General features: G+C 47.2%; 3 protein-coding genes and 1 pseudogene across 4 annotated transcripts; 3 read left to right on the plus strand and 1 right to left on the minus strand.

Moving 5' to 3' along the window:
- Positions 1-4,841: 4,841 nt before the first annotated feature.
- Positions 4,842-5,789, plus strand: LOC132243669 (olfactory receptor 6B1-like). Its single transcript, XM_059714061.1, has one exon. It carries the CDS (start codon positions 4,842-4,844, stop codon positions 5,787-5,789), a length of 948 nt encoding a protein of 315 aa, XP_059570044.1.
- Positions 5,790-17,492: 11,703 nt separating this feature from the next.
- Positions 17,493-18,447, minus strand: LOC132243670 (olfactory receptor 9G4-like; annotated as a pseudogene).
- An 11,443-nt stretch (positions 18,448-29,890) lies between these two features.
- Positions 29,891-45,138, plus strand: LOC132243671 (olfactory receptor 6F1-like). Its single transcript, XM_059714062.1, has 4 exons — positions 29,891-30,514; positions 38,831-39,094; positions 44,844-45,017; positions 45,082-45,138. Exons 1-4 carry the CDS (start codon positions 29,891-29,893, stop codon positions 45,136-45,138), a joined length of 1,119 nt encoding a protein of 372 aa, XP_059570045.1.
- A 1,656-nt stretch (positions 45,139-46,794) lies between these two features.
- Positions 46,795-50,036, plus strand: LOC132243824 (olfactory receptor 6F1-like). 2 transcript variants are annotated; one of them, XM_059714276.1, is made up of 2 exons: positions 46,795-47,063; positions 49,021-50,036. In XM_059714276.1, exon 2 carries the CDS (start codon positions 49,030-49,032, stop codon positions 50,002-50,004), a length of 975 nt encoding a protein of 324 aa, XP_059570259.1. In that variant the 5' UTR covers positions 46,795-47,063; positions 49,021-49,029; the 3' UTR covers positions 50,005-50,036. The 2 variants fall into 2 exon arrangements, with proteins under 2 accessions (XP_059570259.1, XP_059570260.1); XM_059714277.1 differs by having other exon boundaries at positions 46,795-47,026.
- Positions 50,037-71,300: the final 21,264 nt, after the last annotated feature.

Genomic DNA, 71,300 nt, shown 5'->3' on the forward strand with positions numbered 1-71,300 from the left:
CAGATTGACAGGGGGCCCCAGCAGCCCTGGCCCTCATCACTGATTGGCACCAAAACACTTTCATTTTCCTGACTGGTGCCTTCACTTAGTCTACATGACTAGCTCAGCCTCTCAGTGGCTGTCACTCAAATCATATGTTCTATTGCTGCACCAATTGCCATGCTTTCTTTGTATTCCAGTCAGCATTTTTTGCAATGGGGGGCAGACACCCAATTTTATGCTAAATCATGGCCAATATCATTTTGTCCAGCAATCGTGGAGATCTCTCTTTCTTTGCAGTTTCTGTAAAAATTGCAAAACCATGATTTAAGGAAGTTTTGTGAGAGGGGAGGCAAAAGCCCCCACAATGCGTCCCAAACCCTCGCCCAATGTGCCCCGGTACTTACCATAGGAAACAGGATGAGCAAGGGTCTAAAGGAAACACCAATTCAGGCTCAGCAGTTCCGCAGCTGCCTGAGCCTGCATATAAGTGAGCATTGGGGGCATGGCTCCCAAGAAGCACAGGCTGCTCAGAAGGTAGCTGGAGATCCAGATGAGCTGGCACTGGGGCATGGGGTCCCCCAGGGCTCGGTCCTCAGGCCTGCACTGTTCAACATCTTCATCAGCGACTTGGACGAGGGGGTAAAAAGCACCCTATTCAAATTCGCAGATGACACTAAGATGTGGGGAGAAGTGGGCACGTTAGAAGGGAAGGATAGGCTGCAATCGGACCTAGACAGGGTACAGGGGTGGGCAGATGAGAACAGGATGGGGTTCAACACTGACAAGTGCAAGGTGATGCACCTGGGGAGGAAGAACCAGCAGCACACCTACAGGCTGGGGAACTCCCTTCTCATCAGTACAGAGGTGGAAAAAGATCTTGGAGTCATCATTGATGCCAAAATGAACATGGGCCAACAGTGTGGGGATGCAGTCAGGAAGGCCAACCGCACCTTGTCATGTATCCACAGATGCATCTCAAGCAGGTCCAAGGAGGCGATCCTCCCCCTCTATGCAACACTGGTCAGGCCGCAGCTGGAGTACTGCGTCCAGTTCTGGGCGCTGCACTTCAGGAGGGATGTGGACAGCATCGAGAGGGTCCAGAGGAGGGCCACTCGCATGATCAGGAGTCAACACAGCAGGCCATATGAGGAGAGGCTAAGGGACCAGAGCCTGTTCAGTCTCCACAAGATAAGGCTGAGGGGGGATCTAGTGGCAGTCTACATACTAGTCAAGGGGGACCAGCAAGCATTGGGAAAGTCCCTGTTCCACCGAGTGCTACCAGGAGTGACTAGAAATAACGGTCACAAGCTGGCAGAGGGTAGATTCAGACTAGACATCAGGAGGCGCGACTTCACAGTCAGGGCGGCTAGGATCTGGAACCAACTTCCAAGAGAAGTAGTGCTGGCTCCTACCCTGGAGGTCTTTAAGGGAGGCAAGATGAACACCTTGCCGGGGTCATTTGACCCCAGTACTCTTTCCTGCCATGGCAGGGGGTCAGACTTGGTGATCTGCTCAGGTCCCTTCCGACCCTACCAACTATGATTGTTGTCTAATTCTTGGTGTGTGTAGTGTGTAAGTGCTTGAATTGGTGATAGGTATGCATGTGCCTAGGCTGGTTTGGAGGGTTATATATGCATATGTGTGTGTGTGTGTGTGTGTGTGTGTGTGTGTGTGTGTGTGTGTTTGGCTTTCTAACAAAACATCACAAGATTTGGCACAGACTTCTTGGACTAAATCCTAAATCCTATTCGTGTGTGTGTATGTGTATATATAGATGTGAGAGTATATATACATATGTGTGTATATGAGTCATTCTGTGTGTGTACATGCCAGAAATACAATAGAGCAAGAGTAATCTAGTAGTTAGAGTACCCACTAGGGTTCCAGGACCCACTCACAACCTCAATTTCTCACCAAAGTGTTCGAACTACATGGCCACTTTCCAGGCATTTCTTAGAGTAGGGTAGTCCAACTGTTGGCTTGCCACCAACCCATTGCTCTGCTGCTGCTGACACAGATGTCTTCAGGTTCCCTGTTCCTCCTCCACATGCTTCTACCTGCCCTTGCATTGCCCTGGGGGCAGGTTTTGCTGGGGCAGGACACAGGGGGGTCATAAGGCTGAGGGAGCCTATGGCAGGAGAGGTTTGAAGGGAACTCAATGCAGGATTTTAATCCCCAGGCCCCCTGGGAACTAATTTAAAGCCCTCCTTACTAGGTTGGCCAAATGATTCGCAAAGATATTCTTTCCTGTTGTTGTCAGGTAGATCCCATCTCTTGATAGCAAGAGCATCCTCCCATTGTCAGAGTTGAAAGCCTTTGTGGTGACACTACTGCCTCAGGCACATGTTTACTTCCAGGATATGATGGTCCCTGCCTGGGCCCTTACTTTCCATGGGGAGGATTGATGAGCACACCACTTGTGCTCTGAGCTCCTTAATCCTCCTGCCAAGAGCCTCATAGTCGCATCTGATTTATTCAGTGTGACTCCAGGCAGTATATCGTTGGTGCCTACATGGATGCCATTGTGATTAGGGAGGAGGCGGGGAGTCACACTATGCAATACGATGCATCAGAGGGGCAATGTGGCATGGAGTGAGGGCACCTGTGTGGTGAAATAGACTCTAGCCCTCACTATAATGGTTCTGGAGAAGACCCCCTCCATTCCCCCGCCCAAGAAACGTGTGCGGAAAATTTACTCTTAGTTTATGCTTTTTTTTAAATCCCCTATGCTAACATCCTGGAGGACACTGGAAAATTGCACCCAGTCAATCTGCATCTAGATAATTACTTCTGCTTCAGTCACAGATCTTTACACTGGTTCCTTTAGGTACAATTATTCTGGGTTTGACTCCTTCCAAATTCCCTCTCCCATGCTAATGGTCCAGACCTAGTAATTAGTTCCTGGATAGAAAAGCACCCCAAGCTTTAAAATTAGCACATTGACAATTAATAACAGCATTTTTGCTGCAGCACTTTTGCTTTCACACCTGGATAAAAAGTGGGTAGCAAACTGGATGTTCTACTTAGAAACTTGGATAGCAATACCCTGTTGAGAGAGAGAAAGGAAAATAGATGTTTAAATTGCTGGAATGAATTCCTGGAAACAAGCTCTCTGCAAGTCATCCCAACTTATGCCTGCTTTTTAAGCCTCTGATTTGGTACAGGAGAGACCATTTCTGAAAGTGAAAGGTGAGTTTAAAATTCACCAAATGTTCTTATCCTAATTAAATGGTGCTCTAAATGGTCTTTGTTTCTTTCTATGACATTCTGTTCAAGGTAACGCAAAATCAAAAAACTTCAAATTTGATAAGATGACTGGTATGATTAAAGGTTGCTTGCTTATCAGAGTAAAGGCATTTATCAGGAGCCTGAATATAACCCTCTTTTCTTAGTAAGCTTCATTGTGTTAGCAGAACAAAATGAGAGAGACACTTTTGTCACCAATCACTAGAGTATCCGAATTCTACCCAAAAGGAAAAAGTGAACACTTTCCTAGTGAGAAGAAAATGCGGTGACATTTTTCAGGTCACATTTGGAATGACAAAGTATTTCTACTCTATTCTGTATAGTTTCTTATAATGAACTCATCACTGTAGCATCTTGGCGCTCTTCAGGACAACATTAAAAAATATGATGAACATCTTTTATGCTGTCAGTTCTCAATTCACGCTGCAGGGTAAGACAGCTAGGAAGTTGAGTGTCTTGTTCTGAAATGGAGTTTTTAATATGCTGATGAGGTTTTTTATCATCACTAAAAATTTGAGGTATGTCCTATATTTTTGTGTTTCCTTTTTAAGTAAACGTATAAAATGCTGATATTTATGTTGGATATTCCAATATCTTCTTCAAAGGACCTTTTCCCGTCAGGCAAATAATACTCCCAACATTAAGACCTGAGAGCCACAAAATAGGCCAAGTAAGGTGAAGTTCATGAAGGCTTGTGTCTGAAGACTGTTTTCGCTACAGCGGATCAGAAAACAACTTTTTTTTCCTGTGGAATATTGCATCTTCTGACTGAGAAAACAAAGACGAGAAACAAAATTTTCAATGTAACCTCCTCAAGAAAAATAAAGAGTTGGTATTGTTCTTAGATTTCAGACAAGAAAAAAAACACAGTATTCTGATTTTTCAAATAAAACACTGAAAATTGTCAAGGTAATCTGTCAAATCAGAGTAAAAAAGTTTAACCACAAACTTAAGTTTCTTGTTAAAAAATATTCAGTGGACATCTTTCCCACTCTACTATTATGACGAAAATAACCTCCCCTCATTTTAGACTACACAAAGTCCGCTAGTGTCTTTATTGTTATAGATTGTCTTTGGGAGCTACGTGGATAGATTAAACTGGGAGGGAGGGGGTTTTAAATGTAGGGAAAATGGTCCATTTGCTGCACTGTATATTAGCAGTGAGGGAAGTGGTGGGTTATCTAGCAAAGGCTAGAAAGACCCAGGCATCTTCAACCTAGTCTGTTCACTACCAGTGGCATATATAGACTTCTTTGTTAATCCTCAAATACAGATGCAAATTGAATTATTAAGCAGAGATGGGTAGAGGTCCTTTCTCTTATGAAGAGTTTATCTAAAAAAAAAATATGTTGGAGAGCAAGATACATCTAAATTGCGATTTCCAGTGGAGTTTAATCATTTAAGCACCCAGCACCTTCACTCCTTTTGGCATCTTTAAAAATCCCAACCTTGCTCTCCTTTCTCTCCTTTGCTTGTAAATGAACAGTTTTGTTAGAAAACCAAGAACCCTTAACAAATTCATCATTTTTTATTCAATCAGTTTTAAGTTGTCACCAGGATGCTTATTTGATTGTTTTAACAACTACAGATAAAGTGCCTGAAATCAAGCTTGGATGGAGAACAGAACTGGCATCAAGGAGTTCATCCTTCTAGGATTCCCTTACGGACTGGAGTTCCAAGTCTTGCTCTTCCTGGTCTTTCTGGTCACCTATACCCTGACAATAGCTGAGAATATGCTCATCATTTTTGTGGTGAAGAAGAACTGTCATCTCCATAAGCCCATGTATTACTTCCTCTGTAACCTGTCCTTCCTGGAGATCTGGTATGTCTCGGTCACCATGCCCAAGCTTCTGGTTAGCTTGTGGTCACAGAACAAGAGTATTTCCTTCCCCAGCTGCATGACTCAGCTCTACTTTTTCATTTCTCTCATATGCACTGAGTGCTTCCTCCTGGCTGTTATGGCCTATGACCGCTACTTGGCCATCTGCCACCCACTGCGATACCCAGCTATCATGACCCACCGCCTGTGCTTGCAACTGGCAGCTTCCTCCTGGGTTGGCGGCTTCTCCATCTCTGTGATCAAGGTGTTCTTCATCTCACATCTGTCATTCTGCGGCCCCCAGATCATCAATCATTTCTTCTGTGACATCTCCCCAGTGCTGAACCTCTCCTGCACTGACATGTCGCTGGCAGAGATGGTGGACTTTGCACTGGCTATGGTCATCTTACCAGTTTCACTCTTTGTCACTGTCTTCTCATATTTCTGTATCATCACTGCCATCTTGCGAATCCCCACTGCTCAGGGGAGGCAGAAAGCCTTCTCCACCTGCACCTCCCACCTCACAGTAGTTCTCATCTTCTTCTCAGCCACTATCTTCATTTATGCTCGGCCTGGGATGATCTACCCTTTCAATCTCAACAAGGTGGTTTCCATCTTTTATTCTGTAGTAACTCCAGCACTGAATCCTCTGATTTATTGTCTGAGGAATCAGGAGGTAAAAAATATCCTGAGGAAAACCTTAGGCTGGAACTTTTACCTGTCCCGTAGGAGGAACGTGTAGACTAGGATTCTCAGAGAAGCCAGAGGAAGGCTACGACAGACTATGGTTTTATTGTAATATTTCTGATTTAAATGTGTTCATGTTATAATAATGCTGCATGCCTCTGTTTCCCTGATGAGCTTGTACATGGGGAATGAAAAGTTTTATGATATTTGAAACCAGAGTTGTGGGGATCTGCCTAAGTGATCCATCAAAGACTAATGAGCTATCAAGTGACAAGGAACTAATTTTCCTAACTTGACACAAAATAAGTAGAATTCAGGCTATTTGGACTTTTCTCCCTGGCATCCAAGAAAGATAAAGACCCTGCTCTGAAAGGTTCTTCTTAAAGGCAACCTTTGACCAGGGCTTGCTACCAGGGTAGGCTATACAACATGGTGCTTCCCATAGCAGGCAGGGCCTTTCCCATAGCAGGAACCTGGACACTGTGCGAAGGCATGTCCATCTTTCCAGGAGAATTTCCCTTCTCTTTTTTTAGGGCTGTCTCTTCAGTTTTATCCCCCCACCCCCTACTTTCCCTCTCATAGTATCATGGTATCATAGTAGCTAGGGTCCGGAGGGACCTGAACAGATCATCTAGCCTGACCCCCAAAGTGATCTCCTCTCCCTCTAGGCAATAGGCTCCACCCTTTCCACCAAGCTGGAGAAACTTGTGGTTTTATTGTGAATCTTACAGTATAAGGTGTTTTACAGAAAGTCCTCATTAGTAGGAGCCTCATTTTGCATTAAAAAAATCACATTTCTAGACCTCACACTTAAACCCCTAAGTGCCACTTAGACATTGTAGCAGAGCACAGGGGGTGTCTGCCACTTTAAGGGCCTGGAGCTGGCAGCCTCCAGGTGCCTGATTAGGGCAGCCATTTTAGAGGCAAGGGCTGCCTATATAAACAGGGCAGTTTGGCTGCTGGAGGCAGGCAGCAATGCTGCCTGGCTGAAGGGCTGCTGTGAATGACTCGGAGGTAAGGGGGAGCTGCAAGGGGTTGGTAAGGAGGGTCCTGGTCCTGAAACTGCACCCTGCTGGGAGTGGGTGGCCTAGTGGGGCTCTCAGTGGTGCGGGAGCCCCCAGGAAATACCAGGCCAGTTATCACCCTGGTGAAAGGTGGGTTGGGGCACCTTAACCCCTAGCTCCCACCACCACTGGGTGGATTACCCTTGTGTTTGTTGGGGGGCCCAGAGGGCCAGTGTTGTGAGGGGCCCAGAGAGGGTGGACCCTGCGAGTGTGATTGAGTACAGGGTGTGGTGCTGCGGTTGCCCCTAGGAGAAAGGGAGTAGTGGCACGGTGAGGCCCGAGGATGCGAGTGAGCGGCTAGAGACCCAGCCTGAAGGGGAGAGTACCCTCGACTGGCCCAAGCTGGGGCCAGGACTATGGGAGTCAAAAGGGCCAGGGGCTGACCTCGAGGGATGCCCAAGAGCCGGGGGCCTGGGGTCCCGACTGGCCTGGAGGTGGGCCAGGGCCAGGTAGCCAAAGGTCCCGGGGGGACCACACCTGAGAGGGGAACATGGCTTCGGGGGGGCTAGATAGCCCAGATGATGGCGGAGTGGCCACCTGATAGGAGAGGATCATAGAGGGGCCCTGTATGGATGATTCTGGGGCCCAGTGTGGGGCCGGTGATTATGGGAACACCAAGATGCCATCTGCGAGGCTTGGGCTGGGGTATTAGGGGAGGTCAGAGCTGCAGAGCGCCCCCCTGGCATCGGAGCACTACAATGGGCAGCCTCATGCTTAATTGACATCGGATTGAATCCATTATCATCAAAGGTGTGGCGGGCGAGATAGACAGGTGGTTGGCCCATTGAGACAGGGGGTGGGCCCTGGAGATTGGCCCCAAGCAGGCCCCCTGTCACAGACATCTTTTGGGTGAAATGGAATCGGACCCTTGTAACTGGGCCTGAGGAAATTGTTCCAAGGATAAATACGTTAAAGAGTTGGGGTATACAGATCCCACTGTGATAGGGAGATACTCAACAAGGGCACCACCATGCTTAACTATTACATTAATTATAAAATTATAATATTATAATTATTCATGCATGTATTTTCCAGTTTGTCTTACAAAATGTGTTTCCAATCGCGTTGTTTTTGATACACTCTTATAAATATATCTGTTTTCTTAAATGGGGGCTTTACTTACATTCAGAAAAGTCATGGAGGAATACCTCAAGTCTAAAAAGGATGAGAACTACTGGCCTAGGCATTGTGGATTCTGTTTTAGCCAATCAAGGTTTTTTTTGTTTAAGAAATGCTCATTGCAGGTTACTTTGGGTGCACTCCATACCCCTCGATAAGGTAAGTCCCTGCCAGGAAGCTAAGTCAGAAGATAGCTCTGTGAGGAGGCCACAGATAACTAGGGTGGAAGATTAGAGACCTAAGAGTCAGGTCTCAGAGACCAAGAAGCCATTGGCTCATCCTCTCTAGAAGCTACTTTTCAGCTAGGTTCAGGGTGTCTTCCTAGAGACTCTTTAAAAGTGGGGATGAGGGGGCCAGGTCCCAATCAAGAACTCCCCTGGGGAATTTATGCTCAGGTTGGACTCCTGAATATTGGGTTCAGCTTGTGAATTAGACACTGTCCCCTTTGTGTGGCCTTGAACAAGTTACTTGATGTATCCTGTACATTAGTGCTGCCTTTCTATACAATGGAAATAATATTTCCCTGTCTACAGGAGTGTTGCGAGGATTAAATCTGTTACTGTTATGAAGTGCTCTGATAATGTCATAATGAGGGGCATAGGACTTGAGTGGTGGAATATTTCCTGACAAATGTCAGCAGTGGTTTGGGTGCCCAAGTCTGTAATGGTCTTCAGAAAATCATGGTCATTAGGCTAAGAATTTTCACCACCACTTACAAAGTTGGACTAAAATTAGAAATTGGTAGGAACTGGTATACAATGCATTGGGGTGACCCATAGCACATTGATTCCAAGAGCTATAACCACCAATATAGCTGGAGAGGATGGTCTCTTGAGCTGGTTAACTTACTGGCCTTACTACCACCTTCCCTGTGAGACCATGGGTGAGTCCCTCAGCACTTTTGACCCCAATCAGTGAAGCTGGATGGTAATTCTTTCTTGTGACAGCTGTCTTCAGATTTTTAGTGGTGTTAGAAGCTCATATTCCGCTGAAATTCAGTGGCAGCTGGGTATGTAATTCTTTTACTAATCTGAATATCCCAAGCTTAGAATACATCAGTGCTAGGACCTGGCTCATCATGCCTGGAGGCCAATTGGGGAACCAAAGATAGGAGACTGAGGTAAAACAAAATGAAGTCAGAGAAGGTAGGCAGAATAAAAAGTGAGCAAAATCCACAAGTGAGCCAACTCAGAGCAGCAGGAGGTCAAGAAGCAAGGAAGTTAGAAGAGTGTGGTTTTGAATGAGGAAGAGATCTATTGCCCAGATGCTTCCTCTTCTTCTCTCTGGTTTTATAAAAAGGAAGTTGATCTTGGTGATAAGAGCCATCCACTCATATATTATAGATTTTTCCCCCCCTGATAACAAGAAGGCAGTGGGAAATGTGTGGGGACATTATTACAGAAGACATGGTTGTAAAGAGAACAATGACTGATGGCTATCCAGGTCCAGTGGAGTTAGGGCACAAAAAAAACTAAAACAAAAAGGAAATCTACCTAACTTTAATGATACCTAAAAGAAACAAGCTGCCTATGGAGATTCTCAATAAAGTTTTGCAGGAATGAGTTAGACAAATATCTGTCAGGAAGCAGCCAGGTCTACCCCCAATGCACTGAGTTACCATCAAATAGACTAACATGACCTCTTGTAATCCCTTTCAATCCTACATTTTTATTCCTCATTTCAACCCCGAAACACTTAACATGTTCTAGTAGGCCAGACTATTATGTGTATTTATTACAGCTCCATCAGGGCCCTGCCTGTACCTTGTAAAAATGAAAAGCAACAAGAAAATAAGAAGACATTTTCCTTGTTACCATCCCTCTGAGACCTCTCTTAACTCACCACTTCCCTCACTGCTAATATATAGTACAGCAAATGGACCTTTGTCCCTACACTTAACCCCCCCCCCTGTAAAAAAGAAAAAAAATCCCACAAATCCATCAGCCTACACAGATGTCCCATTTATTTACCCCTGTTTAACAAAGATGCCAACTTTTTTTTTTTTGCCTTTGCTGAGACACTCAAAGAACTGCTGCTCATAAGCAGGCAGCTGGAACTAGCTGGGGGTAGTTAAGCTGCTGGCAGCCAGGCCCACTCAGGTAACCAGGGACAGCTGGGAACAATTTATACTGCCTGCTGCTTTGACTCCTGATTGTTTGTTACCTAAAACACTCCAAGAAGCACAAGCAGCCAGACCACCTAGATATTTGCACTCCTGTCTTCTCCCCCAGCATGCCCATCTAGATGCCAGGCTCCTAGGATACTGCAATCCAAGTCACCAAACCTCCCACCCCAAGTTCTTCCCAAGCACATGAAGTAACACCCCAAATTCTATCAGGCATTTCTGAGAGAGGTTATCTCCACAGTTACCTTATGGACACACTGAACCAGACCCCAGAAATCCTCAGCCATTCCCATTAAGATGCCCATAACCCTATCTTCTCTACAGTTATGTCCAGCCATCTCTCAAAAACCCCTCTCATATATTCCCACCCAGTTTGCCCATCTCCCTGTGACACAGGCTAAGGCCTCCTAGACACATGGAGTGTACAGGAAGCATGGTATCCATGAGACTCTAGGTATAGCTATCAGGAACTTCCAGGTAGCAAGAGAGGAGCAGACCAACCACAAAACTATTGCAAGTAGTGGCAGGGCACTGTGTGTGCCTGCCACTTTAAGGACCTGGAGCTGGCAGCCACCAGGTGCCTGACGAGGGCAGCCATTTTGGAGTCGAGGGCTGTCTATATAAACAGGGCAGTTTGGCTGCTGGAGGTCAGGTAACAACATCGTCTGGCCGGAGGGCTGCTGAGATCCTCTGGAGGTAAGGGAGGAGCTGTAGGGGATGGTAAGGAGGCTCCTGGTCCTGGGCATGACCTAAAACTGCACCCTGCCGGGAGTGGGTGGTCTGGTGGGGCTCTCAGTGGCGTGGGAGCCCCCAGGAAATGCCAGGCCAGTTACCACCCCGGTGAAAGGTGGGTTGGGGTGCCTTAAGCCCTAGCCCCCACCACCGGGTGGGTAACCCCGTTTGAGTGAAGGCCCCAGAGGGCAGACCCTGGGAGAGAGTGAGGGGCTAGAGACCCAACCCGAGCGAGAGAGTACCCTTGACTGGCCCATGCTGGGGCCAGGACCAGGATGGTCAAAAGGGCCAGAGGCCCACCGCGAGGGATGCCCAAGAGCTGGGGGCCTGGGGTCCGACTGGCCTGGAGGTGGGCCAGGGCTGGTAGCCGGAGGTCCCAGGGGGGGATCACACCCAAGAGGGGAAAATGGTTTTGGGGGGCTAGGTAGCCTGGTTGAAGGTGGAGAGGCTGTCTGAGTGGAGGGATCATGAAGGGGTCCTGTTAGGATGATTCTGGGGCCCAGCGTGGGGCTGGTAATTATGTGAACATCAAGATGCCATCTGTGAAGCTTGGGCTGCGGTATAGGGGAGGAAAGGAGCCACAGAGAATGCCCCCTGGCATCGGGGCACCAAAATGGGCAGCCTCCTGCTTAATTGACATCCATTAATGAATCAATTAACATCAAGGCATGGCAGACGAGAAGGTGGGCGGTTGGCCCAAGAACAGGTGGGAGGGCCGCAGAGATCGGCCCTGAGTAGGCCCCCCTGTTACACAAGGGTAACAGTAAAACTTACCTCTTACTTTAAATATATGTATATACATTTCTGTGTGCAATAAAGAGGTCTACATTACAGCCCTCAAGATACTACAGCCCCCAGATCTCTTGCAGTCATGCCCAGCCAAATTTTGGAACCCCTAACTACTTCCATTCAGTCTCACTCGGACACATCCTCAGCTTCTCTACAGTCACAAAGCGAAGCTTCAGATCCTGTTGCCCCATGTAGTATCTCCCTTCCCATCTTCCCTACACACACAGCCAACAAAATCCAAAATCCCTTCAGCCACTCCTACAAATATATGCACATACATATCCAAATAAATATATTGCTAGTAAAATGCTGTCTCCTTACTCCAACCCAGACACACCCAGAAAATGTGCAGGGTCCTTCAGCTACTCTCACCAGCAAAGCACTCGGATAGTCCCTAACCAGCTTTTCTCATCTGTATACCCAGCAAGACCTTAGAGCTCCTTGGTCACTTCCACCTAGAGAAGCTACAGGCCAGCTTCTCTACAGGCACACTGAGGACAATGCCTTCATCTGAGCATCAAGATCCCCCCATCTCCAGCTCCATCACAAACTTAGTCTCACAGGCTCAACTCCTCAGACTTCCAGCTTAACTTCCAAACAGATAAACCTTCTGGCATGCCAAGGCAGACTCCAAACATCTTCATAGGCTTGCCTCGCCAGATCTCAAACTCCTTCAGCCGCTCTGATACAGATCTTCCAGACATGCCCATGCTCAGTTTCCACAGAGGCAAGCACAGCCAGCTATCAAGCCCGTTATCAAGCCCAATCTAGAAACCCACACCTCAGATTCCCAGTTCCAAGCTACTTGGACTGGAAGGACTCTGTGTGCCATACTACTGATATCCAATAAAATGTTGTTTTATTGGAGAAGAACTGACTGTTTCACTGCTTGGGACTGTGGGTGCATCCCTTTGCCCATTCAAAGGTAAAGTCCTTTTCTCAGGAGCTGAATCAGAAAGTAGTTTTCTGAGGGAGGAACATGGATAACCATGGAGGGACAGGGACTGAAAAGCTTGGGGTCTCAGGGTCTGAGAAGCTTGAGGCTCACTTTACTGCAGAAACTGTCTGGGGAAACTTCTGGGCATGATCAGGGAGATTAGAGAAAGCTGAGGGTCCTGAGCAAGCACTCCCCTGTCATGGGTGCATCCATGACAGATGTACTTCTCAACTTCTTACCAGTCAGTCCTGCTCAGAGTCCTGACTTCCCACCCCCCCCATACCTGACTTCATCTTTCCTTCACTTACTGTCAGCCCTTCACCCCTGTTCTGTTTCCCTCCACCCCCAAACCCACCATCTTCATCTTTCCCCCTGCCCAGCCCTGAAATACCCAGCACCTCTGCTTCCCCTCTGATGCCACTACCCAGATTCCAGAGGTCCTTCAACTACTCCCATTCCTCAACTTCCCCCGTCGGGCACCTTTGCCCCAACACAGCAACTACCTCCTAGAGATCCCAGCTTCCTAGCACCTGGCTTCTTACACGTACCTCCATCATCCCCTTCTTACCCAGCTTCCATGTCAGAAGCCAATACACAAGTTATAAATCAATGTCAGAAGCCAATACACAAATTATAAATCAAATTATTTCTATTAAATCCCACATATGGTCCAGCATAAGACCCATCAGCAATAAACATTTATCAGAACTGGAGCCTATAGATGGTCCAAAAGGGTACTAGAAAGAAAGGAAATTTCAAAGGCTGCTAAAACTTACAACAGAGTAAAATAGAATTGGTATTTGGGTACCTAACACCTCTAGGGGCGGCATTAAAGCTGTTCCCTCAAAGCTTTTTCCTTTTCTTTTTTTTTGTTTGTTTGATGCAGGTATTTCTTCACTCTCACTTGCAGATGTAGTAACTATGTGCTGGTAGATGCCCACACACGTGCTTTTAAAATGCAGTGCTGCCAACTCTCATGATTTTTTGGCGTTGTTCTTAAAGGCTGCACTTTGGGAATGTGAAAACCTTAACTCTTTCTTTTATTTTTTTACATATACGGTAAAAAGTGTTAACCAGCATTTTACTAAGTGGAATACTCTATTAAGTGGAATTTACAATATCCCCCAATACAAATCCTCACTTTAGCAACTGCAATCTTTGCCAAGTCTATCCAGCATGTGCATGCACATCAAGTATTTGCACTACAAGTATGGCACTGTCTTCTGTATAACTCTCAGATAACCAGAATTTTTAGATAACTGGCACCCTCTCCTTACCCCACTCATGCCAGATAACAAAGCTTTTACTCTGTGTGTGTGTGTGTGTGTGTGTGTGTGTGTGTGTGTGTGTATAAAGAAAGAGCTAAGTTTTTCATATTTATGAAGCACACACTTTAAGAACAACACCAAAAATCTGGCAATACTAAGAATGTTACTTAGCACCCTCAAGATTTCCAGGCCCTTACAAAATGCCTACTAGATCGGGGTCTCAGTCCTCAGATGAGGGCTCCCAGGAGCTGCTACCATCTAAGCGAATACAGTATAACTTCATAAATCCGGATATAAAAAACCCAGAATTCTTGGAAATCTGGCACTTTTTAAAAATACACTACATTAGGGAGTAGCAGCGGCCAGTCCTGGAGCAGCAGAAGGGGAAGCTTGCATGCGGCAGCTGCCACTGGCACTGCCATCCACCACTCCGTGCCACTGCTCTGCATGCGGTTGCTACCCTGGGACCGGCCGCTGCTACCCCCTTCTTCTCCCCCATTCCACAACCGATTGCTGCTCCGGTTTCAAAAATCCAGAATTTTCACATTTCCGGCACATGCTCGGTCCCAAGCATGCCAGATTTATGAGGTTATACTGTAATAATAAAAATAGAATTAATTTTGACATAGTTCATTCTGCCACACTTGCCACAATTTCTTGTTCAATTCCTGTTAAACTTGCCCAGGGAAACTCAGCTGCTGACTCTTTTGCAGACTCTACCTTCTCTCACCTCCCTCTCTGGGGCTTTAATTGCAGATGTGTAAATTAAAAATGTTGCAAATAATTGAGTTTCACTCAAATTCCAGGAAAGGCCCAAAGGGATTGTGGTTTGATGCTTAATTCAATTAAGGGTTTTGGCCAGCCTAAGGGAGACCGACTTTAGGCGGGTGATTGGATCTGAAATGCCCAGCAAAGGCAGTATCAATCACTGAGGTTAGAACCCCATCAAAGGTGCACAAGCTAATATTGCTGAGTCTATCTAATGATCCCCCAAAGAGCAGGCAGGGCTACATTGCTTCCTTATCTCAGTTTCTTTCTTTAATTGGAGGCAGGACAAGCAGGTTTCTAACAAGTCCCTAGGGAGTCGCAGAGCAGCAGAAGCCAACATTAACATGCCTTTACATCAAGAAAAGTGTTAGCATCATTACATACATACCTAAAGAGGAAAACTGGTGGTTTGTGATTTTTTTTCCCCCAATACCGAGGGACAGATGAGTCAGTGTTCACAGAAATAATGATATTGGGGCGTTGGGAAGAGGAGGCAGTGTTTTTTATTGGAACAAATGCATTGTTGAGAGAGTTTCAAGCACAAAGTACTCTTCAGGTCAGTATTTGTATAGCATTATACTAATCTAGCCAAAAGCAAGGTGAATGTCCACTGCGCAATTCCAAGCCTTTTTGTTATGACATATTATTTAGTAATTGAGTTTACAAATAGTTTAATATCATATTCTTATTATTACCTAGAAGGCAGGGACGATCTGCCTCTTATAGATTAAACACCTCAGAAATGCATTGGCAAGTCTGGTGTTGATCTGTTCCTGTTTGCTATATAAAACACAGGTAAGATGGTTCCTCTGTTTCTGGGAAAGAATGAAGCAGAGCTGGTTAGAAAGGACTATGTGGTATGTAAAACAGAGTGGATTGGCCACCTGGACGCCCTTGGGCATGATATTCATCCGCTTGCATCTCATCAGAAAGAAGATTTCCCAGTGTACCTGAGCAAGTATTTTATGTACAGTGATTGTAGTCCACTTCATTCAGCTGGGCATGGTGCCATCCATGAGCAGAGAGAAGGAGTTAGTTGTATTAGTGTGAAGACAGGCAGACGCAGGACAGAGCTGCACTCTATAGAGTAGCTGATACAGATATACATACATTTTCCTAAGCGACAACTTAGTTCTATTACATTCTTGTATGTAATAATACATTATTATATATAATACTATAATATAATTCTATGCATAGTCTATAAGATGCAACTCTGCTCTGCCTTCTGCCTGACTTCAGACTAATATAGATAACTGCCTCTCCCTGCTCATGGATGGCACCATGCTCAGCTGAATGAAGGGGACCAAAATCCATCTCTCAGCTGCCCTTAGGGATCATGATGGGACGTAAGGGAAAAGACAGTCCCTAAAGTATGTAGGGCCCAGGCTGTTTAGGGCACTGTAGGTGAAGACCAGCACCGTGAATTGTGCCTAGATGTTTATGGAAGCCAGCCTCTGGACCACTGGAGAAATGTACTCCAGGTGATGCACCCCCATTGGAAGGTGAGCTTTCCTAGGTATGCACATTTCGGTGTCCACACTATGCAAAGAATGGCCAAAAATGATCAGGTACGCAGTTAGAAAACTGACAAAAGGAAATACAGTTCCTCCTGAACTATGATCCTATTCCAGCCTGCTCATGGACTTGAGAAAAACATTCATGCATGAGTTTTTATAACATATCTTCATCTTACTCTTAAGAATGAGACACCAAAATGCAGCAAGAAGGAGGAGAATCTGCCCATATTCAGTATCCACAGCAAACCGTATTCATAGACTTCAGTATTTACAGACTTCTACAGATTCAAGCAGGATGGAATAGGATCTCATTTAGGAGCATAAGTGGACATGGGCATCTAGTAGGAACAACAGGATCTGGCTTTAGATGTCTAGAGAAAGTCAGTCAGCAGGGCAGTCTACGTTGAGTGCAGGCACCTTCAAGGTTAGGTAACAATTGCAAGGGGGTCATTTGGATGGTAGTTTTAGCATAGGGCATCTCAACTTTGCCCTTATCCTGATATAGATATCTATATATCTGGGATCAGGCTCTAAGCACCTGCTTAGAACATAGTTCTTCAGTCCAGCGACCAAAACAAGGTACGATGGTTGCAAATAGAAGTGAGCCAAACCACAGAGAAAATGAGGGACACTTTTTCTTTGTAACTTTGAGATCAATAAGCTACTGGAGGAACAGACCAATATGTGTGCTGGAACCTAATTCAAAATAATGACGGGTGTAATTGAGACCCGAGGTTTTTCTATTAATGTTTCTATGGATTCTAGTTTTACAACAACTGTTAGATTTGAAGCACAAAATAATTTAGAGAAGGCCTAAAGACTGTATTAGGCATGAGGACAGACGATGATCATATTCTCTTTGGAGATTAGATCGGTGAATGATTGATTTGTGATCCTAAGAGGAATGTCTAAAGTGACCAATAACTGGAAGCTGACACTAAATAAAATCACACGAGAAATAGAGAGTGGAAGTGCACAGGAGTACAAGTACCAATACATAATAAGTGGAGGAGGAGGGGAGAATTTTCATCTTTTGTTACAAAATCTCATTCTCCGCTCTGTTAGAGGTTCTAGAGTTTTGCATCAATCTGCAAAAAAACCCCCAAACCCAGCAATTTGCAAGCTTCTTGAGATGATATCTGACTTTGTTTTTTAATGGAAAACAACCCCAAAACCACCATTTTAAAGGTCATTTTCATCAATTTCTATCTAAGATTGCTTAAGTTATTTTTCCCTCTCCCAAAAGAAAATGACTCGGGTTTCCTTTTTCCCTACCCTTCCCCTCAAATGTAAAACTTCTCTCAAGAAATTCCCCTTTTTCCAAACAGCTCTAATAATCCTATAGACAGTCATATCCTGTGTGTACAGCCACCATGGGCTGGGGTCAACTGAACTCTACACTTGGAAGAAGAAGCAGTAGATGGATTTGTCCTTGTTTATCCTATGTCCCCTTGTGAGGGACATAGTTTGCTGACTGCTTTTCTCAGGGCTTCTTTGACCTCTCTGTTCCTAAGGCTGTAGATAAGGGGGTTAACCAAGGGAGTGAGGACTGTATAAAAGACAGAGAACACTTTGTTCAGGTCCCCTACTGAGCTGTTTTTTGGTGACAGATAGACAAATGTGAGGGTGCCATAGAATACTGTCACCACAACGAGGTGAGATGAACAGGTGGAAAACGCCTTTTTCCTCCCACTCGTGGAAGGGATTCTCAGGATGGCAACTATAATGCAAATGTAGGAGGTCATGGTTAACAGGAATGGGGAAATCTCTAAAGGACACAACAGAACTCACCAAAGTGATCACACTGGTGTCACTGCAGGAGCGCTCTAGTATTGGGGTGAGATCACAAAAGAAGTGATCAATAACATTCGATCCACAGAAAGTTAATTGTGCTGTAAAATACATGATGGTTGAAGCAAGCAGGATTCCTCCTATCCATGACCCAGCTGCTAGCCAGCGACAAACCCTGCTATTCATAAGCATTGGATAGAGCAGGGGTTTGCATATTGCTAAATACCGATCATAAGACATCAGAGCTAACAGATAGCATTCTATGGCTGCCAGACAATCAAATATATAGAACTGTGCAATGCAGCCCCTAACCGAAATGGTCTTGTCCTCACTGAGGAAGCTGGCCAGCATCCTGGGCAGGATGGTGGAGATGTAGAAGGTCTCCAAGCAGGACAAGTTCCCCAGGAAGAAGTACATGGGAGTGTGAAGGTGCTGATCAGTAGCAACCAGAACAATGATGCGCACGTTCCCAGCCACTGTTACAATATAGATCACTAGAAATAGCAGGAAGAGAAGTATGCGATATTGCTGGACATTCCCAAATCCCAGGAGGATGAATTCCGTGATTAATGTTTGATTGTTCCCTTCTCCTTTCTCCATGAGGTGTGGCTCGTTTTCCTCTTTCAGTTTTCCCTGTAAAGTGTGCCTAGAGTAGATTAAAAAAACCCAAAACAATTTAACAGAGTTGGCAGCAAAGCTGAACAAGATAAAAGATTAGCCGCCTGATTTTTATCTGCTATATACTGGCTTCTCAGAGGCCATCAGGGTTAAACCCACCAAGGGAGTCTGAGCTGCATCCAGCCATGAAAGAGAGGTGAGAGACCTGAGCTCTCGATTACCACTTCTGTGCAGTAACGTTAGGAGTGGTCATGAGATACACAGATACTAGTCATCGAGGCTAACGTGGCCTCAATTCTTGTTATTTTTATTGCACTTATGTTACCATAATTCATAAAAGCCTTAGTTAGCAACTGGGACTGTATTGTACAACGTGCTGTACAAGCAGGCAACAAACTGATGGCTTGGCTCTAAGATGAAATTTTCTGAATAGCACCAAATAGATAGATACAGAGAAATGGGGAGTACAAATACACTATGGGACACTGTTGAGTGTGCCAGACAGGGTATCTGCACAGGGTAGGCAATACCAAGTAGAAGAATGGTACCAGCAGATCTTTGCCTAACAAGGAAAAAACACTAAGCTTGAGTAACTGCCCAGAGCCCAAAGGGAACACCCTAACCCACACAGACAAACACATACATACCTGGCGCTCTTACCTCCTCGCTGAGTCACCCAGAGACCTGTGCTGTCTTAAAGTGGGCTCTTTAACCCAACCTGGTGTGTGTGTGGGGCAGGGGGGGATGTCTGTTGGGATGAGACTGCAACCCTACTGCAAGAGAACAGCTCATGCTTTCTGAGATCTATGAGCCCTGGAAAGTGGCAATGCAAAGACGGGCAGCCAGGGGTTTGGTGTTCCAGGGGAGGACATTGCTGCCTTTTTTTTTGTCATGTGATGTGTAGAGCGGCCACTGAAACACCAATTTTCAGGGGCAAAAAGAGTTGGCGTGAGGGTAAACATTTCTTCATACCTTGCTCCTCCACCCAGCCCGACAGCACCCACCTTGTTTCTGCCAACTGCTGCCCCTGCACTGTGCAATGCTGCCACCTCATTACCAATCTCCTCACTACTGCTCTGCTCCTCCGCTTGCCAGCACCAGAGCTGGGACCTGCACTTCTACCTGGAAGGAGCAGAGTGTGTGGAGGAATGGGGATGGAAGGGTTTGACAACCCCCTGGCTCTCCAATGCTCCTTCCCTCTTTGGGAGCTCATTTCCAAGAGCTCATGCCCTGCTTGCCCAAACTCTACTGCACAGAGCAGTAATACTGGGAACTATATCAAGATGGGAAAGGGAAGTCAGGAGAAGCAAATACCCAACCAAACTATAAGCCCATAGAGCAGCCCAGGCTGTCCTGCCTCTGATTTGGGTGAGTTTTCCTCCCTCAGTTATAGTTGGGATTTGACACAGCAATGATAACACTTACTTTTAATGATCAACAGGCAACAGCAACCTCTCCATCAAAGGCACCTGCATATGGGAAGCAGAATCTAGGTGCTCCCCTCAATGTCTCTTGAACCCCACTTTTCTTTTCAAACACCTACATGTTGCTGGGCTGGGCTGGGCTGGACTAGTCTTGCTTGATGGATATTGGTTTGCATCTCACACAGAGCATTAATGCTGCCTGTTATTGTCATCTTGGAGAGTTTTTGTGTGAAAATTGGTATGGTGTCAGATCTCCCTGGGGACTGCTGATAATGATCACTTTTAAATTGATCTCATGGGCTGAATTAATATTATGGCGTGTATCAATGCAAACATTCAAGCCATTATAGTCATCATTTAGCTCTCAAAGGAAAGTTCCCTGTTTATCATACATTGTGTGCCTGTGTGACAAGTGCGTAAGTGGCTGAGTTATACACATCCATCACTTTAATAATTGCTTTCAGGAATAATAATTCATATTATACAGAATTCTCTTCCATAACCATGAGTTATATCTTTTATGTAGCAAGTTGATTTTCACTACTTTCTGGTACCATAAGAAACAGGAAGCAAGCACACAAGGCCACCATATAGACTGTAAATATCCAACCACAAAATGGATACTTCACAGGGAAACATTTCTACTACTTTTTGTTCTCACGTCATCTAATGGTGCTTTATTCCTTGAACAGAAAAGGGAACCATTTCAAAGTGCAACTTTGCAGAAGAATCAGCCAAAAACCTGTAGATTAGGTCAAGACCCTGGACTATAAGAATACAGGTCTTACTTTCTTGCTGTAAATTCAGCTATATACATTGGAGAGATCTCCAAGGTGAGTGTCCTAGACCTATTGGCTCCTGGCTTCAAACACCCATGCCAGCCACCCCACAAAGTCTGCTCCTAATTATGGTGCATTAATTCTTGTGTAGACATGCCAAAAATGGATTTAATAGCAACCTTCAACTACCTGAGGGTGGTTCCAAAGGGGATGGAGCTGGACTGTTCTCAGTGGTGGTAGATGACAGAACAAGGAGTAACGGTCTCAAGTTGCAGCCAGGGATGTTTAGGTTAGATATTGGGAAAATCTCTCTCACTAGGAGAGCAATAAAGCACTGAAACAAGTTACTCAGAGAGGTGGTGGACTCTCCATCCTTGGTGGTTTTTATGGCCTGGCTAGACAAAGTTTTGGCTGGAATGATGCAGTTGGGGATGGTCCTACTTTGAGGGGGGGGTGGACTAGATGTGACCTCCTGAGGTCCTGTGCAACCCAAATTTTCTATGATTCTATATGTTGCTTAGGGAGCTGGAAACTGCCCTGGAAGTAAAGGAGCTCTGGTTCTCATCATGGACCCTGCTTTCAGTGGGAAATAAACTACCTAACTTGCTTATTGATTTTATACAGTGGGTTTTAAATGCCGGACAGGGAGAAGCAAACAGTTGTGTCTCCCAGCCCCTCTGTGAGAGAGCACAGCGTTGGTACACAGCCACTGCACAGAGGGTCTGGGAGCGACTGAGACCCTGCAAACTGCGGGGAGCTTGCAGGGTCTCCAATCCCCAGCATGAGGCCGGGAACATGGTCGGTGCATTGTGGTTCCAGGAGCGGAATGAGATCCCAGAGCTGCTTGAGGTGTCCCAGATCTCTAACTCCCAGCATGAAGCCAGAACCATGCTGCACAGGCGGTGCACAGAGGGTCCAGGAGTGAACTGAGGTCCTAGGAGCCACACAAGGCAGTTTGGGTCCTCAATCCTAGCATGAAGCCAGGTGCACAGTACACAGTCGGTGCATGGACGGTCCCGGGAGCAGACCAGGGCCCTGAAGCTATGAGGACAGCTCGGGACTCTGATTTGGCATAAGGCTAGGCATGCTGCTTATAGATGCCATCAGTGCATGGGACAGTGTGCAGAGCTAAGAGATGGCTCAGGCCAGGAGAGCCCTGAGCAGCAAAGGGATGAGTGGGTCTGCTGAGAGATATGAGTTAAGCAGAAGCCCTGAAGGTGGGTTGCGATATTCCCCTAGTGAAGCAATTCAAATGGGTTGAGGGGGTCCATGGGGGCTCTGCAATTCTTTTCTTTTCCCTCTCTTTATTTGTGGGCACTGCTATGGCTCCAGGGCTTCAAGGCTATTCTTCTGTTCTTATAGAGACCTAGCTTTCGTATCCGTTGCTTTGTAAAGTGGCATTCCATTAGACTGTAAGATTTGCATGACTGTTAAGGAGAATCTTGCTTTGACCCCCTTTTTGGCTTCCTCAATATAATGTTTGTATTGACCTGTATATTAGGGCTGCGTGACACGGCAGCGTTCTGTTTTGACCAATGTTTTTACATTTTGTTGGAACAGCGTTCCATTTTGAATTTGGTTTCGAGTCAAAACAGCTGGCCCGTTCCATTCCATCGAAACAGTTTTGCTGTTTTGACCCTGTTTCGACGTTTCGCCCATAGGCTATAATGGGGAAAGACAAAACTGCCTATAACTTTGTCATTTCTGGCCTGATTTGGATGAAACTTGCAGAAATGGTAGCCCCTTATAAGGGCATGAATTCTGCTCTGCTTCAAGGAGATAGGTGCAGGGGATTCAGGGAAACTGCACCCCAAAATCTTGAAAGCCAAACATGCCACGTGTATGTGTTAAGCCACAGTGGGGTCAAAACTGCAGGGATGGTAGCCTCTGCGGAGATCACAAAGCCTGCCAAGTTTCAAGGAGATAGGTGCAGGGGTTTGGGGTAAACTATACCTCAAGCTGCGGACAAGCAAAAGTCATGACATGGCTGACACTGCATGTATTAAGGCACAGCAGGGTGAAAGCTGCAGGCATGCTAGCCCCTGCTGAGGCCATGAAGCCTGCCAGTTTTGAAGGAGATCGGTGTAGGGGTGCTGGGGTCCTGCACCTCTATCTGCTGACAGGCAAAACTCGTGTCATAGGTCCTTGTGGGACTGTGTCTGTCTTGGGGCATGGTGGGAGGGGGAAACTACTGCAGGCCTGGATGCTAGACCCTTCTGTGGCCAAAAAGCCTGACAGCTGTTAAGGAGATAGGTGCAGGGGGGTTCTGGGGCCTTGCGCCCTTAGCTACTGACAGGCAAAACTCATGACATGGGTGTTTGTGCAACTGCTTCCTTTCATCAGGCAGCAGGACTGAAGATTGCCCACCACTTGCCACCACAGAGCTGCAAGTAATAATTGACCACACTATGAACATGAGCCAGCAGTATGATGCTGTAGCCAGCAGGGCCAACAATACCCTGGCATGCATCAATTGGTCTTCTAAATGATACCAGATTAGATTGACCCAAATAACCTTGTCTTCCATTGCCATGTCCTTAGACCAACACCCCTAGGAGCTAACCAGAAGGACACAGGGCCCTGGGCACATCTAAGCCCCAAGGCTGGGGTTGGCAGAGAGAGTTGTCTGGCAGCTGCTGGAGAAGAAGCTTCTGCAGGAAAGGAAAGAAAGGCTTGGTGGCAGTTTGGCTGCCTGAGATGCTGCTGGTGCTACTGTGCTGCTCACTAAGTTATTATTTTACCTGTTGTCATTTAAAGTGGTGGACCAAACTGAGGCTGTAGAGGAGGAAGAGACCTCATTGGGGCACACTACCACATCATGTAGAGGCCCCAGTGCCAGAGACAGCAGACCTTAACACACACACAGAATAACACGTCACAAGTTTTGCTTGTCAGCAGCTTGAGGTGCAGTTTCCCAGAAACCCCTCCACCTATCTCCTTGAAACTTGGCAGATGTTGTTGCCTCAGCTGGGGCTACCATCTTGGCTGTTTTCATCCAAATCTGCCAAAAAATGACAAAGTTATAGGCAGTTTCGTGCTTCCTAATTATAGCCTATGGGCAAAACATCGAAACAGTGTCAAAACAGCGACACAGTTTCGACGAATCGAAATGGACAGTGCTGTGAAATGAAACAAAACTTGAAACAAAACACTGTCCCATCAAAATGGCAAAATGGAAGTTGAAATGAAATGGTGCTGTTTTACAGAGCCCTACAATACAGGAAGGCAAATGGCAAGAGTGACGCCCGTGGGGCATTGGCATGGCTATGGGGGAGGCTGGGGGCCATGATTAAGACTTAATAAAGGCCAGTAGAGCCCCATATAGTGACCACTGTTTATGAGTAGTGCCCTAAGGCTTAATAAAGGCCAGTAGAGCCACATATAGTCACCACTGTCCATGAGTAGTGCCAGTTGGATACTAGTTCATCCATTGGGCCATGGGAGATGCCCACAAAGAGTTGTGATGTTTTGGGTTAATGGGTAGTGGGCCCAGACACACGGAGAGGTCAGTTAGGTTTGTTAGATGCTAGTGAAAGTACTCTGAGACTCAGGGCAGCCTCATAAGAAGATAATAATATAAGAATTGCCATCTTGTGGGTCAGGCCATAGGTCCATCTTGTTCAGTCTCCTTTGTCATACAGTGGCAGAAAGCAGATGCTGAAAGAGCGTGAGCAGGGTACAACCAGGGTTTTTCCCACTTTTCCTCTCTCACCTGTAGTTTCCAGCATTTAAGATCTAGGAAGTTTTAGTTCAGAGGTTTTATTCCTAACTCCCATGCTCATTAGCTATTGAGGCCCCTTTCCTTCAGGAGTTTGTCAAATCCCTTTTTGAATCTAGCTGAACTGTCAGCTTCCACAGCATCTGGACTTTAATTACATCCTTGTGTTTGTTTTAAACTTACTGCCAACTAGTTTCATTTTTTGACCCCTACTTCTTGTATTGTGAGAGAGTAAATAATAAATCCTTATTTATTTTTCTTATGTACTTTCTCTTCACCATTTAGTATTTTGTAAACCCTTATCATGCCCCCACCCCTCCCCACCCAGCATCTCTTTTTCTAAACTGAATAGTAACCCGCAGCAGTCCAGGGTGGCCTGCCTCTGCATTGTTGGGACAGGGGCTTTGGAGTAAGAGGGGGACTTCCCTTTGGGCATGATCCCACTACTGCCAGGCTAAGGAGGAGCAAGGGCAATGGATGTGGCCTGCAGACGTGCATCCCCATAGTGTTCATATGTTTTGCTCCCTTGCCGCAGCTGGTTTTGGCTCAGCAGTGCAGGCAGATAGCACATGTGGGATCATCTGCCAGCCCAAAATGATCCCAGACCATACTTGCTCACTTCTGGGGTGCAGGTGCATGTATGGATGCTGCAATTTTCCCCTCCTCAGCAGGCAGAGGCACAGCAACAGGAGGAGCAGATTCAGCTGAGCCTCTTCCCTCTGCAACCTTTACCTCAACCTCCTCTGAAATGCCTTCTGGGGAAGAAGACCTGGCTCTAGGGGAAACTAGAGGGGTGTGGAGTACAAACTCAGCTAATACCCCCTCCTTCCCCAGAATTTCCTTTGCTATGACACTCGGATCCAGATCCAGCTCCAGCTCTTCCTCTGGCACTGGAAGGGTCAGCATCAGAAGTGAAATGGGGGTGGAGGAGACTGTCATGCTGGTTCTGGTGCTAGTTGTCATGGTGGTGGAGGCAGGGGTTATGTCTGGTGCTCTTGGAGGGGATGCAGACTCAGGCACAGGCAGTGGCACTGCTGCCCTCTCCTTGCTGCCTGTACTAGTGTAAGCCTCATGCCTGCTTTTTGTAGCAAAGAGGCTGCATCTCAGTTTGGGGGAGGGCGGATTTACACCTCTCCCTTTACCCCCTCTTCTGCCCTTCCCTGAAGGCTTGCCAGCTGCCTTTCCAGCACACTTCATGGCGTGTTTCATAGTATCTTGTCTTCATAAAAATATATAAATGTATATGTGCCTTCCTATATAAATTCTATAGTATAATATACAATAAAATTATGAAATTGAAAAGAATAAATCAGTTAATATAATAATAAAATAAAATGGTCTAGAAAGAAACAAGAGGTATTGCAGAATCCCACTTGCTAGGCTAGCAAGTAGGAAATCAAATCAATGGTAGTGGTAGCCTTTTTTGTCTAAAGCTCCTGAGCTTCTGGAAGATAGCTCAGTAACTGACTGCAAGCCAAAATTTTGCACAGCCTTACTATGTAGGCTTCAGCCCTCTTGGCTTTGGCTTATGGGTTACTCTGGCTGTAAAACTTCTAGCCTGGGCCCATTTGCTCTGGCCCAGCCTTTCAGGCTCAGCCTACTGTCAGTCACAGCTTGCTTGTGTCGTCCTCTGGTGGCTCAGGATCTGGTCCTTTCAGCCTCAGGCCTCCTCTGCTGCCTCCTCAGGACTCAGGCTCAGGCCCTCTTGGTCTCAGCCTGTCTGTCTGCCCCTGTCTGGCACCCCTGCCGTAGCAGGGCTCAAAATCTCTCATGCCCTCAGGCACCCCTGCATGGTTTCCTTTCACCCCTACAGCTACTACCTGGTCCTCAAGCAACCATTTTAAATACTCAAAGCCCCCTTTCTATGTCATCATACGATTGCCAAGATACCTGAACACAGAAAAAAATAAGCCCTCAGTTCCAGACCATGTTTCAATCTGCACAGATTCAGCACCAACTTTGAAATGGCAGTAGGGTCTAAAAGTTACAAGAAGTGGGTTGGACTCTGCTCTTGAAAGCAGTAAAATATCTCTTCTTTTGGGACCTCTGCTGGACCCCAGCTGTAGTGATAATCCCTTATAAGCAACAATGCCCACCTATGGCTTTACATTTCTCTCCCTGCTCCAAGGCTGCATGCTAAACCTGACCCCTCTCCTTTTAGCTGTGACAACCTTACTCACTTGCAAGAACTCCTGGAATTTTTCATTGACTTTACTATATTTTGATCTCCCCATTAACTTTTTTTTCCAACAGCAGCTTGGTTACCAGGTACTCCCTGCTAAAGTCTCCAGGGCAGTGCAGAAGCTATTCCCCAGTGTAGTTACCACCAGACTGTTGTTTGCTATTCATAAGATGATCTGCAAAGGATTGGGGGAAGGTGAGAGAAATTGAGTGGTGGAAGGGGGACAACAACATAGGAAGATGTGATCTTCCTCAGCTTCTGGGGTCTTTCAAGGCATTATAAGGAGAGGGATGAAAAATGAGCCTTAATGAAACTGTAAGCATCCAGGATCAGAGACATAGCTTAGGAGCCTGATAACATGTGATTCTTTCTGTTACAGGCAGGGTGAGAAGCTGAACAACAACCTCCTTTTGGTATGGAGAGATGCCCTTCAAAAGTAGAGAAGCTTATTCGCTTTGTTCTACTCATCTTTGGCCTCCCTGCAGAAGACAGGGTAGTTGATGTTGGCCGGGTACAGTTACCTACCCAACCCAGGACAAAATTGAGACCTACCTAATTGCCAGCAAACTTAGCTCAGAAGAGGGATTTTAAGGAACTGTAGTGTAGGAGTAATGTTGTAGCCCTTAAGGTCCAAAAAGTATGCAAGAGGCAAGGATTTCTTAGGGTGAACTCTTTTATTGGACCAAATATATGAGAGGGAGAAAGACACACTTTTGAATGCAAGACCTGAAAAGAATGGTCGAGAACAAGAGATAAACCCAAGAAATCCTTTCCTTTCTTTAAGAAACTGAAGTCTAAGGTCAAGATTGAATTACTCTGAAATACAGGCTTGATACAAGAGTCATAGATTCATAGATGTTAGGGTCGGAAGGGACCTCAATAGATCATCGAGTCCGACCCCCTGCATAAGCAGGAAAGAGTGCTGGGTCTAGATGACCCCAGCTAGATACTCATCCAACCTCCTCTTGAAGACCCCCAGGGTAGGGGAGAGCACCACCTCCCTTGGTGATGGGAGGATACATTCTGTTTCACAGTCTATTAACATGAATCTATTAACTTCTGCATTTGGGACTGGATCCAGCGTCCTCCACAACATGGCCTCTATCACATAGTGGCCCTCCAAACCCCTGCCAGACCCTGTGAGGGAGAGATCATCCATAGATTTTTTTTTTTTTTATCTTTTTGCAGAATTCAGAATCAAAGTGTGGAGTTATGGATGTTTGTGTTTATCTCCCAGGTCCCTTTAACACAAAGAGGGCATAGTTTGTTTCTCTTCTAATCTGTCCTATGGGAGCCGGAACATCAGAGCTGAAGCACTGAGATACAGGAGCATAAGGTGAGTGAAATGCAATTACAAAAATGGTGGTGGAGCAGCCGTATAGCACAGACCTGGGAAAAAGTGTTCAGACTCCCCACCCCTTGCCCCTCTATCCCTGTTAAAAATGGGTTCCCTCCTACAGGGGGTTTTCCAGTGTTTGCCTAGTAGCTGCTGTGTTTTCCAGGAAGCTTCCCCAGCTCTTCCATTGGGAAGCAGACATGGCTGTTTGCAGGGCCCCATCACAACCACCAGACTCTCTTCAATCTACCTTTCTCATAGTTGTGATGATGCCCTGAAATCCCAACAAAGGATCCTCCCTGTCCCATGTCTTCTGATACATGTCCCTGCTTTCCTGACCTAACTGTGTTTCTTGTCTTACCAAGTGCTGTAGTTTAGACTCGGGGTTTCCTGACACAGTGCAACAGATTCCTTTCAGACTGATGTCCCTCTTATGCTGATTTACGGCACTACCCCCTCTACCTTCTTGTGCTCCCTCACTGCCCCCCTCCCAGCCCCTTCTGGCATGCTACTCCATCCCCTGCTATGATCATGGAGTGCTTCCCTCCAAAGGACACACATTTCTAAAAAGGTCCCTCATAACCAACTCTCTGCAAACCTTGCTCCAGTCTCAGGCTCCATATGCAGTTCTGCCCATGCCCACAAATCCTGAAGCACCCTCCAGGTCTTTCTACTCTCTCTGACTTAATAGTGTGGCAAAGCTATGATTCACCATGGTACAGTACAGGTGCTTGCAATAGCTCTCTACACAGCTTAAGAACTGCCATTTCCTGGGACAGGTCATAGATCCATCTGGCAAAGGCCTGTGCCACACGCACTTCGGTGTATGGCAAGTTGCCCCAGGTGGCTGAGGCTAGCACTGTGCTGGCACCAGTAGCCTTACCTGGGGTCCTGAGGGCTTACTGGGGCAGCATCAGTGGAGATTCTGCCATGCAGAGCCTGGCTGGAAGTGGAGTGCAGCTCCAGGCAGCCCAGCTCTTTTCAACAGTGTGCATTGCACTTGGCTTTTTTCCCCGTGTTTGTTTGGTTGTTTGACCCCTGGATATCCATGGTTATCACATTTGATCTTGCCTATGCTGTATTCTTTGCAATTTGTCAAGATCATTGTGGATTCTCATCCTGTTCTCCAAATTGCTCACAGCCCATATCCAGTTGGGAGCCCTGACAAGATCAGTGCATCTACTGTCCACTCCATCATCTACGCCATTAATGAACATGTTGACTAAAATTGGGTCCAAGGCAGATCATGAGAGACCCTGCATGGACTTCCCTATCTGTGTGACAGTGAACTATTGATAACTAATTGGGCTGGTTTCTACCAGTTTGGCAGCCACCTTAGGATGATGCCAGAGCATTTTCCTTTACTGTGATTATGTTAGTCTTTTTAATAAGAATAACTTTCTGTCGAAAGACATGCTGGTTTTGGATGTAAATATGAAATATGACTTAAAGTTAGTACGTATAACTTGGATGAGCTTTCCATTTAATGGGGTAAGGACAATATAACAACATGCTTATTATATATATATATATATATATATATATATATATATATATATATATATATAAAGAATTATTGCTGTCTACTTGAAACATGGGCAGTAAGGTAAAATGCATGGAAATATTGTTTCCTTAAGTTTGAGGAAATTCACAGTAGTTTTTTTTTTAACTTGTAAGAGAAAGGAGGGGGAAGTCAGCTCAATAAGTAGATTAAACTAGATGAAAAGTTAATGCCATGTTTTAACATTTGTATTTTAGAGTTTAGTGACTAACCGGGGGGGGGGGGGGGGGGGAGTGGGAAGCATGGCAGACCCGGAACAGGGAAATCAAACATTTGTCACAGAATTTATTCTCCTGGGATTTGGTGACCTCCCTGAACTGCAGACTTTTCTTTTCATGCTATTCCTTGTGACCTACATTTTGACCCTGGTTGGAAACACCCTCATTGTTGCCTTAGTTGAAACTGATCAGCAACTCCACACCCCCATGTACTTTTTCCTTGAGAATTTGTCCTTCTTGGAGATCTGCTACACCTCCACCATCCTGCCCAAGATGCTTCTCAGTTTGCTGACAAAAGAAAATGGAATTTCTCTTTCTGGATGTTTCTTTCAATTTTATGTCTTTGCTTCCTTGGCGTGCTCAGAGTGTTATCTTTTATCTGTCATGTCTTATGACCGTTATTTAGCAATATGCAAGCCCCTGCATTATGGAGCCCTTATGAATAGCAGGTTCCGCATCCAATTGGCAGTAGGATCTTGGATATCTGGATTTATGTCTCCTATCTTCACAACATCCATGCTGGCATCACAGTTGACTTTCTGTGGATCCAACAAAATTGACCATTTCTTTTGTGATTATACTCCATTGCTAGTGCTCTCTTGCAGCAACACCCGCTCAACAGAAATAGCTATGTCTTTCATTGGCTCTGTGTGCACGGTGCCTCCCTTTCTGCTCACCGTGACATCCTATATTTGTATCATTGCCACCATCCTGAAAATCCCTTCTACCACCGGGAGGAAAAAAGCTTTTTCCACCTGCTCTGCCCACCTTCTTGTGGTTACAATATTCTATGGGGCTTTGATGACTGTCTATCTATTACCTAAAAACGATGTATTAAGAGACCAAAACAAGCTGTTCTCTCTTTTTTACACCGTCCTGACCCCTTTGTTAAATCCCCTTATATACAGCCTGAGAAATAAGGATTTTAGGGCAGCCCTGAGTAACTCAGTCAGTAAATGTGTACCTTTACTGAGGACTCAAAGAATCCAATCTCTTTTTAATACTGGAACAGAAACAATAAATAAATAAATACTCATGGACATAATGTTTAAACGATCTGTGGTGGTATTTTACAAGCATCATGTCTATTTCTTTGTATTTTATGACTATAATGTTGATCAGTATATGGCTATGTTCTGTGGCTGATCATGTGATGTATCTCTAGAAAGGTTAAAGTTCATTAATACTAGCCACAGTTAGTTAAGGGTTCCTATATACTACATTTATAAAGTCTGTGTGCTCCTATATACATGCAGGGAGGCTGCTCTGACATGCTCCAGCAGACTCCAGCATCATGTATATCAGTGTCGCCGAATTGAAAAATGGTGGTGGAGCACTTTAAACTAAAGCTCATTCAACAAACTTTAGTTCAAAGCACCTTCCACCTTTTCCAGCTTGAGAATGCCAATACACATGATGCTCCAGGGGCTTTAATTAGTGTGGCTCTTGGAGATGGGCTAACTAAAGCACCCTGCCACCTCCCAGAGCAGATCTATAAATGCCCTAAGTGAACAGTCCAGGACTGCAGTCCTTTAAGGTTAACCTCTTACCATACTGGACACTCACTCATTGCCTCTACTCTGTATTGACTTGTGCTCTGGGTGGGAAAGTGGAATACAAGGGCTTTGGTCTAATTAAAGATTGAACTGTGGAGGACATGTAAAAGGAAGTGACCATTTGTAGCAGTGGGTACTGAACAGAAAATGGGAATTCAGGGTTCAGGACACTGGCCAAGACCCAGAGGGTTCCCATAGAAGGTAAAGCAGCAGGAATAGGGGAGTTTTGCATGCAGGCCTGTGTTTTCTCCCTCCCTTTATCCTATGAATAAAGTATACGTGGTTTAGAAGTTCCACTTGAAAGTCTATGCAGTCCTTCTGTAATTGTTGTTTCCTGATCAATGTGGACTTGAATCCAGAGAAGCTTGATCTTATGGAGGGGCTGGAGTGAAAGACCTGGAGAAGGACTATTGTGATAGCTATAACCCAAATGGTTAATGAGCAGGTTATAACAAAGAAATGCTTTTTGAAGATATCTGAAATAAAACTTATGAAACTTGTTTTTTTTTGTCTGTCTGGAGTATAACCCACAAGAATTATATATAACTTGTATATTAACCTTGAAACAGCATGACTTTTAAAAAGCAGAACTAAAGGATATAACCACAGACTTAGCTAATTTTATAATCTTTTTCTGCTTAGAGACAGTAAAATGAACTTAAGTGAGAACATGTTAATCTCAGACCCCAAAGTAATGTAGTGTGATTTGCTTATTGGGTAAACCCAAGCTTGGGCAGTAACGTATTGCAATGATTTCTAACACCTTTTAACCCCGTAAGATAACAGCTATAGAGTAACATTATGAATAGCTATATAACCAAAAAATTAGCAGAAAGAAGATACAAAAGTACACGCAAGCTAAGTAACCCTCAGGAAGGATGGAACAGAAGGGTCATTGCTGTTCCATTCCCCTGGATCTCTCTTATTTCCTGTGTGAACGAAGACCAGGACCTGACTGAGGGTCCTCCTCTGGTTCTCCTTCTGACAGCATAAATCGGAGATGCCTGACTTCGCTGAATCTACTTGGCGTGTTTCTAGCTGAGAGACTATCAGTAAGTTACTAACCAAGTGGGAACTCTTGGTTGATTTCTCTCTATCTGTTTTTATTATCACTGTCAATTTTAACTTGTATTGTTATGTTGTCTCTTTATTAGCTTAACTTTTTTACTAACTGTCACATGTGCAAACTATATCTTTTGTTGTTATAAATAAAATTCATTCTTTTTCATAAGTGCAACTTGTCGTTGCTTTCCTTCCCAACATCTCCTCTTCGATCCCAAACTAAAAAGCCCAGTGGCTAATAAAGTTGCAGTGTTCAGTCAGTCTGCAACTGAATTGATATACTCACAGTGCCCAGCTGGCCTGTGGCAGACTATAAGCTTTGGGCTTTGTTAGACATTAATTTTAGGGTCCTCAGGGAGCTCTTAAAACTTGCATTGTCCACACATTAAAACATGAAAGCTAGTTTAAAGCACTGTTCAGTCATCCAGGGTAGGTTTATCTGTGATCCACATTACCCAGCTCACATTACATGAATGCATGTCCACTCCCCAGAGATAAGGCAATCAAGTTTCAGTACTTGAGCATCCCAGGATGCAATACCCCTTCCCTTGCTGTTTTTTTTCTGTGTGGACAATCTTTCTGCCTCCTGAGCTCTACTGACCAGGGGGTGGTACTGTAGCCAAGTCAACCCCACCTCCAAGACTCATGGGAGTGACCTTCCTACACCCAGGGAAACAGCCATGGTGGCATCCCTTGATTCACTTATGCTCTCTACCACAGCTTACTGATAGGTCCTAAGAGGATTTAAGGGCCTAGTCTTCAGGCTACAGATCCATCTGCAAAAGTTGCAGGTCTTTCTGCAGGGAAAAGTAGGTTGCCAGCTGGGATACCTTTCCTTTTCCTTCTTAGGCTACATATTCTCTGCTTCAAGAGCAAGTTTCTTTACCTCAAAACACATTTCATATCTGTAAAGGAGAGAGGACATGATGACTGCTTTGAAGACCTACTTTGAGAACCACAGTGACTGTCAAAATGTTAGAGTGCACTGCAGTCCACTGGTATGAAACTCCAGAGTATGGAGAGAGGGGGAGTCTGCCACCTGGGGACCACGTCTAGAAAGGCTGGAGAGGTGGGGCAGAGGTAACCTGCTGAGGTGTCAGCAGAGAAGCCAAGATCTCCTCACTTCTACACAGGCACCAGTCCATCCTTCATAGAGGTAGTATATCAATATAATTTTGCATTGCTAGAGAATCTGCAAATATCACAAAGCTGGGTGGAGTTGCAGATGCTTTTGAGGATAAAATTAGGATTCAGAATGACCTTGATAAGTGGTCTGAACTTAATCTAATGAAACTCAGTAAAGGCTAATGAAGAGTCATGCACTTAGAACAAACGTGTACAAAAACAATTAGATCTTGGAGTCATTATTGATTCCAAGATGAACATGGGCTGCCAATGCGAGGATACGGTCAGTAGGGCTAACCGCACTTTGTCGTGCATCCACAGATGCATCTCAAGCAGGGCCAAGGAGGTGATCCTCCCCCTCTGTGCGACACTGGTCAGGCCACAGTTGGAGTACTGTGTCCAGTTCTGGGCGCTGCACTTCAGGAGGGATGTGGACAGCATTGAGAGGGTCCAAAGGAGGGCCACCCACATGATCGGGGGCAGCAGGGCAGACCATACGAGGAGAGGCTATGGGACTTGAACCTGTTCAGCCTTCAAAAGAGAAGGCTGAGAGGGGACCTGGTGTCCATCTATAAACTTACTAGGGGGGATCAGCAGGGAATGGGTGAGACCTTGTGCCCCTGAGCGCCTCTTGGAGTAACAAGGAATAACGACTATAAGTTGTTAGAGAGTAAGTTCAGACTAGACATTAGAAGGCACTACTTCACAGTCAGGGCGGCCAGGATCTGGAACCCACTTCCAAGGTAAGTAGTGCTGGCTCCTATTTTGGGTATCTTTAAGAGGAAGCTTGATGATTACCTGGCTGGGATCATTTGAGCCCAGTTTTATCTCCTGCCCACAGCAGGGGGTCAGACTAGAAGATCTGCAAGGTCCCTTCCAACCCTACGTCTATGAATCTATGAATTAGACAAATTACTATCTAAACTGCAGGACTGTAGAAAAGGACTAAGGGGTTATGATGGATCATAAACTGAAAGTAAGCCAACAGTGTACAGTTGTTACAAAGCAAAAATGGGTGCAGAGTTGCACAGGGTGTTTATAAAGTCCTTGTGCAATTTTAAATTTTAATAACTTTGGATATACGCATGATAGAAGAAAACTGTCAAATGCAATTGAAAGCATAATTTTAGCATAGTGTAAGCTGTGCCTAGGGCAAGGATCATGCAATTTATGAAATCACTCATCAGCAACTGGAAAATGTTTTCTATGAATTGGGAAATCAAATTGAAAGATGTAGCATGAGAGATGGTGGTTATGTTGAAGTCTATGTTGTATTGTGTTAAAACTTAAGGAAGTATGCTTTCAATTGCCATTGACAGTTTGCTTCTATCATGTGTACATCCAAAGTTATTAAAGTTGAAAAAGAAGCTTATAAACACCCTGTATTACCACAAATGTTGTTTATTAGTAAAAGAAAAGGATTCTTTCTTCCACTCTGTTCAGGGCCAGTGAGGTCTACCCTAGAGCAACGTGTTCAGTTTTGGACATTAAATTTACAGAAAGGCTTGGAATAAATTAGAAAGAGCTCAGTGTAAAGAAACAAAAATTGTTAGAGGCCTTGAAAACGTGACATATGAGAAAAGGTCAAAGAACTGTGATTAGTTAGCCTACAGAAGAGAAAACTATCTAATGATACAGATGGGAGCCAGATTTATGACCATTATGAAATCTATCGCAATCCTCTGTATAACTGCACTTCAGGTATTTGAAGACAGAGAGGATTTAATAACATTCTGCAACTACCTGATGTACGGTTATAAAGGGGAGGGTGATAGACACATAAGTGGCCACAGATTTAAGTAAAATATTAAAGACATCATTCTAACTTTAAGGTTATGCAATCTCTGTCTTTGAAAGTTTTTAAATGGAGGTTGGACAGGCACTTGTCTGGAAAAGTTTAGAAAGGGTTGATCCTGTCTTGAGTAGGAGGTTGAACAACGTAATCCCTTGAGGTCCCTTAGGATTCAAAAGTTCTGTCTGGACTTTTTTCCCACAGGGAAAAAAATAAGCTTTTTTGAACAGCTTGGAATGAAAAGAAATGTCAAAACCATGCAATTTCCCATAATTCATAGATTCTTTTTTTTTTTTTTTTTTTTTGTAGCTTGCTCCATTCAAATGTGTGCTAATGCCTAAAGGAAGAGGCCTATCGTTCTGAATGGTAGGGGTTTTCCATGAAGCTTCAGGAACAGTTGTTTCATTGATTTCTTGGGGCACAAGTCTCCTGTCAGTCTGTATGAAAACCCAAGCCATCGTTGCATGTAAGCCAGGTTTCCCTACTTGTACTTGATAGTCAGGGAAGATGCACACCTACCTTATTTTTTCCCTTTATTGGTTTCAGGCTGGTGAGTGCTGATAATAAAAGGGAAAAGGAGAACTGGTCACATAAAGGATGCAGGATCAGGGCCCTAAATATTACTGCTTGGGTTCCTAAGATTTTATTTGAAAGTTTATAAGGCATTCATCCAACTTGGCGCGTAATGGAATCTGAGTGAAAATGAGAAAGTGATGTCTGGAGAGGTACAACTTTTTTTTCTCTTCCTTCTTACCCCTTTGAGGTTAGACCTTTGGTTCTGTTAACTTGATTGGTTTATTTATTGTTGTCCTTCTGAATCATTAAAAATTACCATCAAAATATTTTCCCTTCACGTGGAAAGAATAAGTATTGATTCAGGAACAATTACTTTCATTTACTCCATTACAAGGGCAATGCACCGGTCGAAAAAAACTGATGGATCTTAGCTGCTTCTTCATTAGTAGAAAAAAAAGAGACTTTCTGGGAAGTGAAGGTGGACACAGCATGTATCTTGATCTTGGTGATACTGCATGAAGAGGTGACCTCTTGGATTCCAGCTCCTAAAAGACTCGCCTTTGAGGTAAGACAGCTTTTGGCAGTTTTTTTTTAATAAAGAAAAAGGTTGAATTGCTCATCTTCACCTCTTAGTGTTAGGATTGTTTGAGCCTTTCTAGCATTTAGGAGCCTTTTTTTCTGTGTATGGGCAATGCCTTGTATAACAGAGTCCTGATTGTTGATAAATCTTTCTCAGCAGCCCTGGAAAGCAAACCAAACAAGAATGGCCATGGCAGTGAGCTGATATATGTGTAGTGCCTTGGTAAAGAAAATTGCTAAGAAAATGGTAGTCCTTATTACTGTGACTGGTTAAAAAGACAAATTTTCATTAAATCAAATCTTTCATTCCATCTACTTACTACAGCTTAGACAGTAATACCTCTAAGTGTTTTTGTGCATGTGTTTCTTCTAACGGCATGACTCTTCACTGGCCTTTATTGAGTTTCATCAAACCTTCCAGTAATTGCATTATTGGAGCCTTTAAATGTTAAAAGTACTTCCATTGCATAAAAATAAATAAAATAGGTTTGTTTTCCCCTGAACAATTTAGTTTTGCTAGTAAAAAAAAACTTTAAAAAGTGTAGAAAAAAGTGCCTATTTTGAGAGAGGGGGAGAGAAAGACAAAGTTAAAGAGAATGAGAGAGCGGTTTAGATAGAAATAGAAATGATGTGTTCAAAGTTGCATCAGAAAGTCATCTCATCTATCCCTTTGCTCTGAGGCAGGACCAATATATCTGAATTGTCCCTGGTAGATCTTTAATTTGTTCTTAAAAACCTCCAGTGAAAGGGGTGCCAGGAGCTCCCAAGGTAAGCTGTTCTACTGCTCTACTTAGAAGTTTTGCCCTAGTATCTAAGCTACAGCTTCTTTAATTCAATTAGACAAGTATTTCTTGTCCTGTCAGTAGTGGACACAGTGAACAACTGAACACTGTCATTTTTATAACAAATATCCATTTATTTGGAAACTGTTATGATATTAGAGGAACCCTGCTTTTTTTTTTTTTTTTTTTTTTCTAGAGAAGTTAACTCCGGCTCCTTCAAATTTCCCACTTAGGTCATTGCTTCCAAACCTCTTAACATTAGTCTTGCCAATTCTAGACTCTCTTAATTTTTTCTCTTTCTTAAACTGTGTTGCCCGAAACTGGACACAGTGCTTTAGCTAACAGAGTAGGATGATTGTCTCCTGTATCTTATATGCACCGCTGTTGCCATTCCTGTTATTGAATCCCAGAATGAAATTTGATTTTTTTTTTTACAACAAGATCACATTTGAATTGCATGCTTTATGGTTCAGTAAAATCTTTGTGTGCTTTCTGCTTCTGTTATTCCTTTTCTATTGATTTTTTTAATGCAACACAGAAAACAGAAATATATTAAGTGTACAGGGCAAGCTGTGAAATATGTATGCATTTCAATAATAAGTAATGAAGGAAATAGCAACAGTAAGTAATACAGAAATAAATAACAACAGTAATAATAAATAAATGATGACCGATACATTATAAAGAAGAAAAGGAAGAAAAAACGAGGTAGGAAGAGGAAGAGACAGGAGAAAGAGAGAGAGGTGCACAAAGGCTAATAATTTAGTTACAATAATCTACAAAAAACTCTTTCCAAATGTTTTGAAGCAGTTGAGCCTGCTGAATTATGACTCTCTATAGATACTGGCAGCACCATTTCATTGTACCATATTTGAACCATTAGAGAAGTCCTACTTTCCAAGATGGTAATCTAATCCTGCATGTCACTAAAAAGGCTCCCAATTTGTGTGCAATCTGGGAAGGATGTAGTTTGTCATTCCTTTTCTAAATCTGTGCGTCTCATTTTTCCTTCCTAACTCTGTTTGCCTTCTTGTAGAAAGCAAGTGTTTGACTTCCTGTGCAGGTACAGTAGTTGCTTGGCTGGGGGTAACAGCCGAGAGGTTCATTGGGCTACATGTGGTCTTTGCCCCACTGACACTTTGGGATTTGCCCAGGTTTAAATGATTACATGAGTGATCTTATTTCCTCATGCAACATGCTCTGTACCCTAGCAGAGGCAGGACTGAAATGTAAAATGTGCATGAGTGCAAAAAACTGCAGTTTAACAGCTATGGATGCACTGCTTAGGCTCGTACTACCTAAGGTGCAGACTTCAGGGATTTAGATACCCAAATCTATTTGAAATATCCTGAAATTGGACAACTTACACCCTGTCTGCTAGCTATGAAATCCTGACCACGGGGCAGGTCGTTATCAATAGTGGACTCCTCATTATTGTTTTCTTCCTGTTGGAGGAAGTGCTACCTGCAAGAATACAATAAAAAAAAGAAAGAAGGGTAAAGATGATAGAAGAGTGTTCCTGGATAGCTAGGTGATTTTTCAAACATGGAAAAACACAGATGACCGGTTTCTACAGAGTAAAAACATTAGGCCGCATGGGTGCTTGGGATCTCATAGCCTGTTTCAGGGTCATAAGGAGAGGTAGAAGAAGAAGGTATAATATTAAGTAGAAGGGATGACATAAATTTACTTTTATGTTTTAACCTGTTTTTGGTGTGTTTTTTTTCCCTGACAGAAAAAGACCATGGCAGGCCCCAAACAAGGAAACCAAACATATGTCACAGAATTTGTCTTCCTGGGATTTGGTGAACTCCATGACCTCCAGAGCCTTCTCTTCCCACGCTTCCTCATGATCTACATTTTGACCTCGGTAGGAAACATTGTCATTCTTGCCCTAGTTGTCACTGAGCACCGCCTTCACACCCCCATGTACTTCTTCCTGGGGAATTTATCCTTCTTGGAGATCTGCTACACCTCCACCATCCTGCCCAGGATGTTGGTTAGTTTGCTTAACAAAGAAAATGGGATTAAGTGGTTGCTTCTTTCAGTTTTATGCTTTCGGTTCCTCTGCATGTTCCGAGTGTTATCTCTTATCTGCCATGTCCTATGATCGGTTCTTAGCAATATGCAAACCACTGCATTATGGAGCTTTGATGAACAACAAGTTCTGTATCCAGCTAGCAGCATGGACTTGGTTAAGTGGATTTGTGGCGAATGCTTTTACATCATTCTTGGCATCACAGATGACTTTCTGTGGGCCCAACAAAATTGACCATTTCTTCTGTGATTACACACCATTGCTAGTGCTGTCCTGCAGTGACACCCACACAACAGAAACAGTTATGTCCATCATTGCCACTGTGTGCTCAGTGCCTCCCTTTCTGCTCACCATGACATCCTATATTTGTATCATTGCCACCATCCTGAAAATCCCTTCTACCACCGGGAGGAAAAAAGCCTTTTCTACCTGCTCCTCTCACCTTGTTGTGGTTACAATATTCTATGGGGCTTTGATGATTGTCTATCTGTTACCTAAAAATGATGTATTAAAAGATGTAAACAAGTTGCTCTCTCTTTTTTACACTGTCTTGACCCCTTTGTTAAATCCCCTTATATACAGCCTGAGAAATAAGGATTTTAGGGCAGCCCTGAGTAACTCAGCCAGTAAACGTGTGCCTTTACTGAGAATTCAAAGAATCCAAACTCTTTTTTAATACTGAAACAGAAGCAACAAATAAATAAAAACTCATCAGCACGATGTTTAAATGATCTGCATCATGTGTATTTCTTTCTATTTTATGACTATAATACTGATCAGTATGTAACCCTTGGCACATGACACTACCCACGGTTGTGTCCAGATGTTTGGGACACGGTTGTATCCAGATGTTTGGGATTTATCTGCCAGGTAGATTTACCCCTGCTCAGCTCACCTAGGAGTGGCCAGAGGGTCCCTGAGAGGAGGAGATCCCTTTCACAATGGAGAGATCTTTCAGACTCAAGAGTAACTATTTACAGAAATTTAATTATATACCGAAAGTAATTTCTATATGCAAGCAAATATTAAATACTATCAAAAGTTTGCAATACTCTACTTATAATACACAAAGTTGGGTTCATACAAAAAAAGGACAGTTGATAACTATTTACACTTAAGGGGTAGTCAAGATAACAAATGCTGAAACAATAACTTATGCACTATGTTAAATACTCATTGTATTAATCCCCTATACAACTAATAGCCGGGCACTCTGACTATTGCCCAATGGATGGAGGGTGGGGCAGTCCCCCATTCCTCTCATCACAAACTCATGGGCTCCAGCCACCTCGGGCTGTCCCACGCAAGTCCAGGTGTCTCGCACTCTGCAGAGGCTGTGTCCGTTCCAGACCTGTGGAAAATACAAATTCCTCTGTACACACCTCCATGCACTCCTCTCTGCCTGTGCATGGCCTCTCCAAGCCCACAGAGCTATTACACAGTTGAGCCACAGAGGGAAAGCAAATTGCCACTGCAAACCAGGCAGCACTTCTGGGCTCACTTTCCCCTTCAGGCACCCAGGCACACTGAGCATTTGTACACGTCACAAGATTTCCCATTTACACTGCTGCATTTCTGTTTGCATGATCGGGATTTCCCACTGCTTTAAAACTCTTTTTGACATGTTAAATGGAAGCTGCTCGGACATATTTTAGTTTGCGTCACTGCTGCTTTCACCTCCCTATCTATGGATTTGTGTCATGCAAGCAAAACCACTCAAAGACATGTAACGAGCCTCTTTCTCCATCAGATGGTGCTTTGAACTGGCACAACACAGCAGCCCCATCTCAGGGCCGGGTGCTACAAACCTCCCCTCCTCTTCCCACCAACCTGCAGTGGGGCCAGACATACGCTGCTGCCTGCAAGATACACCGTGCTCCAGCCTGGTTAGGACAGGACCAGCTGGGGCCCCTCTGGCAGAGCTGGGGGCCACCTGTGCTACATCCATGTGGGTAAAATTTCCTTTTCTGGTTCATTTTCAATACGGCTGCCGCTAGGTAGAACAACAGTTCCCAAAACACCGGCTGGTAGCCATGTTGGGGCAAGGGGCTGTGGGTTGGGAGTTTGGGGCATCAGCAGAGCTTGGGGGGTCATGGGGCTGTGGATCAGGATTGTGTGTGTGTTCCCAGAAATCTCTCCAGTCTCTGGGTGGGACAGGGGATGGGGGCGAGGGGGAGAAAATCTCAGTCTCTCTAGAGATGGAGCTTGGCTTGAAAAAGGCAATAATTAATTTTTCTCTTTAAAATGTCTGAAGCCATAGGGATGGGGTAGACCACCTGGGCCATGGCCCAACCAACTTTTAGCATGTTAATTTATATAACCCACAAATGCGCAATTGTCATTCTGGTTAAAACTGTGTAGCTATTTTTTAACTGCATAGCTAGCTAAATTAATGTGCTAAAAGTTGATCGGGCCACGGCCTGGGCGGCCACACAACTCCACAGCCTATGTCTGAAGCAGCTGCGACCACCTGAAACCTGAGCATGCTCCTGCCTTTGTTCAAACTAATTTGTAGGGCTGTGTGAAGCTTCAGTCCCTGATTCAATTTGGCAGAGATTCGTCCTAATCCGGTGGCTGAATCTCCCAATCTGAATTGAATCAGAGGACCCTTTAATCTCTCCAAATTGAATCAGAGAGATTTGGAAAGATTCAGCATTTCAGACATAGACATGGCTTTAAATGATTTTTCTACATACCTCTAGGTAGCAGGTAGCTTGTGAGTGCTGAGATGCTGGGGCGCATGGAGTGTCTCACAGAAGCGTGGGGGGCTCACCAGTGCACTCAGCAGCAGACCCCAAAGTGGACCAGAAGCACTTCTGGTCCACTTCTGGGTTCACCGGGGAATGCACATGGGAGGCCCCCCCGGCCCTCCTGGGTTGGCAACTGGTGCCTCCTGGGTTGGAGGGAGCACCCAGGGTCCCCTCATGGCCGATTGCTGATTCCTGAGCCAGGGGGTGCGGGGAGGGCCCCTGTCCATTCCCCGGTGGACCTGGAGATGGACTGAAAGTACATCCTTTTGGGTTCACAACTGAGCATGGGGGGGGGATAGTCCTGTGGGATGCTCCATCCACCCCAGCATCACAGCGTTCACGAGCCGTAGTTGGTACCTCAAGCTATGTAGAAAAAACATTTAAAGCTGTGTCTATGTCTGAATCGCTGATTCTCTGAATAAGCTTCGAATCTTCAGATTCGGATTCAGCCAAATCGAATCAGGGAGTGTGATCCGCATCAACAAATCGAATCACTGTCCCCGTTTCGGGCTGAATCCGAATCCGAATCGAATAGGGCACACCCCTACTAATTTGCATCATCACAGCCTCACAAGAGAGCTGGAAGACTTTTTATCAGCTAAGAACTGCCTTGCCCAGAGGAGCTTTCCATCCACTGACTTCTCTGTGAAATCCTATGAAATATGAACTTTCACTTCTACCCAGAACTTTGACAATCTTTTCTCCCATGCCGGATAAAGGGTGTTTGTGCCCGAAAGCTTGCAATTTATTTATTTATTTATTTTGCAAAAATCTTGGTGGCCTGATAAAAGATGTCAGCTCTACTATGAGCCCTGTTAGCTTTTAGCATGGCTTTTGTTCTGGATTACTATCTTCTGTCACATTGTTCGCATGAAGAAGTTACCCTGCCTTCCTGCCAGGATTAAAAAATAAAAGCAACATTAGCACTAGGGGCATCAATGCAGTGGTTACTACTCAACTACCTTTATTTTCTTTTGAAACAGTATGACAAGCTGTTCGCTGTAAAAAAAGCTTCATCTCTTTTGTTATCTCCCCTGCATCACAAGGGGAGTGAGTTTGCTGGGTCTCAGTGCAGGTCGGGCACCTGAGGCCCACACACCCTTCCCCCTTGGTGAGGGCCAAGTCAGGACCCCCCCTTTCCTCCCTGCTCCCCCAGACCTGAGCCAGGATCATCAGGGGAAGTCTCATCTCTGCCTCGGATGCTGCACATACCCCAGGTGGGTGATGGCAGGGGGCAGTGGGTTGCAGCTCTGGGGCCATACCCTGCCCAGGGCTTTCAGGTTGGAGGAGGTGGATGACCCCCTTCTGCTCCCTGCACACATGGAAATGGGCTGTCATTAATCTTAAGGGGGTGGGGGGCTACAAGCAGTGGGGGCCTGAGGGGACAAAGGGACCTTTTGGGGCCCTGCAGAGTGATGGCTCCCTGCACCAGGCTGGAGAGGTGCACAAAATCCCATTCAGGAGGTGCAGCCATTGTGGAATGACAATAAGCTCCTGAGTGATGGATGGAGGGGAATTATCAGCAGGACCAGGAAAGGCTGTGTGGGGGGAAGGATGCAGAGCCTAGTGCAGGTGTGCATGCTCAGGGCAGGAGAGAATACTGTGCGTGTACAGTAATGTGTGTGTATGTACATCTCTGTGTGCATTGTGCTTGTACACCCATGTGTGTGTGTGTACACACATGGGTGTGCACACGGGAGTCCCTTCCAATGATGAAATGCAGCAGGCCATGGAGCCAAGCATGCAAGCTGATCCAGCCACCTACATCCTTGCCTCCCTCCCCCTGCACCAGCACCCGGCATCTCATGATGGATATGCTCCCCCAGTCCTGCCAGGACATGGGAGCTACACACAGTCAGCTGGGGCGGGGTGAGGCAGGGCAGGGCAGGGCAGGGCAGGGGACCCTCATCCATGTCTGTGGTTCGTGATAAGGTGATGGATGGAACCAGCGTTGTATACACACACACACACGCACACTGGTCCTCTGTACACACGCAGACCACATGCACATCCACACACACTCTGCTTCCCCATGCACATACATGTACAAATGTGCATGCACATACATATACAAATGTGCATGCACACACACACTGATCCCTCATAGACACACACTGCACACATGTACACCCTCTTCTCCCCATACGCTCACACATACACACATCCCCCCACATACATACATTCCTTCACATGCACAACACATTTTACCCACAAGTGCGCATACACCCACATCTACATCACTGAACAGACACACATGCAAACTCTGGTTCCCTCTCTACAAGCACACACACACACACACACACACACACACACTCTGCTCTGCCATACACACATATACACAAATGCACATGTACACACACATACACACCGCTCCCTCAGACACACACAAATACACACACACACTGGTCCCCCATATACACACACCACACATGCACATATACATACACATACACCCTCTGCTCCCAACACATACGCATACTTTCACACGCACAACACAATTTACACACACACCTACAGTACTGCGCACGCACACATGCACACACATGCTGCTCCCCCATATGTACTAATATGCACAAGATAACAGATGGAAATTAAATAACTGCTCCCCCAATATGCCTACAATGCCCACCCACACATATGCATGCATGTGTGCGCATGCACGCGTGCACGCACACACACACACCCTCATTTTCACAAACACATGTGTGCATTCCCTCACAGGCAAAGAAAGACACACTCCCCTGGACAACAGGCAGGTACAGTCACCCCTGATCTGCAGCCCCCTGCTCCCACCAACCCTGCCAGTGCCCCTGTTAAATAGCCATTGGTTTAATAGATAAAGAAGCATCAGGTATGTGGAGTTCCACCAAGTCTCCATATCCTGCATGATTTTGTGCTGTGGGACACTGAGCTCTGCCTGTTTGTCCTGCAGCATCTTTCCCCACTGGATGCTCTGGTAGAACGAGCCTACCAGCTTCCCGCATTTTGAAATGAGCTGGCTGGTAGTGATGGCACCCTCACCAGCAGTCCTGTCTCCCTCCAAAGTGTCTGACTGTAAGGTGGAACTTGTGTGCCACACAGCAGATGCCAACAAAATTGGCATCATGGACCGCCTTGCTTATATTGACCCCACTGTAAGTGGCCATGAACCTACATGTAAGCTCACCCTGCCCAACATGCCACCTCTGCACCATGCAGCTCATGGCCTCCATGATCTCGGTTGCTGTATGGAACTCATCCATCACCTCTTCTTGAAGGAGAGCCCACCAACAGCCTGACTGATTGCACTAGTGCCCTGTGAGGGAGAGGTAGGTCTCCATCCCCCATGATCTCCATCCCAGCTGCTCCAGATGTCTGAGGTGAAGGGAAAGGCCACCTATGGACTTTCTTGGTGCAGCTCCTCCCTCAAGTACTCCTGGCATGCCTCATACAGGGAGGGCATCACTGCCCTGCTGAAGGTGATGGGTGTAGGCATGCAGTATGATGGGGCCATGATCTCCATGAGCCACCTGAACCCTGGCTGCTCAACTCAGGAGAAGGACTGGCCATCCAGAGCAAACATCTCAGTGCTCTGGGTGGCCTTCCTCACCTAGGGAATGCACCTCCCTTTCCCCCACTGGTCCAGGGTGGCCTTCCCCTGCTTCTGCAGGATGGGGGCTTTGGAGTGAGATTGGGACTTCCCTTTGGGCACACTTCCACTGGTGCCAGGATGAGAAGGAGCAAGTCCAAGTGGGTGGTGACTCCTGATATGCATCAGCATCCCTGTGATGCTGAAGTGTTCCTTGCCCTTGCCCCGGTTGGTGTTGCATTGGCAGTTCAGGCAGAAAGTATACTTGGGATCATCTACCACCTCAAAATGATCTCACATTACACTACACCCTCGTTTCTGGAGTGCAGGTGCAGATCCTGTCTCATCCCCCTACTCAGCAGGCAGAGAAAACGTGTGTGTGTGTGCAATGTATCATCTACGTGCAATATAACGTCTATTTGTAATATATTAGAAAGGTGTATCCAATCCTTTCCAAGAAGACAGACTAGCAAGGAAGCTAGCCACTGCAGCCAGTCAGTACCTTTCACATGCTGTTGCTTCCAGGCAGACAGCTCATAAAAGGCAGAGAAAGGCTTCACGCAGAGCCTTATATGCACGTTTCTGAAATGTTTCTCATGGTTTTATTTAATTTCAGAGATGTTTCAGAGCCTTCTGTTTCATTTTGGATTCAGTGTTTCGGGCACCAAAATGGGCTGAAACGCTTCCAGAATTAAACGACTGATGACATTTCATGCAGCCCTACTGTATGAACCATTTTTTCCACATGGAAAAATTATCTTTTTAAAAACTTTTTGGAACAGCTCCAAGTGAAAACAAGTTTTGAAGTACTGCAGTTTCCCATAATCCATAGATTTCTTTTTCCAGCTTGCTCCAATCAAACGTGTGTTAATGTTGAAGGAAGAGGCCAACAGTTGTGAGAAATGGGGTCTTCCATAGAGAGAAGGGACAGTTGTTTCACTGATCTCCTGGGGCACCAGTCTCCTGTCAGTTTGTGTGAAAAGCCATGCTAGTCTTGCATGTAAGACAGGTTTCCCTACTCGCACTTGATTGTCAAGGGAGATGTATGACCACCTTATATTTTCCCTTTATTGGTTTCAGGTTGGTGTGTGTTGATTGTTAACGGCAAAATGAGCACTGGTCACATAAAGGATGAAAGATCAGGGTCCTAAATAATACTGCTTGGATTCCTAAGATTTTGTTTAACAGCTTATAAGGCATTCACCCATCTTGCTGAGTGGTGGAATCTGGGTGAAAATGAGAAAGTGATGTCTGGAGAAGTATAATATTTTCTTGCTTCATTATTACTCCTTTGAGGTTAGGCTTTTGTTCTGTTAACTTAATTGGTTTATTTCTTGTTTTCCTTCTGAGTAATTAAGAATTCCCAGGGGCATAATTGCTTTCACATGGAAGGAATAAGTATTGAATCAGGAACAGCAATCACTCTCAATTACGCCACTACAAGCATAATGGTCAGGTCAAAAGAACTGGAGGCTCTTGGCTGCCTCTTTATTGTTGAAGAGAAATAGATTGAAAGGATGAGAAGTGAATGGTATCCTGGTACAGATCCCAGTCTTGGTGATGCTCCATGAAGAGGTGAGCTCCTCCAGCTCCTAAAGGACTTGCCTTTGCAGTAAGCCAACAGTTTGCATTCTTTTTTTAATAAAACAAAGAGTCAAATTGCTCATCCTGGCTATTAGTGATTGGATGGCATGAACCTTTCTAGGCATTGAGAGGAGAAGCATTTCAGAGCCTTTTTTTTTTCTGTGCATCTTCAATGCCTAATACAACACAGTTCCAATTGTTGATAAATCCTTCTCAGCAGCCCTGTAAAGTCAGCCAAAACAGTAATGGCAGTGGCAATGAGTTGATTTATATGTTGTCCCTTGATAAAGGAAATTGCTTTGAAAATGGTATATGTTATTACTATGATTAGTCAAAAAGGAAATGTTCATCACTATTCCTATTACCATAGAGACATTTTAAAAATGTTAAAACTATTCCCATTGCAGTGTTTCATACAGAGTAATTATAACAGCATTTTCCATGACCTATTTAATTTTTTTAGGAATACTTTAAAGTGTAGAAAAAAAAACACTTTTTTTCTGAGAAGGAAAGAAGAAGACACAGAGAAAGAGGATAAGAGTGAATACTTTAGATAGAAATCATAGACATGATTTATCAAAGTTGCATCAAAAAGTCATCTCATCTATCCCTTTCCTCTGATGCAGGAGCAGGACCTGGATTGTCCCTGGTACATTTTTTTTTCTTAAAAACCTCCAGTGAAAGGGGTGCCAAGAGCTCCCTAGGTAAATTATTCCACTGCTTTACTTAGAAGTTTTGTCATTACATCTAAACTACAGCTTCTTTAATACAATTTGGAAAGTATTTTTTTTTGACCTATCAGTAGGTCAGCCTATTGATCTTTGACTCTTGCATTCTTTGTGTCTCACTATAAACTTTGTATACTTTTCTGGTTTCTGCCGCTGTGATTCCTTGTCTACTGATTTTTTGTTAATGCAACACAAAAATCAGAAATATGTATATGTTAACTATGGCTAGCTGTGAAGTCTTTCAATAATAAGTAATAAAGGAAATATGAAACCAGAAATAATATATACATAAGAATAAATAAGAAATAATAGGTAATAAAGAGGAAAGGAAAGAAAAAGACTGCTGAACACAACTCTCTCCATGGATGCTGGCACGAGCATTTTATTGTACCAGATCTTGACTGTTGGAGATGTCCTACTGTCCAAGGCAGTAATATAATCCTGCATATCACTAAGAACATGTGCAATCTGGGAAAGACACAGTTTTGTCATTCCTTTTTTAAGTCTGTGTCCCATTTTTCCTTCCTAACTGTGTTTGCCTTCTTGTTGAAAGCAATCTCTCTCTCCCTGTCAGGTACAGCAGTCACTTGGCTAGAGATAATAGCTGAGAGATTCATTGTGTTACATGTGGTTTTTGCCCCATTGACAATCACATTGTGATTTGCCCAGATTGAAATGCTTACATGAGTGATCTTATTTTCCCCTTGCAACATGCTCTGTAGGCTAACCAGGACTGAAGTGTAAAATGTGCATGAGTGCTAAAAACTGCAGTTTAACAGCTATGGATGCACTATTTGGGCATGTACAGCTTAAGACACATAGACTTTAGCGATTTAGATATCTAAATCTGTCAGAACGACCCTGAAAGCTGACATCTTAAATCCTGTCGGCTAGCTATGAGATCCCAACTGCAAAGCAGGTCATTGCCAGTAGTGGACTCCTCAATATTGGTTTGTTCCTGTTGGAAGGCTTGCAGCCTGCAAGAAAACAACAGAAGAAAGAATGGTACAGATGATAGCAGTGAGTTTCTGGATAGCTGGATGACTTTTCAAAAGTTTCCTAGTGGGGGGGGGGAAAAATAGCTCAGTGCTTTGTACAGAGCAAAAACAACAGGTCACTTGGGTTGTTGGTCTGAGATCTCACACAGTGTATAAGGGTCGTAATAAGAGGTGGAATTAGTAAGTATAATATGAAGTAAGAGGGATGGCATAAATTTTCTTTTACGTTTCAACTTTTTTTTCCCCTCTTTGCTGACAGATATAGACCATGGCAGGGCTAGAACAAGGAAACCAAACTTTGATTACAGAATTTGTCTTCCGGGGATTTGGTGATGTCTATGACCTCCAGAGCCTTCTCTTCCTGCTCTTCCTCATGATCTACATTTTGACCTTGGTAGGAAACGCTGTCATTCTTGCCCTAGTTGTCACTGACCACTGCCTTCGCACCCCCATGTACTTCTTCCTGGGGAATTTATCCTTCTTGGAGATCTGCTACACCTCTACCATCCTGCCCAGGATGTTGGCTAGTTTGCTTAACAAAGAAAATGGGATTTCATTAAGTGGTTGCTTCTTTCAGTTTTATGCTTTCGGTTCCTTTGCATGTTCCGAGTGTTATCTCTTATCTGCCATGTCCTATGATCGGTTCTTAGCAATATGCAAACCACTGCATTATGGAGGCTTGATGAACACCAAGGTCTGTATCCAGCTAGCAGCATGGCCTTGGGTAATTGGATTTGTAGCTAATGGCTTCACATCATTCTTGGCATCACAGCTGACTTTCTGTGGGTCCAACAAAATTGACCATTTCTTCTGTGATTACACACCATTGCTAGTGCTGTCCTGCAGCGAAACCCACACAACAGAGACAGCTATGTCTATCGTTGCCACCGTGTGCACGGTGCCTCCCTTTCTGCTCACCGTGACATCCTATATTTGTATCATTGCCACCATCCTGAAAATCCCTTCTACCACCGGGAGGAAAAAAGCCTTTTCCACCTGCTCCTCTCACCTTATTGTAGTTATAATGTTCTATGGGGCTTTGATGACTGTCTATCTGTTACCCAAAAATGATGTATTAAAAGATCTAAACAAGCTATTCTCTCTTTTTTACACTGTCTTGACCCCTTTGTTAAATCCTCTTATATACAGCCTGAGAAATAAAGATTTTAGGGTGGCCCTGAGTAAATCAGTCAATAAACATATGCCTCTACTGAGGGTTCAAATAATCCGAACTCTTTTTTAACATTGGAATAGAATTAATCAATAAATAAAATTCATAAGCAAAATGTTTAAGTTATCTGTACTATTTTGCAAGGATCATGTCTATTTCTTTGTATTTTATGACTATAATACTGATCAGTAAAGGGCTGTATTCTGTGGCTGATCATCTAATGCATATGATGGCACAGTTACCATTTAATTCATTCTAGCCACATGTTGTTAAATGAACAGTTCAGGACTGCAGATCTTCAAGGTCCACCCCTTACCATACTGGACACTCGCACCTTGCCTCTACTCTGCATTAATGTGTACTCTGGGTGGGAAAGTGGAAGAAAAGGGCTTTGTTCTCATTAAGGGTTGAACCATGGAGAATATGAAAAATCATGGAGTAAATCCTCAAGGAATCCATTTGTAAGCCCTTGGAGGAGAAAAAGGTGATTAGGAACAGATTCTCCAGGAGCAAATCTTGCCTGACCAACCTGATTGCCTTCTATGATGAGATGACTGGCTCGGTGGATGCAGGGAGACAAGTGGATGTGATATACCTTGACTTTAGCAATAGTTTTGTATGGTCTCCCACAACATTCTCACAGGCAAGCTAAGGCAGGATGAATGGACTGTAAGATAGATAGAAAACTGGCTGGAGCATCAGGCTCTGAGAGTAGTAATCAATGGCTCAAAGTTTAGTTGTTAGCTGGTATCAAGCAGAGTGCCCCAGGGGTTGGTCCTGGGGCCGGTTTTGTTCAATGTCTTCATCAATGACCTGGAAGATTGTGTACAGTGCACCCTCAGCAAGTTTTCAGATGACACCGAGTTGGGGGGAGTAGTAGATATGCTGGAGGGTAAGGCTAGGATTCAGAGTGACCTAGAGAAATTGGAGGATTGGGCCAAAAGACATATCAGAAGGTTCAACAAGGACAAGTGCAAAGTCCTGCACTTAGGATGGAAAAATCACATGCACTGGTGCAGGCTGGGGGCTGACTGACTGGGCACCAGCTCTGCAGAAAATGACCTGGTAGTTACAGTGGACAATAAGCTGAATATGAGCCAGCAGTGTACCTTTGGTGCCAAGAAGACTAATGGCATTCTGGGTTGCACTGGTAGGTCTGTTGCCAGCAGATCAAGGGAAGCAATTAGTCCCCTCTATTCAGCACTGGTGAGGCCACATCTGGAGTAGTGTGTTCAGTTTTGTGCCCCCAACTACAGAAAGGAGGTGGACACATTGGAGAGAATTCAGTGGAGGGCAACAAAAATGGTGAGGGAGCTGGGGCACATGACTTATGAGGAGAGAATGAGGGAATTGGGCTTATTAAGTCTAGAGAATAGGAGACTAAGAGGGGATTTAAGAGCAGTCTTCAGCTATCTGAAGTGGAGCTAGAAAGAGTGGAGCTAGACTGAGTGGAGTTAGAAAGGGTGGAGGTAGACTGTTCTCAGTGGAGGCAGATGACCGAATGAGGATCAATGGTCTCAAGTTGCAACAAATAAAGTTTAGGTTAGATATGAGGAAGAATTTTATCACTTGGTGGGCAGTAAAACACTGGAACAGGTTACCCAGAGAGGTGGTGGGATCTCCATCCTTTGAGGTTTTCAATACCCAGCTAGATAAACTTTGACTGGGATGATCTAGTTGGGTATCCTCCTGCCTTGAGCAGGGGGTTGCACTAGATAACCTCTTGAGGTCCCTTCCAACCCTAAATTTCTCTGATTCTATGGAAAAAGGAAGCTTTCCTTGTTAGCAGGGGGAATGAACAGAGAAAGTTGGGATTCAGGTTTCAGAGCACTGACCAAAACCCAGAGAGTCCCCTGAGAAGGTGAAGCATCAGGGAGGGGAGTTTTGCATGCAAGCTTGTTCCAGGATTAGACTGTAGGAGTCCTCCTGTAATTGCTATTTCTTCATCAATGTAGACTGGAACCCATAGAAGCTTTACACTGAGAAGGGGATGGAGTGAAAGGAGAAAGTCTACAACTCTGGGGCTTTGTTACACAGCAATTTTAGGCTGCTCAGGGAGCTCTTAAAACTGATATGGCCCACACATTAAAATGTGAATGTTAGTATTAAGCGCCATTCAGTTGTTTTAAAGTTTTGCCACTCCAGGGTTGGTCTATCTATGATGTGCATTGCCCAGCTATGTTACATAAATGTGTAGCCTTTCCCTAGAGATAAGGCAATCAAATTTCAGTCCTTGAGCATGAGGCCTGTGCGAATACAGAAGTATTCAATTCAGATTTGGATTCAGCCAATTCAGAGGCCATTGATTTGATTTGGAGATTCGTATCACTGTTCTGAATCGATTTGGCCAAATTGAATTCGACTCCAGTTTGGAGAGATTTGGAGATTCAGCCATAGAGTATAAGGGGAAACAATGAAATACCTATAACTTTGTCATTTTTTGGCTGATTGGATTAAAACATCCCAGGATGCTGTCCCCTTCTCAGGGCATGGAGCCTGCCAAGTTTCAAGGAGATAGATGCAGGGGTTTCTGGGAAACTGCACCTCAAATCTTGAAAGCAAAACTTGTGTCACGTGTGTGTGTTAAGGCACAGGTAGATGAAAACTGCAGGGATGGTAGCCCCTGCTAAGGCCACGAAGCCTGCCAAGATTCAAGGAGATAGATGAAGGGGTTTCTGGGAAACTGTACCTCAAACTCAAAACTCATGCAAACACAAGCAAAACTCATGTCACGTGTGTGTGTTAATCCACAGTGGGGTGAAAACTGCAGGGATGGTAGTGCCTCTTGGGGCCACAAAGCTTGCTAAGTTTCAAGGACATAAGTGCAGGGTTTTCTGGGAAACTGCACCTCAAGCTGCTGACAAGCAAAACTCATGTCACATGCATGTGTGTTAAGGCACAGCAGGGTGAAAGCTGCAGGCATGCTAGCCCCTGCTGAGGCCAAAAAGCTTGCCACGTTTCAAGGAGATAGCTGCAGGGGTTTCTGGGACCCAGCACCTCAGGCTGCTGACAGGCAAAACTTGTGACATGGGTGGGTGACACTGTGTGTGTGTGTATGAAGGTGCACCCTCACTGGTACTGGGGCCTCTACACAACACGGTAGTGTGCCCCAATGAGCTCTCTTCCTCCCCTACAGCCTCATCTCAGTCCACAACTTTAAAAAGCAACAGGTAAGCACAGCAGTGCACTGCAGCACAGTCGCATCAGCAGCAACTCAAGCAGCCAAACTGTCACAGAGCCTTTTTTTCCTTTCCTGCAGGAGCTTCTTCTCCAGCAGCTGCCAGAGTACTTCCTTCCAGTCCCAGCCCTGGGGCTTAGATCATAGAAAAGTTTCATAGATGTTAGGGTTGGAAGGGACCTCAATAGATCATCAAGTCTGACCCCCTGCATAGGCAGCGACCCGGAAATATGTCTCTGCCCTTGATGGTGTTGCACTTGTTCAGCAGTCAGGTGGCAGGTGGGCAACCCTGTAAGCAAGGCGTGTCGCCATCACCTCGTTCGTAAAGCCGTAGATCTGGTTGGCGGTCTTGCACAGCGCAGCCGCCCTGTAGTCAGGGTCCAGGCCAGCTGCCAGACGCGGCTGCTGACGGCGCAGGCTCCCGTAAGCAGGGTGCATGCTACCTCCTACCACACAAGAGGTGGGGTGGGTTTGGACGTGTGTAGCGCTGGATGTCCTGTAACTGGGAGACCAGGTCCGCTGCCAAAGCCAGCCAGTCGGAGAGGTGCCCCTGTCAGCAGGGTGGATGTAACCTCCTTGCGCTGGCGTGAGCGAGCCGGAGCAGTCTGCAGCACAGTGCCCCAGGGCGGCCTTGCAGACAGGGGCCGAGACTCGTGGGGTGACGGCAAACTCCTTAGACCCCAGAGCTGGACGACCTTCCCATGGCTGGGTTGAAGTCTGAGGCCTCCTCTACGATCCCTGTGTCCAGGCATCGGTCCTTCTCCCTGCATCTGTGCCTGGCACTCCACATCCGGACAGATGGGCTGCCCTGTAAGGAGGGTGCGAGTCCCGTGCCCCTGGTGAAGGACTAGATCTGCAGAGCTGTGGACTACCCTGTAAGCAGGGTCCAGCTCTCTCACTCTGCCTCTGCAGACAGCTCTGTCCTTTGCCTGGCTATCAACTCTCCCTGTAAGCAGGCTCTGGGCCTCCCTTTTGCCCCTTGTGGGCAGTGTGACTAGTCAGGCGGACTGGGCCCTGTAAGGAGGGTGCCGGTCTCAGCCTTGTTGCCCCCTGAGAGCGGAGGAGGATTTTCCCATGGAAGGCTGGAGGGCAAGCGGTTTGCAGCATGGAGCTCCTTTCCAGCCTGGGAACAGTCTTTTTACCCTTGTGAGAGTGTGGATGGCGAGAGAGAGGAGTGCCTGGGAACAAAAGCATTTATTTTCTTTATGTTCTTAAAATCGCTGCAGCGTACTTTGTTTTCTTCCCAGTGCTGGAAAAGGGTTGAGATGTGTCATGACCTCCCTGTAACTGGGGTCCAGGTCTCTGCTCCTCTACTCTGCTGCACCTGGTGCTATTGAGACGGCCTCCTGTGGCACCCTGTAAGCAGGGCTGTGCCCCCACCCCTTCTGGCCTGGGGGGAGGAGGCCTTGTTTAACGCTTTGGGGCTCTGTTGGTTCTGTGACGGGAGCCTGAAGTTGTGGGCCTCTTGTGCTCCACACACATGGGGCATCTTTGACCCCAATCAAGACCTCCCGATGCAGCTGTCAGCTGGCATTCGGGGCTTTGCAGGTTGTCTCCGGGCTTCATGCCCCAGCAGCCAGCTGTCTGGAGGGAGCACCGCCCTGTAAGCAGGGTTGCTGGTGCTTGCGGTCACGGTTCATGGTGCCGCTCGAGCAGTTCTGTCCAGAGTCCTGGCCCATCGCGCTCTGCTCCGGGCTGGATGTCAGATGCTGACCCTGCAGACGTCTGCTCTTCCCACTTTGCATGGACTGACGATGGAGTGGCAGCAGGTCCATTTACAGGTAAGAGGAGAAGAGAAGTTGGGGCCTGTAGTCTCGTCCTCTGATGTGCTGACTTAAATACAGTGCCCGTCTCTGGTTTTGAAGCCCCCAGAAGGAGAAGCAGGGAAATGGCAGACGAGCAGGAGTTAGCCACCAAGGAGGGAAGAGACCCACGTGAGCCCACCCGGAGGGAAGGTAAAGAAGTTTGGACATGGTGTCTGTCCTCTCTGCAAGTGGCATCCCCAAGTTGTCGACCTTGTGATGAACATGTCGTGGAAGGTTTGGAGCAGTGGGACCCCCTTATACACAGGATTCGTGCCTTAGGTCCTCCTGTTGTCATACACGGGTGAGTGCTAGCGGGGTACTCCTCATTTAGGAAACTGGACGTATGTCACACCCCCCCTTGTTTTGAAAGGACACCAAGCTTGAGAGTACAGTAGGCGGCATAAGCGACGTTATTTTATATGCTATGGGGGTGTGCAATTCATTGCCAGTCAGCTGGACTTCTGTCTTGTGTACTATTGCAGGTCCCTGAAGGGCGGCTGGACAAGAGCGAACGGAAGCAGGAAAAGAAGCTGGGGAACAAATAGTGTGGGTTGGGGTGGGCGGGAGGGGAATTGTTAACGCATGCTTAGACGAGTCCTGATGGAGACGGTGTGCATCTCTCCACTTTCAAACACCCATTAGAAGCAAGGAGCCCCACGCTTCAAGTTGCACCGTGCATTTCGTCTTGGGTTGGTGCCGATTGTGCGTGGCGAGGCTGAGGCATTGTGCCAGTTGTGCGTACTGATAGGCGGCAGTCGAGGGTTTTGCGGGTTGTTTGGCTTTGCTAGCTCAACAGAAGACGTATATTAGCCACTGTTTCCAGGAGCCTGGGGCGTAGTTTGTTTTCGGGGCTAAGTCCCACGCTGCTATGTGAGCGAGACTGGAGGGCAAGTCCTGATACGGGAACGGTGGGTCTTTTGGCATGAACGGTGTGACTGGTGTCTTTGAATGGGGCTTCGTCTTATTCGAGATAAAACAAGGACACCCATCTTTAATGTGCTTGTTCCACCTCAGAGGCACAGAGTCAAGGGGCGCAGCACAAAGCTCTGCATCCAGAGGTGCTTGCTAGCCTGGAGGGTAGAGCCCTGGCCTGGAGGGTCAGTGTTGTGAGATTGAATCCCCGCCTTGCCAGTAAGGTGTTCTCCTTGGCAACTTCTTTGTTCTTGTGCCCGGCTGCCTCTTTCATTTCTGTAGCCGGAGGCACCAGGTTAAGAGGTGCAGTTGACAGCTTCTCTTTTAGGAGAGCTTGCTGGCCTAGTGGGGAGAGTGCTGGATATACAGTTCGGGTGTCATAGGTTCAAATCCCACCGTGGCATGGTGAGTTGCTCTCTGAAGCAGGTTCTTTACTCCCAGGCCCCCCTGACTCTTTCATTGCTGCGGCCAGAGGCACCGAGTCAAGAGGCGCAGCCGACAGCATTTTCATCAGGTGAGATTGCTAGCCTGGTGGGGACAGTGCTAGCATAGAGGCTTGGTGTCATGGATTCAAATCCCACCCTGGCTTGGACAAGCTGGTCTCTGGGCCAAGCTCTTTACTTCTGGGGCCCCTGACTCTTTCATTGCTGTGGCCAGAGGCACCGAGTCAAGAGGCGCACCTGACAGATCCTTTGGAAGGAAAGCTTGCTGGCTTTGTGGGGTGAGTGCTTCTCTAGAGACTGGGGACCATGGGTTCAAATCCAACTCTGGCACCGTGAGTAAGCTGGTCTCTGGGAGAAGTTCTTTACTCTTGGGGCCCCTGACTCTTTCATTGCTGTGCCCAGAGGCGTTGAGATAAGAGGCGCTCCTGACAGGTCTCTGAGAAGAAAAGCTTGCTGGCCTTGTGGGGAGAGTGCCTGTCTAAAGAGTGGGAGTCATGGGTTCAAATCCCACCCTGGCACTGTGACTAAGCTGGTCTCTGGCACAAGTTCTTTACTCCTGGGGCCCCTGACTCTTTCATTGGGGCCAGAGGCATCGAGATAAGAGGCGCACCTGACAGGTCCCCAGGAAGGAGAGCTTGCTGGCTTTGTGGGTGAGGCATTGCCTTGAGACCCTGGAGGCATGGGTTCTAGTCCTGTGTGTGTCTGGGCTGGTGAGGGATCCTGAGTGAGCCCAAGACCCATGGCCTGGGTGCCCCCCTAGCTGTGCTGTTTGAGTGCACAGCAGCTGGGGGTGGCTCCATGCTGCTGCTCAGCATGACTTTGTTGGCTCAGGACCTTTTGGAGGTCACGGAGAGGTTGCTGGGTGGGTGGTCTGGGGGGGCGTCCGGTTTTGGCACTCCAAATGTACATGTACAGTGTACAGTCGTACGTCCAGTGTACAGTCATCCAGGTGAACGTAGAAGTGATGTGTGTATGCCTTTTAGTCAAAACCAGACTAGTCTACATTCACCTGGATGACTGTACACTGGACACACAACTATACACTGTACATTTGGAGTGCCAAAACCAGACACTGGAGCCCACCCCAGCTGCTGTGCGCTCAAACAGCACAGCTAGGGGGGCACCCAGGCCATGGGCTCACTCAGCATCACTCACCAGCCCAGACACACACAGAACTAGAGCCCATGTCTCCAGTGTCTCAAGGCAGCGCCTCACCCACAAGGCCAGCAAGCTCTCCTTTCTGGGGACCTGTCAGGTGCGCCTCTTATCTCGATGCCTCTGGCCACAGCAATGAAAGAGTCAGGGGCCCCGGGAGTAAAGAACTTGTCCCAGAGACCAGCTTGCTCACAGTGCCAGGGTGGGATTTGAACCCATGATTCCTAGTCTCTAGACAAGCACTCTCCCCACAAGGCCAGCAAGCTTTCCTTCTCATAGACCTGTCAGGTGCGCCTCTTATCTCAACGCCTCTGGGCACAGCAATGAAAGAGTCAGGGGCCCCAGGAGTAAAGAACTTCTCCAGAGACCAGCTTACTCACGGTGCCAGAGTGGGAATTGAACCCCTGATCCCCAGTCTCCAGAGAGTCACTCACTCCACAAGGCCAGCAAGCTTTCCTTCCAAAAGATCTGTCGGGTGCGCCTCTTGACTCAGTGCCTCTGGCCACAGCAATGAAAGAATCAGAGGGCCCCAGGAGGAAAAAACTGGCCCAAGAGACCAGCTTATCCACAACAGGGTGGGATTTGAACCTATGACACCAACAAGACAAGCACTCTGCCCACCAGGCCAGCAAGCTCTGCTGAAAAAAAGGCTGTCAGGTGCGCCTCTTGACCCGGTGCCTCCGGCCCCAGCAATGAAAGAGGGAGGAGGCCACAAGAGCAAAGAAGTTGTTCAGGAAATCACTTTACCAGCCAGGACAGGATTCAAACCCACGACACTGAGGCGCCAGGTAGGCACTCTCCCCACCAGGCTAGCAAGCATCTCTAGACACAGAACTCTGCACTGCGCCCCTTGACTCGGTGCCTCTGAGGTGGAACGAGAGCATTAAAGACGGGGGGGGTTTGGTGTCTTTGCACGGGGCCCCGTGTTAGTCGAGATGAACAGTCGCACTGCTCGCACCCAAACACCCACCGTTCCCGTATCAGGACTTGACCTCCAGTCTCGCTGATGGAGCAGCGTGGGACTTAGCCCCGAAAACACGTTGCCCCCTCAGGCTCCTGGAAACGCTGGCTAATATGTGTCTTCTGTTGAGCGGGCTCCTCCTTGTAGGCACTAAGTGCCCCCCGCTGAGAGGCTCAAAAAGCACAGTGGTGATAGCCCCAGCCTGACTGTTGGTTTTAGTCCCGGGTCTGAACCTCCATGTTTCACTTCCCGTCAGGGGAATGGGTCCAGCTAGGTGAGAGCAGGCAGGAGCACCTCACCCAGGAGCCCAGCAGCATGGCAGACAGCTCGGCTGCTGCAACTTAGACTGACCTGATCTGGAGCAGAGCCGTGATCCCAGGCCTCCAGTCTATCGGGTGTACATCTACCCTGACTTTGGGGAGACGTGGTGAAGTGCTACGCCCAGGTCAGGCAGCCTGGGAGGTGAGCCAGGCTCCGGGGTGGGCACAGGCACTGCCTGCCCTCTGCCTCTTGCACGAGCCCGCCTCAGGCAGCTCCTGCAAGCCCCAGCCGTCAGGCCTCGTGTACCCCCTGGACTGTCTCCCCCACTGCGCCCGACTTACCTGGAGCACAGCAGGGCCTGTGGCTGCACACGGGCACGTCCATCTGCGGGGCTGCGGCTGGAGCTACGGTGCAAGGAGGATGCACAGGCCTCTGCTGGGAGCTGCGGGTCCCTGGGGGAGCAATGGGACAGGTGCTGATCATGGGCAGTCATGCCTGATGGGCGCTCGCGAGGCTCCTTCCCAGGACAAGCCACCTGTGGCTCCAAGCAGCTCCTGGGTAGGACAGGTGGGGAGAGGACTGCTGGGCCAGCCGCTCACGCTTGGGACCCGGCAGGGACTCAGAGCCACATGTCACGGAGCTGGGAGCTGAGCCTGAGTCATCCCCAGTTCCTTGTCCGAACTTGGGCTGGGGCCTGACACCCCAGAGGCAAGGGCTCCTCTCCGAGGGCTCTGCCTCCCCTTCCAGCCAGCCCTGCGGCAGGGCACGGCCAGGGGCTCTGACTTGGACTCATATGCCCCGGCTGTGCAGAGCCAGGACTGCTACAAAATGGGCTGGAGAGAGAGAGCCATGGCCTCTCACAGGGCCTGGGGCTTTCACAGCAAACACAATGAGAGACAGAGATAGAAATACACCCATGTAGAAATGGAGATAGAGATATATAGTGATAGAGAGATAGCTCTATGTATATGTCTACATAGAGATATACAGAGCTTTATATGTATACAGAGACAGAGATAGAGATATATATAGGCACACTGCTTATAAATGTGGGTGACAGCATGCCTGGCCTCGTGTTGCTGCTATAAAAGAAAAGAGAGCTGCAGTCTCACACAACAGTCATCCTGCTACTCCGACCTACAGCCAGCGCGTAGCGCAGTGGAGGTGGGACGTGCCTTGCAGGAGCAGGGTGGACTCCGCTGGGTGACTGTATGGCTTTGGAAAGAAGCAGTGCGGTTTTCGAGCAGAGAACGAGGGGTACTGGCCGGTGCAAGAGGTTCACAAAAGTTGAGGACAGCACTGTCAAAGCAAAATTTTTGAATAATTACAGCAATTACTGGCAAAGTGCAATTAAAACACTCAGGAAACACGCAGAAAAGTTTGCTTGCAATGGTATAAAATGACTAGCATACAAGCAAAAAAAAAGGGACCACCTCTTTTAGCTCTTTTCACACCACTGCGAACTGCAGTGCATCTGCTCCACAAGCACACTTGAGCAGGAAGCGCAGGGGCGGGGGCCCAGGGCCCGGGAGCCCTGGGGGGTATCCACACGGCTGTCTGTGAGACCGGCATCGGTCCCAGGACAGACGCGCATGTGGCAGACTGGCCGTGGCACCTTCTGGGCAAAGATCAAAGAGGATGAGGGGACTTGCATTTCGCGCTTGGGCTGACTTCCAGCAGACAGGGCTAAGGCAGGGTATCTAGCTGCATTTTTACAGACTACATTAATCCCGAGATGCACAAGTGTCCACGAGGAGCAGCTTACACCGTGGGACGCTGCTTCCCAGCGACTCTCCGACGCTGCGCTGAGCCCGTTCTGCTCCATGCGACAAAGCCCCTCGCATTTCCCCTTCCTTCCTACCTCCGCTGAGACGCCGCCAACTTCAGGCTAGCTCCGAGACATCTCCTGCCCACAAGAGGGAAGAGACGTGCAGCTGCAGCAGCGTCCCATGTTTCACACATGCTAAAGGCCAACAGTCACACGTCTCTCAGCAACCTACAGCCCAGCACCAGTGTCAAGCCCCAGCCCACAGCCAGCCAAACTGGGGGCTGCCTCTGTGCGCACCCCGAAACCAGGCCCACGGGTTACGGGCAGTTGCCACCAGCTGTGCCCAGACGCCCCTTCCCAGCTCAACGCCCAGCAAATCCCATCAGGAGCCCAAACGTGCGGCCTCCAACCGGACCCCATGAAGTGCACGTTCTCCATGCCAACCCCCGCCCCGCGTGTTGCACCAAGCACGGTAAGGCTTGCACCTGTCCTGAACTCGGAGATGCAGCCAAGCAGTCCTTGCATCCCAGTCGCATCACACCCGTGTCCCCAGCACTGCCAGCCTTCGCTCCTCCTGCCACGACAAGGCCCTCCAGTGTGCACCCCACGAAGCAGGAGCCCCGCAGGGAGCAGCCGAGCAAGCTAGCCTACGCCCACGCTAACTTTAACCCGACAAGCCATGCAGAAAACCCCAGCAAGAGCTACCAGACATCTGCCCCCCGCCACCCCCCAGCCCAGCCCAGCCCGCCCCACTCACAGCCATCACACAACATCTACTTCAAAGCAGCGATGTTCCTATCCCTGTCCAAACCCACGTGGGGACCCCCATCCAGACAGGTCTCCATGCCCTATCTGCATACAACCACTCAAGGCCTTCTACCAATTAGTCCAGGCCCCCGGCCACATCCCACCTGCGTGTCTGGCATGCCCCAAAACTGGCATCTCCTCCCTCAACACCAGGTTTGGACTCAATCTACTGAGGGAGAAACCCTCTTTCAGGACACCAGACCACATCCGTTGTGCAACGCTTCCCCAAACCCCTCGTGCATCCAACCGCGCCACGGCTCTAATCTCTCCTACCTCTGCCCGCAGTCTGTACCGACCAAATGACCAACCACCCTTCCTGGGCACGCGTGGCCCCCAACCGGGCTAGGGAAAAGCAAATGTCTTTTCCCAGCAGAGTTACAGTCTCTGAAGCATCCTAAGGAGGCATGCCTTGTCCTCACAAAGACACCGTGCGACCAGGCGCACACCAGCTCTGAAGGATGCCTATCGTAGCACTGGTGCACCACTGCTCGAGTCCCAGGACATGCCTCTGGGCACGGGGCTGCTAGTGGTGGAGATGTAATACATAATTCAGTGCCTAAGCAGGTGTTTATGTCCCTGGGCAAAGGAAAGGCTAGGAAACCAATTCATTCAGTCAAGTGTCAGGGGTCTCACACATCCAGCCACAGAGCAAGCACTTCACAGCGATACCTATCTTATTCGCAAAGTGGGGCACGCTGCTTAAGAAATGTGGGGCACTACTGACCGGCTGTAAAGAAAAGAGCTGCAGGGCTGCAGCCGCACGAGCCCAGGCACGCTCCCACACCACCGCCATCCTGCTTCTCCGACCGACACTCAGAGCGCAGTCCAGTAAAAGGTGCCCTAGTCCCAACCAGTCCAGGTGCCCTAAATGCTACGTATCGCCCTCCCTAAATACCATATCCCCACTAGACTCGCAGCATAATGCAGGTGTGCATGAAACAACTGTGGTTGGGCACAAAACCTGACTGATTTTGGAAGCTTAGCTTAGGACATCATGGGAGATGTGCTTCGGGGGCAGGGGGTGCTTGAGTTCAACACCCTTGGTTGATGCCCTTGGTTGATACACTGCCGGGCATCTTGCACACACTACGTGGGCTTTGGCAGAGCGGTCCCCCCCGGCCAGGCTAGCCCCCGTTGTGCAGGACGGGGTTGTGCTGTCCTGGTCTCTCCAGCCTCGGGCACTGTCGGGGAGGGGATACAGGATATGCTGGACTAGACGGTGCAGGGGCTGCTACGGGCAGGGGCTGAGTCCGGCTGGGTGGGCACACCGTGAGCTCACAGGCATGAGGCGGTAGTAGATCAGCCATTGGACCAGAGGGCAGTGACCTCATAGAGGGCTGACATCAACCTGCAGGGCCAGGGCCACACCTGAACACACCTTCGTGGTGGCAGGTCTCTCTGGCTGAAGCTCGTACAGGTGAGGGGGACTCTGACTCCTATTGAACTGGGGATGAAATCCCTAGCTGTGCCCTTTGACTGGGTGGGAGCTTTGATCCCCATGTCCCCCTGCAGCTCTGTCCGTCTGCCCGGCTGTCTGCCACTCTGACTCGGAGCAACCCTTTAGTGTTCAGTGCAGCAGCAGCACTGGAGTCGGATGGCTGCGCATTGAACAAGAGCTCCCCCCACCCTCCTCTGACATCCCCAGGGGCCTGTACGCCCTCCCTTACTTCTCCCTTCCCTTCTCCTCCTGCATCCCCTAGTCCTACCCCTGGCTGTGCAGAGCAGCTGTGCTGTGCTTGGAGGGATCTGGGGCACTGGGAGGGCTCAGGTGGGTGGGGGGGAAGGAGAAGGGGTGGGCAGGAGGAGGAGTGGGGAGAGGAAGTCAAGTATGTGGCTAGGGACCCTGTCTCTCTGGGCTGGACAAAGGCAGTGCAAGTGAGAAGGAAGGGGTGGGGACACTTTTGGGGGTGACTAACATGCTCCCAAATTTTACACCTGGTCCAATAAAAGACAGAAGTTTTTGGGCACCAGGTGCCCTTCTTCTGTGTCTTTAACTAAGCAAAAAAAGAAATTGAAGTGGGGAATTCCTTCCCAACTATACAGTGGGTCCAAGAAAAGATGTCCCTAAAATCACCCTGCTCCTTGCATATTGCCCAGACCACCATGGCTACAACAGTACTCCAACCCTACTGGGAGGAAGGATACGGCCTTCGTTCAAATCAGTCAGGCAGAGCCAGTCATGGGGCAGAGCATCTGATGCTAGGAGACAGTGGCCAGGGGGTTGGGCTGCTTAGTGCAAGATGATTGTGACCCAATGGGCTGTCCACCTCTCCGGCCACTGGTCTAGAGAGAGGTGGGTTGGAGAGGGGCACACTTCACGAGTAAGGCTCGCAGACATTTGCTGAGAGCACAATGGTGGGGAGGCTCACAGAGGTTCGGGACTGTGAAGAGGGGTTCACTCGAGTGACCCCAGGGCCCTGTGCACACTCTCTGCCCCCAACAAGCCTGACCTCTGCTTTGGGGTCCCCTCCAACTTGATCTGGTCCCAGTGCCATTTCTCCTCATTCCTGGCTCCCTGCCCAGCATCCAAGCACTCAATCGGACATCTCAGATCCCACTGCGAGGCCTTACTCTAAAATGCATGGAGAAGGTGACCTAGAACGTCTCCTAGAAAAGAGAGATGGAGCATGCTCCCCGTCCTGGCTCATCAGGGAAAGGGGCAAAGGCCGGACATGGCCCATGTTGATTCATCAGCAATACACTCCACTGAAACAGTTTGCCAACCTCCAAGCTCACAAATGGTATCAGCAACTTCTTGGATCACAATCGCTTTAGCAAGAAGAAACCAGGGTAAAGCGGGGAGTGGAGCAGACACTGATTGCAGCAGAAGTGACAGTAACCCACCGTTTTCGTGTTTCTCAGCAGATTCAGCCAGGGTTTCAACGGAGTACAAAAAGCTCAAAAGCTTCTCAGAAAAAAAATTCAGATGGACGGACCTAGAAAACGACACAGCAAACAGAAACACCACATGCTTTGTAAAGCAATGAAGGTTAGAAACACAGCCACAGCACAATTTACACGTGTATGTACATATATCATACATACCTTAACAAGGCCATCGGTAAATGGCTAGAGTCAATAGTAGCCTATGGGTCTGCTGGCAATTCTAGCTAGACGGTCACAAAGGAGTTGATGACTGCAGCCCCAATCTAACAAGATGCACGTGCCTTATTTCACGCATGGCTGTGATCCCGGGGAGCTCAGCAGGACTGCTCCATGCTTGTTTCTTAGCACGATGCATCAATGTTTGCAGGATCAGGGTCCAACACAAAGCCGACTGGGCCCTCGTGGTTTTTAAATTTGATGAGGAGAGTACTATAATGCTCCAAGGTCCTGATCTCCTGGTATTGTCTCCACTGTTGCATCTGTCTTTTCACTGTCTTTCCATTAAAATGGTTATGTACCTCGGGCAAAACTCTGGCAACATCAAAGTCACTGTCCAAACTCCCATTTAATTCAGTAGGGCCAAGCTTTTACCCTTACTCACCCTCAGAGTTGGGCTTTTATAGCAGAGCCTGCAACACAAACTCCTAGACCTGCAAACAGTTTACGCTCAACAGTTCGGACTGTCCTAGACTTGACTGCTTTTCATGTCAGGACACCAGCAGCTAGATTTGTGGCAATTGCTAATAAAGGCACAAACGAGAAAAGATCCTCCTCCCAGGTAAGCAGTCAGGGAATGGGGAGATGTCAGAACTGGAAGATGATCTGCACCTGCCATGACATGTACTGTTGTGCAGGACTCACCCGCCCAAATGGCATCGTTCCCCACAATCTTCCACGCTCTTTTCAGAAACAAATGACCAGGATATAATGCTAGAAGATGTGCGGTGTTGGGATGGGTTGTGTGACAGATACCCTTTGCTTAACACCAAGGGAAACAACGGCGTGACCAAACTACCGAAGGCACTACAGCCCAGTGGCCACAGATTAGTAGATAGCAGAACTGGGTCTAAACTGCTAAGTGCAAAATGGGGGCAAAACTATTTTCCTCCTGCACTGGGGCGAGGATGCACATTAGCAAAAGCCTGCGCTGTCCTTGAAAAACATAAAAGCTGCACAGCAGACAGTGTTTAGATGCCTCATCACAAGGAAGAGCAGGGGGCGGCACTGCCCAGGGAGAGCGCAGCCTGTGAGTTTTGGTAGGAGATGGATTAAATGTCTGCAAATTAATTGATTCTTTTTCCGTAAGGAGAAGTGAGCTAGCTGAGAAGTGCTTTCTCGACAGGGGGAGAGGGTGGGTGAAAATTAAGTCACCTCTCAGCTCCCGTAGGGGAACCCTGGCCCCGCTGAAATCAGTGAGAAACCTCCCCAGGCCTTCAACATGGTCAGCATTTTCTTCCGTGGTCTTCATGTCAGCGCTTCAGAAACAAGCTTGGGGAGAAGCAATGCTGACCCTAGTCGGTCCTTCACTGACCTTTCCTGAACTGGCTGTTTCTTTATTTCCTACGTTTATTCTGTTAGATCTATATCCCACCCTGACCCCAGCGCTCTTTGCTGCCCGGGCAGGGGGTCGGACTCGGTGATCGGTTGAGGTCCCTTCTGACCCGAGCATCTATGAATTGAGGTCGCTTTTCATGGGGGACTATTGTTATTTATCCTAGAAGTATGAATGGCACCCCATCGAGCGCTGGTGCCCTGTGCAGAAGGGAGAATGAAGGAATTAATTAACACTTCACTGCCCTTTCTCATTTGTTCCTGCTACAGAAGAACAAGACGCAGGAGATGACCGACACGGTTACAAATATAATGACGTGGTTTGTGGATGAGGTAACATATATCATCTATCCCGCAATAATGGAAAATGAAGAGAGAAAAATAACCGAGAGAGATATGAGAGACGAGGAGGCCAGTGCCAAAAAGTGCATCTGCACAGGCAGAAAGATAACACCCGGCAGCTCTCCAGGATGTGGGGAGAAAGGGAGTAGCGGAAAACTAACCTCACTTTCTTCTCAACGCTCACCCGGCCTGTCTCCAGGTCTTGGCAGAGAGGTTTGGGAAGACAATCTTCCCGAGACTGAACCGGCAGCACTACCTCCTCGTCCGGCTCTTCATCTCTCCGGTTCACGCAGGGAGAGGGTGTGCAGGGGAGCTCAGCTTGAGCATCCCAGGCAGACTTCCCAAGCTGAGCGATTTCCCCGTGGCCAAAGGTACTTTCAATAGAAATTGACTCAAAAAAATGGCCTGTTAGAAACCCATCTCATTAGGGAAGATATATCTTCTGATGTCGCACAAGATCGCCCTAAAACAGGCATGCTTACAAAATTATTCTCGCTGATCAATGCCCAGGGACAAGTGCTCGGTTCCAGGGAACAGGTCCAAAGGGCCGGGCAAATGCCACGACAAGTTCAGGTCCCCGAGCTTGCACAACCCCCCTCGGGGGGCATCAGAAAGGTGCCTTACCGCGCGGAAGCTCTGGTACTCAAACCTCCTCCATCCCCCCAGGACGTACTCACCAAGCCAAGGGCAGCCCGGTCCGGCATGACTCTACCCCAGCTCGGCAAACAGCTTGCGAGAAAGCCCTGCTTGTCATCAGGCAGGAAAATATTCCCTGAAGGGGAAGCACCACTGCCAAGATACACTATTGAGCCTCAGCCCTGGCACTCACCTGCCGGTATTTATGCCAACGCCTTTTCCCACAACCCGTATGATGACCTAATGAACAAACGTGTCCCTTCCCAAAACTTCCTTGCTCAGGACAGCGTCATCCATGGAAGTGATCCTTCACGGTGCAGTGCAGAGCTGGTCGATTCAGTGTTAAGTGAGCTGTCCAGATGTCAGGCCACAGCCCGGCAGCCTTCGGAGGATCAGGGTCTCTTCCCTGGCATAGATACCTTGGTGGCCCAAATTATTCACTCCAGTTTGTCTGACCTTCACCACGAAAGTGCTCCTAAAGTCACAGCTTGTGAAAAGAGGAAAAGCAACAGGAGTGTGTCAGCAGAGGGGTTAAGTGTTTTGCAAAGAAGAGAAATCACTGATCACTAACCCTTAGCAACAGCACCCCCTCCAGCTAGGTACAAACCTCTGGAGCCTGGGAAATGGATGAGAAGCTTTTTGCCGATGCTACCAAAAGCACCTCCCAGTGCCAAAGTCCCACACCATCTACTCCGGAGGTCTGGCTCAGATATTCGGAAGATATAATCAGCAGGCTTTTCTCTGATATTCTCCCTGCCGCTGCCAGCACATCTTCCCCGAAAGAAAAGAAAGCGGAGCTTGCAGGATTTGACTTGCTTCCCCTGAAGGTAATCAGACAAGTGATGGCAAAAATCTCTGAAGACGACGACTCTTGTAGCCAGCACACTGACCATCTGCATGCCAGAGAGGATGCTGTGATTCAAACCACTGCTGATTTGGTTCACGACAAGCTTTTGACACAGTTTCAGTCGCAAGTCAACATGCAGAACTGCTGAAGAAATGGGTGCCTGGCTCTTTCCGAAGCACTTTGTGACCTGGTCTTCCAAGAGGTTTCCGGGAGTGCATTGCAGAGCTCTTTTTCTGGGGAATCACCACTTCCCCGCCGTGCCAAAGCGGGCAATATTGTTGGAGGTACACCCAGAGATGCTCCTGAGCCTCTGGAGAACCCAGACACCGTACCATCGGACCTGAGTAAATAGTTCCTCTTATCATCGAAAAACTAGCAGGAAATCTGTCCACGTTTTCTTCCCTCATTCCTATTGCGGAGATGGATGCAGAAAAGACTTTGTTGCTGAAGGATGCAACTAGAAAAATACTACCGGCTTTGCAAATGCTCCTCTCAAAAGAGCAGGTGAACATGTATGAACTTATCAGCAAAGACCATCTTTTGCACGCTGAAGACAGCCAGTTCGTGGGAGACCTGTTCGATTCAGCTTGTGCCAGCTCCTGACTGGCATTTTTGTTTCATAGATGTTAGTTTCATAGATGTTAGGGTCGGAAGGGACCTCAATAGATCATCGAGTCCGACCCCCTGCATAAGCAGGAAAGAGTGCTGGGTCTAGATGACCCCAGCTAGATACTCGTCTAACCTCCTCTTGAAGACCCCCAGGGTAGGAGAGAGCACCACCTCCCTTGGGAGCCCGTTCCAGACCTTGGCCACTCGAACTGTGAAGAAGTTCTTCCTAATGTCCAGTCTAAATCTGCTCTCTGCTAGCTTGTGGCCATTATTTCTTGTAACCCCCGGGGGTGACTTGGTGAATAAAACCTCACCAATTGCCTTCTGTGCCCCCGTGATGAACTTATAGGCAGCCACAAGGTCGCCTCTCAACCTTCTCTTGCGGAAGCTGAAAAGGTCCAGTTTCTCTAGTCTCTCCTCATAGGGCTTGGTCCGCAGGCCCTTAACCATACGAGTTGCCTTTCTCTGGACCCTCTCCAGGTTATCCACATCCCTCTTGAAGTGCGGCGCTCAGAATTGCACGCAGTACTCCAACTGCGGTCTGAGCAGCGCCCGATAGAGGGGAAGTATCACCTCCTTGGACCTATTCGTCATGCATCTGCTGATGCACGATAAAGTGCCATTGGCTTTTCTAATGGCTTTGTCACACTGCCGACTCATGTTCATCTTGGAGTCCACTAGGACTCCAAGATCCCTTTCCACCTCTGTGCCACCCAGCGGGTCATTCCCTAGGCAGTAGGTATGCTGGACATTTTTCCTCCCTAGGTGCAGCACTTTGCATTTCTCCTTGTTGAACTGCATCCTGTTGTTTTCTGCCCACTTGTCCAACCTGTCCAGGTCTGCCTGCAGCTGTTCCCTGCCCTCCGGCATGTCCACTTCTCCCCATAGCTTTGTGTCATCTGCAAACTTGGACAGAGTACACTTCACTCCCTCATCCAAGTTGCTGATGAAGACATTAAAGAGTATCGGTCCAAGGACCGAGCCCTGCGGGACCCCACTGCCCACACCCTTCCAGGTCGAGACCGACCCATCCACCACGACTCTTTGGGTGCGACCCTCTAGCCAATTCGCCACCCACCGGACTGTGTAGTCATCCAAGTCACAGCCTCTTAACTTGTTCACCAGTATGGGTTGGGATACCGTATCGAAGGCCTTCCTGAAGTCTAAGTATACGACATCCACCCCTCCTCCTGTGTCCAGGCATTTTGTAACCTGGTCATAAAAAGAGACTAGTTTGGTCAGGCACGATCTGCCCGCCACAAACCCGTGCTGGTTTCCCCTCAGCATAATTTGTCCTGCCGGGCTCTCGCAAATGTGAGCCTTAATAATTTTTTCAAAGACTTTGCCAAGGATGAAGGTGAGACTGACAGGTCTATAGTTGCCTGGGTCCTCCTTCCTCCCCTTCTTGAAAATGGGGACCACATTGGCCCTTTTCCAGTCCTCCGGGACTTGGCCCGTGCGCCACGAGCGTTCAAATATTCCCGCCAGTGGCTCTGCAATGATGTCAGCCAGTGCCTTCAGCACCCTCGGATGGAGCTCATCCGGGCCTGCCGACTTAAAGGCATCCAGTTCTTCCAAATGACTTTGCACCGTCTCAGGGTCTACGCATGGCCGTCTGGCGCCTTGCTGCTGCCTCTCTACAACCCCAGTGAGAGACCTGTCGTGCCCCTCACTTAGGAACACTGAGGCAAAGAACTCGTTGAGGAGTTCAGCCTTGTCCCCCCTGTCCGTCACCAATTGTTTCTGCCCATTTAGCAGGGGTCCTATTCCTCCCTGGGCCTTCCTTTTACTCCCTATATATCTAAAAAACAATTTCTTGTTGTCCTTTACTTGGGATGCCATCCTCAGCTCCTTGGTAGCTTTGGCCCATCTAACTGCCTCCCTACAAGCACGAGCAGAGGAGGTATATTCATCTTTAGTGATCTCACCCTGTTTCCACTTTTTATGTGTTCCCCTTTTGGCCTTTAGGCTGCCCTGGATTTCTCTGGTCAGCCATGGAAGCCTCCTGGCCCCTTTCCCTCTTTTACCCCGCATGGGGATCATCTCGCTTTGTGCCCGAAGGATCGTTTCCTTAAGGCACAGCCACCCTTCTTGGGATCTCATCATTTCAAAACTCCTACTCTGCAGTGCATCCTCGACTAATCGCCTGAGTTCACTTAAATCAGCTTTCCTAAAGTCTAGCACTTTCACCCTACTAGTTACCTTACCCACTCAATGTCTTATGGTGAATTCTATTATTAGGTGATCACTGTCCCCCAGATGGCCACTGATCTGTAGGTCCCCTACCATGTCATCCCCCGTTGCCAATACCAGATCCAGTATGGCATTCCCCCTAGTGGGACCGTGTACCTCCTGTGTCAGGTGTAGGTCTTGTACACAGGTTAGAAACCTGCGTGAGCGGTGGGACTTTGCTGTCTGTGTCTCCCAGCAGATGTCTGGGTAGTTTAGGTCCCCCATGACTACCGCCTCTTTAGCTGTTATGGTCTCCGTGAGCTGCCTCAGGAGCCCCGCATCTATTTCTTCCCCTTGATGTGGGGGTCTGTAGCAGACTCCTACCACCAAACCCCTTTCTCCTTGCCCCCCATGTAACCTAACCCACAATCCTTCTACTTCCTCATCCTTGGATTCTGTCTTGATGAGGGTCGATGTATATTGCTCATTGACATAGAGCGCCACCCCTGCCCCTTTTTTCCCCACCCTGTCCTTTCTGTACAATCTATAGCCCTCAATATGTACTGCCCAGTCATGGGACGAATCCCACCAGGTTTCCGTTAGCCCTACTAAGTCATAGGTGTTTAGTGCAAGCAGGAGCGCTAGTTCATCCTGCTTGTTCCCCATGCTCCTAGCATTAGTATATAGGCACTTGAGCCCTGCGACTGGTGCCTTTGCTGCCCCCCACCCCCCCGCTCCGAGTCCCAAGGGGCCCCTTATTTCTTACCTTCTTGTTTCTTACCTGTGCTGTAGTGCTGGCCGCCCCACGTCTTGCAGGTTCCCGATGTTCTCTTTCTTCAGGCTGGGCTGTCCTTGTGGGTGCCACATGGTTTGGTGGTCCACAGCTTCCCCCGCCCTCATCTTCCCCTCCCCCCAGTAAGCCTAGTTTAAAGCCCACCAGAGGAGATCTGCCAACCTAGAAGAAAACATGCTTACCTTTGGGGGACAGGTGAAGCCCATCCCAGCTGAGCATGTCCCTCGTCGTGATGTGCGGGT

Source organism: Alligator mississippiensis, chromosome 11, assembly GCF_030867095.1.
Source record: "Alligator mississippiensis isolate rAllMis1 chromosome 11, rAllMis1, whole genome shotgun sequence".
Classification (NCBI taxonomy): Eukaryota; Metazoa; Chordata; order Crocodylia; family Alligatoridae; genus Alligator; species Alligator mississippiensis.

Coding starts and splice junctions, on each gene's coding strand:
- LOC132243669 (XM_059714061.1), top strand. CDS start 4,842: ATGGAGAACAGAACTGGCATCAAGGAGTTCATCCTTCTAGGATTCCCT.
- LOC132243671 (XM_059714062.1), top strand. CDS start 29,891: ATGTACTTTTTCCTTGAGAATTTGTCCTTCTTGGAGATCTGCTACACC. Junction 39,095..44,843: donor CCATCCTGCCCAGGATGTTG/GTTAGTTTGCTT, acceptor ATGCTCTGGTAG/AACGAGCCTACCAGCTTCCC. Junction 45,018..45,081: donor TTGCTTATATTGACCCCACT/GTAAGTGGCCAT, acceptor TGCACCATGCAG/CTCATGGCCTCCATGATCTC.
- LOC132243824 (XM_059714276.1), top strand. CDS start 49,030: ATGGCAGGGCTAGAACAAGGAAACCAAACTTTGATTACAGAATTTGTC.